Genomic DNA, 55,627 nt, shown 5'->3' on the forward strand with positions numbered 1-55,627 from the left:
ATACATTTCATTTCAAACTTCCATATGTCAGACACCTATCTGTTTCCTCTCATATTATTAATTCATTTACCCACAATCGCACATAACGTGATGTCCGTGCAGGGTTTTAGAGTAAAGATAACGAGAAGTCATAGACTATTGTTCATTTTCATGAAAGGCCATTTTGAATTCATAGTATCAAACGAATTCACTGTCGGTAATTGGAAGACCGCAACAATAATAACGAAAGATGAAATATTTCGTTGGTGTTATGGAACTACTATTTAATTATTCCCAAACCAGTTTTCGGCTTCCTGGATCATCATTAGGTGACAATTGAATGTCGCAACGACAGACAAAATGATGTGCAGCTGATACAGAGAGAGAATTCTTACAAAGGTAAGCACTACTTTTTTAAGAAAAGGTACAGACCAAATAATAACATTTAAAATTAATATTAAAGTTAATTAAACTACCAAAACATGGTTTTCTCACATAAACATAACTTCTTCTCACCCTCCTCCTCCTCCTCCTCCTCCTCCTCCGCCTTCGTCTTTTCCTTAATGTTTGTCCCATCTACTAAGGTGTCCACTTCAACCAGGATTTGGCAAGTTTTATTTAATATATTAGTTCGTGGCCGAATGCTGTGTATGATGCCACAGTCACCAAGGAACCTAAAACAGGGAAGTTGTTTGCACCGTCTGTCTGTAAGACGTATAAACAATGCTCTGCGTATTATCGTATTTTAACTGTTTGCGTATTGTGTACCGCGAAATGGGATCTGGGAAGCAACCCAGTGATTGTCTAAACGAGTGTTGGAAACCGCCTAAAAACTACACCCAGACGGCCGGTGTACCAGCACACGGTTGTAAATCCACCATGTCGATTTGGTGTCGCTCTCACTCACCTCCCTGACTCGCAAGCTAGCGGACTGCATGTTATGCTGTTCGATCAGGTCTCACTCATAAGTATAATTGAAATATAATTTGATGTACGTGAAAAAAGGAACATGTTTTCTTCACTTAAAACTAAGCTAGCAATCTACGTCGCAGGTTCGTAGATTTCCGATATTTATAGTTGTATCATCCACCTGCTTTCCTTCATATTATATTAAACATTACAATGAATATGTGTGCTGTTTCAGCATGCATCATTCCATCATCCATGGATGTTAGCCAAGCAAGCTGAAGTGACTTGGGCTCTTTCACGTCCAGTAATATTGTCAAACAATGTATTGACCTACTGAAGGCACGTTACGTATTGTCAACAGTAGAGATACTGACGAATGATATTGATGGTTCCAAAAACATTCTCAGTATTGTAAGTTCGTACTGAGCGTGTTAGTTCAAGAATACCGCTTTAGGATCGCCACTGGAGGATTCTTTGTGACATTGCTTACTTTATTACTTAGGAAAATATGGTATAGCATGGTGAATAAAACAGCAGTTTGGAAACACGCATCTACTTTGAAAAATGTGTCATGTATCTGCAATGACTAGTAAAGAGACCTGATGAATGCGTCTCACCACATTATCGCAAATCGAAAAAAAGAAAGTTTATGTTAGTTACCTGAAAATATCGTTGCAGGGCAGATACAATTGCTTTACTAGTTGTGTTTGCTGATGTTACAGAACTAACTTCGAGAATTCGAATGACCTTCCTGTCGCCAGAAAATAATGAAGTTACTCCTAATTTCTCTACAACAGTGATTGTTCCCTTATTGTATTATGCTGTATCAACACTAATAATGTCTCGTTCAGTGCAAGACTGATCTAAAAATTATTTATTAATCCTTTTAGGGACATTCTAATTTCAGTCAGCAAATTAACATGCGACAAGTAGCTCTACTTTCTCAGCCATTCTCTGACCCATTTCCTGTTTTTCATTGTTTCCTGTTGTTACAGCCGATATGACTGCGGCACACGCTTTCTTTAGGGTGTGTGACATGACAACCTTGTAAAATCGATTGCCAAATGACAATACTGACAATAATACTGCTGATGTGAGGGTCGCAAGAATATATCAAATGTTTGAGAAACTAGTATTATCAATAAATATTGAATATGTGCAACTACCTTTTGTGCTACCAAGGAGGTGGTTGATAGTTGATCTTTGTAGGATAGTAGTATCTTTGTGGACCTCGCAGTCATATGTTTGATGTTGACTAAACGATGTGGTGTGGCGGTAAGGATACTCATTAGGAAGATTCCGGCAAATCAAGTCGCAGAGTTTGGTGAGATTCCTCCACAGCTTTGTGTTTAGGATAGCAGTACAATGTTGGAGTTTTTATTTGTTCTCATTGGAAAGGAGGGTCAATGGTTTTCATGTATGCAGTAATACAGAGCTATGTTTTATATTTATTGAGACTTTGGTTGTGATTCTGGTACTTTAATTTCATTGTTTGACGTGATTAGGTCGTGCACATGGGCGATGCGTAGAATCAATCCATTCGGGGTTGTGATGGTAGCTAATGGAACTCCTTTTCAAATAACAGGTAATCAGAATCTTTAAAAGCCACATTTTTCAGGAAGAAATCTAATTCCTCGCGTGGTAAGATACTCCAATTTTACGATGTTTTGCCTAAGCTTCGGCCACATATATTGTATTCAGAAACCCAACTGAATGATTTCTTGATTTAAGCCATTATCTTTTACTTATGTTAATTTGGTTCCTGAAGATTAAGAGCTGGTTTTGTATAACACTTCCAAATATCAAACTTTATTGTAATCTTCATTGAAAGTGCCCATAACGTTGGGGTGTTGTGGTAACTCAGTCCATAGCCGTGTGCACCACTAGTGCTACCTTTGTAATGAGATGCAGAGAATAAACGTGTTAAAAGCTACAATTGCGTTATGTGCAACCATATAAGAACGAACTTTCTGTTTCCTCTATATTCTGTTGACGATGACGGAGTAGAGGTCAAACTAGTTGTTGATTGAGCTATCCACATGCTTTGATTACTTCTGTCCCTCTCCTAAATGACAGGATGCAAAACGATATTTAACATATACATGTGTAAGCTTTCAACTACAGAATGTGAACGGTGCAGTGTTACCAATCCTCAATCACAAGAAGCTTCCTCAAACCACACTCAGTTGCTATAATCTTAATGTGTTTAGGGGGTGTTAAGCACCGTAAACAGCATCAATATGGATATTGTCTTATGGGATTGTAGTCAGATTGTATAGCCAACTGAGGTCGACACTGGTGTGAATACAGTCGAATTTCAGTTAGCAGTTCATCTGTGTTCTATAATATAGAAAATGTGGACTGAACTATAACCTGTGCAGTCAAATAACAAGGCACAAATGTGCATTGTATAAATGTTACTATAAGTAACAACTTTATTGCACTAAAGGTTTTGTATATCATTCACTCACTCACTTTAGTGCACTAAATTTGTGTCTCACAGAATCAAAATGCTTGTACATACCAGAAGGGCACAGTGAATGGAATCCTGGCGTGGATCAAACTCAAACCAAGTTAGTCAGTGAGGGTTTACCTCTGATTGCAAAATATATAGTTACATGAATGGAAGAAGGTTCCTTTGGTGCGTACAAAAGTGAAAATATTGAGGTTCATTTGGTAACTGCAAAATGGTTTGTCGGTAGAAGGGTTTGTTTGGATTTGACCTGGGATCGAAACTCCGTACTAGCATTCAGATTTATGTTTTTCTTGGTTACCCTATATGGCTTAAGGAGAATTCCAGGATGGCTCCTTTGAGAAAGATAATCCAGTTTCAATACTCATTCTCACTGAATTCGAACTTGTGCTCTATCTTTAACGATGTTGTAAATGGATACAAGACACTATGGTTGGATGAGATTTTCACTCTACAGCGGAGTGTGCGCTGATATGAAACTTCCTGGAAGGTTAAAACTGTGTGCCGGACCGAGACTCGAACTCGGAACCTTTGCCTTTCGCGGGCAAGTGCTCTACCATCTGAGCTACCCAAGCACGACTGACGCCCCGTCCTCACAGCTTCACTTGCCCGCGAAGGGCAAAGGTCCCGAGTTCGAGTCTCGGTCCGGCACACAGTTTTAATCTGCCAGGAAGTTTTACTGTGGTTGGATGTTGTACACGTATAAATTGTGTAGTTAAAGACAAGGATTGTGGTGGAAATCCTCCTCGAAGAAGTGTGGTTCAGTCATCCACCAGAATACAAAGCACACGGTGAAGATTTCTTTTTGATGAAATTTAAGATTCTCCCTAAATTTTTAAATGCAGCTGAGCGACAGAGCAACTTGTACATGGCATCTTAAAATGGGAAAATCTGCACACATATTTCACTGTTTTCCAGGCAGTTAAAGACAGATGAAGGGAGATCACAGCACTTAAGTCACATACCAAAGACTCACTTCAGGTATGTCTGGAATGGAATAGGGATGCAATGGAGATCACGAAACAAACATTAAGTGCTTTATTTATGCAAATTTTTATTGTTTCGACTGTCCAATACTTCTTGTAAATTAGTTTAGGTACTCAGCAGGAAGGGTTTTCGTTTTGAAGATTTGTCCAAGAAATTTGCTGGACGCCTTGGGTGTCCTTGTGCGATCTGGATCGTTGAAATCCACATGGTGAAGTCCAAATCTGGTCCTGAAACAACCGAGAAGTACAATATCTGAACGATCTGTATATGAAGTGGAGGCATTTTTATGGATCTAACTACAGTGTGTTTGTAATTATCGAGTTAAGTGCCCCACAAAAATACACATGATCTATTAATTTATGATGATGGGTGGCAATAGATTACACGTAAGTGCTGAAGCCGGGAGAAATGTTTTGGTATAATAACAGAAATGCATGTAACACGTTCGTACACATAATGGACATTTGCATATACCAAATGTTACTGAGCCATCTGATTGTGATACTGAGAGGTCAGGTGGTCTGAAGAACTGTCCATAATGTTTGATGACAATAGAATGCAATCATCTGGCTTTACTTACGTGAATCCTGTGCCCCACTCGAAGTTATCCAGGAGGCTCCAAGCTGTGTAGCCGATTACGTCAACACCATCTTCATTAATAGCCTTGAGCATAGCAGACAAGTAGGACTGTGAACAGAAAAAAACTTTATTTTCAGAAAGAGACCCTATGACATTACCTTAATCATAAGGATGACGAAACCACTGACAGAATAATGTAATGCTGTGTAACAGTTTCGTAAACAGTCAGACTGGTATCCCACTGCTGTTCAGGGCGCCTCCAGAAGCTTATTCACTGGTCATCAGGGCTCAGTTTGAAGCAAGAGTCATCACTGAAGACAATTCTACTGCATTCCGTGAGATTCCAGGCCAAAGACTCCCCGGAAATTGATGGAATACTAACCTGACTCTCCCCCACCGTACAGGCCGATAACCAGGAGTGGTGGTCTGGTGCTCCATTTCTTTTCATAGGAGGAACCCTTTGGTTGTCATCCGCTGCACCTTACAGCACAACAGTATTCTGACAACATCCTGTGCCCCATTTTGATGCCTATCGTTGGAAAGCCATCCTGACCTGACGTTTCAGCAAGATTATGCCAGCCGTCACATGGCAAGAGTTTATGTTGCTTGTCTTCATTCTTGATAAAAAGATAATTGGGATATTGTTGTAATATTTTTGAGTTTTACAACACACGAAATGTAGAACTTGTCAATCTTAGAACTACTAAGGACGTAACGTAAATTTATTATCGTTTATTGCATATTTTTTCAAAACATGGCCAGCAAAGTCGCCGGATCTCTACCCAGTTGAGAAATTTTGGAGCATTATGGGTGCGGTCCTCATACCAGAGCGTAATATTGAGGATCTAACATGGCACTTTGCCAGAATTGGCACAATATCTGTCGAGAGAACATCCTACAACTCTGTCAGTCAATGCCAAACCGAAAAACTGCTAAGAAAAGAACCAGAGGTGGACCATTTCGTTATTCTCTTGCTCAATTTGTGAAGATTGTTCTCATGAACAAATATTCTAATTTTCTTGAAATTGTAATCGTTTGTCTGTAGGTGTGAGTCCCATCTATCAGTTTCTGTCCCATTCTGGAAATTCTTTCGTGTTGCATCTTTTCTTTGTCTTAGAAGATGTACCAGAGAAGTTTATGATAATGTTGATCGAATCGAAAGAATTGGACAGAACACTCACAGCGTAGTAGTCTATTCGGCCCTGGTCCTCGAGCTCTCCAGTGTCCGACCAGCCGTTCTCCATGACGAAGATTGGGTAGCCAGGGTAGTGCTGCGCGAGCCAGTTGAACAGCTTGCGGAAGGCCCAAGGAGTGCTCTGCAAGGATAACGTGGCAATTAGATTGGTTACCAAATTCATTGATATTAAGGGCAACGACGCAAAAATACATGTACAGATGTTTCAGTTCGGATTGTCTTTGAAGATGTAAAAACTGAAGCTCTCGGAGAATCATCACGGATTTGTGTTATGAGACTGGAATTTTCAGCAGAAAAATGTCTCTCCCCCAGAACATTGTGTAGTACAAACGCGAATGTTTATCAGCAGGCGTTAAAAGATCAAGGAATTGTGGAATTCACCTAACATTTAACCTCGTGGAACAAAGTGTGTAATAGCGACTCGTGGAGCCACAAACTGTTGCTCAAGTGTTTGAAACAACTCTGCAGAAGTATTAACCCTCGCAATATTAAGGGGGGGGGGGGGCGGGGTTGCTTTATGCTCACCCTTTGCAAATATTGTAATCTAGTCACCTACTTAATATACAGAAAAATATTTTTGTTTTTAATGAATTCTCCTACCAGATTCGCCAAATGTTTTAATTTTTAGGTAAACTTATCCCAGGAATTTAAGTCTTAAGTAGCAGTCATTTTCCACATTGAACGTCATTTCAGTATCTGCAGGTTCAGGACTTTACGCACACATCAGTATCTCTTTAAAAGTATGTTGTTAATCTAATCCATCAACATTTTATGAATTTTGTTCTTTTAAACTTGTTTTGGGCGTGGGCATAAATATCGCCTCTCTCTGTTGAAACGCACCTTATGGAAAATTATTTGGTATTGCTAGGGTTCACTCCATAGTTATTACAGTTTGAAATGATCACGCTATTATTTGCCGTACAAGTCGATCACCTATTAATGGCGGGACTGTAGCACAGGAACCAAAATGTTTAGTGAACATTGTAGAGAATTAGCACTCATTTATAACAAACGATAAAGGTATTATCGGACAGACTGTGAACAGTACAACGTAAGTGTGAAAAACTGGTGAAGAATTTACGCGTTTTTCAGCACAATTTAGGAACTGTGTCATTTCGAGTATCACCGAGGATTGCAAAAAGCAAGAAAAAATACATCTTATAGCATAAATACAGGTGACAGAAACGAAACTTGAATTAAACTTAACGTCAAATCTTTTGTGATACGTAGTAGACGAATCGAAGGAATTTTGCTACCTTGTAAGACGAATACCGCATGATGAACGAAGCAAGTGGGATATAGTAAGCAGACGAGCAAATGTAAAGAGTGAGTTTCTTCGTAAGAGAAGTCCCGCTATCAAACATGGCCTCAGTTGAGGAATAAATTTGTGGGAATTGTGTTATCCGACGACAGCACTTCGCTGTTCTAAGCCGACTCTCTTCCAGCGCTCTGATTCACTTTCACCAAATGTCTCATAGAACACATACGCAGTACAGAAGACGGACAAGTATGAGTGATTCAGTGAACATAGAGACTACGAACCCTGAGCCAGGTGGATGCTGCCTGCGGTGCGTCCGTGTATTCCCCGATAACGACGCCCGCGTCAAATTCCATGGAGGGGTCGTAGCCGCTGGAGCCGTCTGAGACTGGGTAGGCCGTGTAGTGGTTCAGTCCGTAGAAGTCAGACGTGCCTGAAATAAGACAGTCCACTGTCAAGTTGACAGAGCCTTTTTACAAATGTGTAACCTTGTTTCTTTAACAATATAACACACAGGCCACAGTAAATAGTACGTAAGTCGCAAAAGCAACAGATTTTTCTCATATCGATGGAAAAGCGTAATACTGAGTATCGCCTGCGTCAATTGCCACCATAAAATGTCTGAGAGAAAACCGTGTACCCCTCTGGTTGATATTAAGTTGGCTGAAAAAGCCCATTATTATTATTATTATTTTAATTACTGTGCTGTTTTCACTGTGAAACCATTTTCAAATGTATAATAGCTACCACAAAACAATCTGTGGGAAAGTACAAAGAATAGTGGCTTGTCAGCTGTTTACATCAGAGCAGTTAAACAGTTATATATGAATGATGTTAGTGCCGTTCAAAGCAGGACATTCAGTGTAACCAGAGTTTTAGTTGCAAAAGGTCTACGCCAATGGTGTACTACAGCATGACGCTATTTTATGCCCATGTAGAAAAAGCACTTCTAGCCTGGAGGAACGTATGTGAGGACATGGGAGTCCGTGTAAGGGATGAAATCTTATATACACTTCTCTTTGCCGATGACGAGTCATTGTAGTAGGTGACCAGGATGATGCTAAGTACATACTTCGGGAGTTAAAAGAGGAGTATGAAAGATGGGGCCTGACAGTAAGCACGATAAAAATTGAGCATCTGGAAGTTGGCATCAGTGCCATAGAGGATATGGAGGCTAGAGACAGCAAGATCAGAGGATGTAAGTGTGGTGTCACTGCCAGACACCACACTTGCTAGGTGGTAGCCTTTAAATCGGCCGCGGTCCATTAGTATACGTCGGACCCGCGTGTCGCCACTGTCAGTGATTGCAGACCGAGCGCCACCACACGGCAGGTCTAGAGAGACGTCCTGGCACACGCCCCAGTTGTACAGCCGATTTTGCTAGGAAAGGTTTACTGACAAATTACGCTCTCATTTGCCGAGACGATAGTTAGCATAGCCTTCAGCTACGTCATTTGCTACGACCTAGCAAGGTGCCATAGCATTTGATATTTAACTTGCGATGCCTGTACCGTCAGACCGATGTACACCAATTGTGGATTAAAGTTAAGTATTCTACCAGTTACCTCCTGTTTTGCTAGTCTTATTTCTCTGACCTTGTTCCAGACCTCACGCCAATCTACGTGAGCTTAAAAGCGTGCATTTCGGCTTCCTCCAAACCCCGAGAATTGGCTCCTGCCAATTCACAACAGTAAGAGTCTGGGGATTATGATATCATCAGACGGAAGAAGTGACGAGTACATATATGATAAATAGGGGCAGAGCAGGAAGACCAGATGACAACTGAAGTCAGTCTTTTGGAATAACGAAAAGGGTCACACTGGTGACATAATATTCCGTTGTGATAAACATCGCTGCGTAAGGAGGAGAAACGTGGTTAATATAATATAAGCGTCAGAGAAACAAGTTGCTTGCAATGGAGATGGACTTTTGGAGACGAAGTTGTGGCATCTTCAAGCTGGGCCTATATTAAATACCAACAAAGAGAGGCTATGGGATCCATAAATCCGTAATAGACACCTCAGCAATGACCCTAAACATACTGCAAATACACAGAAAAAAAATCCGCAACTGTATAACAACGCTATAGATGACAAATTGCTGGAAACAGTGTCGACAGTAAGGCCTGTTTCTCACTGGGACAGTGGTGATGGTCACCAGCGACGGTCACCGACAGAGATACATTCGTTTGAACTAGAACATTCACACCGGTACACTACACTGCCTCGCCGAGGTACTGTGACCCAGCAGTGACTCACCATCGCCACATGTGACGGACAAAGTCAGTGTTTACATCAGTGACCACCAGTCATGCATTAGTTTGAGTTGGAGTGTTCACACTGGAACACAGATCACAGAGAGAGAGAGCTGCAGATTTGCCAACCGATAGGCAGCCATTTCTGAGACAGTGACGCGAAACTTTCTTTGTACATTATACTGTACACATTGTAGCCACGAGTTTAGATTTGATTAACACGGAAGATTTTGTAAGTGAAGTAGAAAGTCGCCCTGCTATTTGGGATGTGAAAAGGATTACTATAGCAACAAAGTGATGAAAACGAATGCGTGGCAAGAAATTATAAAGAATTTTGTGCCTGATTTCAATGAGACAAGCTTGTATGACCATAAAAGGCTAGCGAAATTTAGTTGCTACCCCTACAAGTCCATTTTACTAACTAATCAGTTGGCAATACCTGTGGTGTCGGACACCAGCGATCCAGGAGTGTTCACCACAGTCACCGATGACCATCACTGGCGACCGTCACCAGTGTCCCAGTGTGAAACAGGCCTAAAATATTTTGGAGTAACTACCCAGAGCCATCTTAAGTGGAAAGGCCACATAAAACAATTAGAAGGAAAAGCAGATGCCAGACTGCGATTCATTGGAAGATTCTTGAGGAACTATAACTCACCAAGGAATGAGATGGCTTATAAGGAGCTTGATCGACCGATTCTCGAGTATTGTTCATCATAACGAGGCAGGACTGATAGAAGAGATGGAGACGATTCAACAAAGAGCGGCACGCATCGTCACGGACTCGTTTAGTCGGCTCGAGGACCTTACAGAGATACTCAACAAGTTCCAACGGCAGACGTTACAAGAGAGGCGTTGTGCGTCTCGGAGAGGTTTACTATTAAAATTTCTAGAGATCACTTTCTAGGAAGAGTCGGACAACATATTACTTCCCCCCACAAACATCTCACGAAATGACCACGACGAGAAAATTCGAGAAACTAGTGCTAACACAGAGGCTTACCGACAGTCATTCTTCCCACGCGCTATTCGCGAGTGGAACGTGGAAAGGAGGATCAGTTGGCGGCACCAGAAATACTCTCCGCCACACACCGGTACGTTGCATGCGGAGTAAGATGTAGATGTAGATGAGAAGGACGAGAGACTCGTTTCAAGCCTTCTGAATCAAAATCGCTACTTAACCGGACAGGAATTGTCGCAGGCAGTGAATGAGGGTCCATTCACAACTTTTAGCGAGGGAACATTGAGACAGGAATTGGATTCAGTGAACATTTCGAATCTGTCACCTCGCAAGGGACCTTTGCTCAGACAGGTACATAAAGACAACAGCAAAGTTCTCCGGGCTGGAAGAATATGTGACCGGATTTCTGGACACTCGCCTACCCTATTGCATCTCGATTGGCCTGAGAAATCAACCGACTTGAACTCCAGAGAAAATATGCGAGACATGTTGGAACAGCGGAAAAGACACTGGTATCAGCATCCTGCAATTTGGTGGAATTGCGTAGTCAGATCCTCAGCAAGGGCTTAACTTGGACGCGTTATATCTGCACAGACTTGTAAGCTCACTTCCTAACGAATTTCGGCAGTTATCAAGTCTCCAGCGGGACTTAAGCGCTATTAAATGATGCTAGTAATGATTTATGTGGGGCGAGTAATTTTTTGTCCACTGAGTATATTTTCCCATGTTGTCATTTTCTGGAATTTGTACGATAGTCTAGTCGTAACTCATTAACGGCGTAGTTAAACAATACTACTTTGTGTTGCTTCGTGTGATCCGAAACTATAAAATTCTCAGCATTTTAGCCTAGTTTCCAGTTTGATATTTTGCGAAGAATAGCATGACATTAGGCTAGTACGAGTTTCGTCAGATAGCAGTACCTCATTCAAAATCCTAAAATCTGAGGAGAGTCTGGCCCCAGAAAACAATTTAAATAGTGGAATGAACTAACTAAAATAAAGGAAAAAGGTACCATGTTTTCAAAGTACTGCTCCTTCCTGAATGACTTTTCTGTTTGAATCAAAAGGGCAAGGAATAAAGAGAATGAAGTATTCCTTGAGTGCAAGTATGATAGTCATCTATGACGCTACAGACACTTCAGCTCTTAGCTATGGGGATGTTATTTGTGCATGGCTTTCGTACAGGCTTATTTATAAGTACCTCTGAGGTTTCAGAAGACAGCTGCGAGAGAAACAGAAATAAATCAATATCAGTGGAGTTTTTAACTTACATGAAAAGTGCTAAAACTGGGTAACGTTTAAGATGTGCGTACGAATTAAAATACGCACACTCTTGCCACACACTTCCAAACACGTCACAGGTAGTGTAAGTATCTGCCATAATTAGCCCTCCTTGAAACTCTTCCAAACTTTGTCACTAAGTACCAACTTCAGTGAAAACCCATCTTTCTCCAGTAGCCACCGCAAGTCGATACAACATTCAGAACGAAGCTTATTTTCCGAAGTAGTCAATGCCTGTAACAACTGGAGCCAGTATTGGTTTTACATGCAGATGTTTGTGACCATTGAGACAGTTTACTTCCTCTCGCACTCCACTTTATCAGCCGACGATCCCTGTCAGCCTGTTTTCCTCGCACCATATGGACAGCTAGTCCTCGGAATGTGTAGTACCACCAATGGTTTCGTATGTCTGTTGGAGCCTTCTCCTGATATTTTGTTCGAAATTGTCGGTGAACCATCAATACTGACTCACATTCGGCGAATTCAGGAACGCCAAAAACGCTCACATCGCTCCATTATTCGCCATCTTCTGGCACGCTTTTTCCCCCTCCCCCAGTGATGCGCTGTGCAACTACGCCACGGCGTGTTAACGGATCGAAACTTGGAGAGATGCTCAGTCCTTTGATATATCTTGTAGTTTTCGCACAGCGTTCATGTGAAACCAAGACTTAATTAAAAAAACCTTTACAACGGATGGTATTCAAGCTGGAAAAGTCCATCAGGCCAGATGATGCTGTGGCTGGTGTTGTTTACTCACCCTTGATATACTCCACCTCCTCTGGCGTGAGCTCCACGAGTCGAGACCTGGGGTAGCCCGCAGCCTTACTGTTTGCCGCCACTCTCTGCTTCACCACCTCAGGCCAGTCTCCCTCGGCCGTGAAAATTGGGTGACTGTACAGGCCAGACTGGAAGTATATAGTTATGGTGACAGACTCACATGTAGCGGAGCTAGATACCTAAGTGAAGCTTCAAAGTGACAATTTAGTTATCAGTAGGCGAAGCCAACAAATGTCAGAACGAAATAAAGTTTGTGGTAACAGATTTATTTGTAGCATTGCCCGAGGTTTACTTTCATCATTGGCAACATTTGCGCCACATTTAATACACAACATTATGAGAACATGTGAATTATTGTTGGTTTAGGCACTTCTAAACCCCGATTTGATGCCACTGTATCAAACATTTTCTTCGTATATGAACAACTTGTCTCTATAAATTTCTAAAATTGTTAGATACATTCAGTCGTGGTGGTGTAGTGGTTAAGACACTACTCGAGTTCCACAGGACGATGGTTCAAAGTCCCGTCTAGCCATTTATCTTTATACACGCAAATTATATTTTCCATTCAGATATAGATTTTCCATGATTTACCTATGTTGACTAAGGAAAATGCTGGGCTGAATCAATTGAAAGCGACTCTTCCGATTTCTTATACTACGTGTCTCCTTTCCGAATCTCTACGTTGACTCTAATGGCTTCTTTGTTGATGAGGTGTTGAACCCGACTATTTTCATTCATTTGTTTCAATTTTCGGATCCTCCCAACAGCGATAAGTTATTTTACAAACTTGAAATCCTTAACGTTGCTGTCGTTTGAAATCGTGAGAACAGCAATGTCGATAAGTAACTGCATTCAGTTCGACGGATCCTATGTTTTGTGTCCAAGATAACGAATCAGGTTCAAAAACTGTAGATGTCATTTTTAAATGGAAACGAAAAATCGCAATATTTTAAGGATATGTAGAATCTAGCATTATTGTATGGGTACAAACGTTCACAAAACTCGTATTTAGGTTTATGATGGCTGTTAAGTTATGGGTATAAGTCCTGTAAACAATGTTGACAAAGTCATTCATTGGGTAGCAGTTCGTCTTTATTGTTCCTGATAACAATTTTTTTTTCTTATCCCTCAGAGCATTGTCCCATATTGAATGAAAGACAGGCTTAAGTAACAGTTATTCAGATTTAGCTACCAATTAACTTTGAGTGGCTCTATAGTTACGTGGTGTAATGGTGTATCGAGTTAACGAGAGCCTTCCATCTCCCTCTAAGTGAGCTAAACATTCTTCTTGTAATACCTTATAGTAATGCTGTTGTGAATAAAGGTTATAAGATCTCCTGGTACTTACGTAGAATTGCATCTTGCGTTCTGCTGCCTCTATGTCCGCTGCAGAGTCGGTGGCAGGATCGTACCACATATTGTTAATTGTGATGCCGACCTTCCCTGTAACAAGATATATGCATGTCAGTTACACACACTGTACGATAGCTGAGAGTAATGATACATGAGACACTAACAAGTGGACAACCATTTTAAGTAAACAGAAAGCATTGTTTCGATACCTTACAGTTTCGACGACTGGAAATTTGTGTGGCTCCGAAACCAGAAATAGGGTGGCAAAACTAACTGAAATAAATGAATATTCCCACGATTTATCCAGAGGAAGTCGAAGATGGTTTCAGAGTCATTCAGAAACTTCGGGGTAAATATTTTTGAATTCTGTCGCTGCATACAAAACAATACTTGTCACCATCTCTAACAGTAATTGTTACGTGAATTCTCTGCTCAGCTGCTTGTTTATCAGCAAAAATTGGCCTATCGTTACAGAGCATACATTATAAATGGTGGGCTATACTCAATATGTATCTTATGGAATTGAAGACGAATTGAACAGTGTGGCGTTTGGGAAAAGATTTTGTGAAATTTACGCGTGCTATATGTCAGATGAAAGTTAATTCGGTAAGTTTGTAAGAAAAATACATATAATTCTTGCGTATTTGGAAAATCAAACGGAAAAATGCCAGTGTGATAGTACTGGGACATTCTTAATTACCCTGGTAAACTTCATTGCTTTCTTTCTTTTTGCTATTGTGAGACTCTAGTTTATAGAAGAGCTCATGCTCAGGAAAAATAATTCTAATTGTGGACAAACCAATAATTACCAGCCCATTCCAAATACTTGTTTTCCATTCCCCATTTTAGTATTTACTATTTGCGAATTGCCACACATTGCAGATGTTATCCTTAATGCCTTTCGTCACAGGTTTTCGGTACGCTATACTTTGCTAACATCATAATGCATCTCTAAACAGAAGAAGTAACTCCCTGAAGACTGGCATAATCACTTGCAAAGGCATAATAAATTTGCACTGAAACAGTGATTAGTGGAAGAAGTAGCGCCATTATTATACAGATACTGAGTCCGGCACAGTATACAAAATTAGAACTAATGACGCAGATTTCCAAACGTGCAGTATTCTTTATGGATGGTGCAGTACATACGTTAAGTGCGTTTGCACCTATCTCCATCGGCTGATTCGTATAATGTCTGATTAAAAGTATCTGGTCATCCCCATGTAATGTGGAACTCACTGCTAGACGTCATGAGAGATGGATCCATCAGGATAAGAGGAGTCGAGGAGTACTGTGTTCAGAGCAGTAACAGCAGAATAGGTAGGACAGAAGAACTCAGTGATTTCAGACATTGGCTAGTCACTGGATGTCACATGAGCTACAGATCCGTCAGGGACAGTTCAACCTTTCTAAAGCTGCCCAAGTGGACTGTTAGGATTGTCATTGTGAAGTGGATTCGCGAAGGAACAAACTCACTGAAACCAAGACCAGGCAGACCTCTCGTACTGACGTAAAGGGACGCGGGCCATAGCAGAAGGTAACTAAAAAAATCGCATGAAATCAGCGGAAGGAGTCAGTCTTCTTCTTTCTTGGCTCTATAGCTCTTGATGAGCCTTGGCCTCTTCTACAATTTCCTTCCATTTCTCTGGGTCCTTTGCCAATGCTCCCCAGTAGTACAGTAGTCAAGTAACTCGTCACAAAGCACACATTTCGATAGTCAGTGGTAAGTGATGCATGAGGTAGCCTAAAGGGCAACGCCACTTCGCAGTAGATGACCGGAAGCGAGTGATATGGAGCTATGAATCACACTATACAATGTGGCAATCCGATGGAAGGGTTTGGGTTTAGGGACTGCCTGGAAAAGTTATCTGCCAGCAAGTGTAGTGCCAACAACGAAGAACAGAGGAGTGAGCGTTGTGGTATCAGATGTTTTTCGCGGGGAGACTGTGGTTCTCTTATTGCTCTTAAGAAACGCTAAACGCGGAAGGATATGAACATATTTTGGAGAATTGTGTATTACGTAAAGTAGAGGAACACTTCGGAGACTATGGCTGTCTGCATCAGCATGATAATGCGTCCTTTCATAAAACAGCATCTGTTAGACAATGGTTCGTGGACAGTAACATTTCTGGAGTGGCCTACTCAGAATCACGACTTAAATCCAACGGAATGAATCTGGGATGAGTTATCACGGTGACTATGCACCAGATCCCAGCGTGCAACATCCCTGCCGTATCTGGTTTCGGCTTTATCTTCAGAAATTCAACTACCTCATAGAAAATGTCACCAATAGAGTTCAAACCGTCATAATGGCGAAGTGGTGACACAGCTTATATCAATGCCCTCGAACAGGTGTCCAGATACTTTTGATCAGATAGTGTAGTTAGTGACGTAGCAGTCTAAATCAGCGGTTTCGGTTTATGTGTGCAGACTATCTAGTTCACGAAAGTGCTTTTGAGTTTCAATGTGAGATATGAGGGGATCCTAAAGAAATTAAAATGAAATTGTGTCTTAGAAAGAGCCCTATTTTTTACTAGGATATAAGTTTACTAATTCTCTGTAAGAGTATTACATTCAATAACATTTTATTATCGAGATAGAATGGGGAAACAATGCTGGAGTATCGTTTATAGCGATCGGGAGAGGAAGGTTGGGAAGCGTATGGGGGCATACAGACAGTGATTTTTCAATAGCTCCGCAGGCAAACAGAATAGAATAGGAATACGCTAATACTGAAGTGAGTACGCGCACCTATGCATTGTAAAATCACATGCATGCGTGTATATAGTTGTGGATGATGTGACTTACAAGCAACGTACTGCGGATGTGAAGTGAGTGTCAAAGGCAAATTATAGTCTTTGGGTCTTATTATGTAAATGGGACGAACTCTACCTGCCAAAACCAGTAGACATCACCTGTCGAGGTCCCACACTATATGTCTTGTGTTAAGTGAGACTTACGATTCCAACAAACACGCCTACTTATAATGATTTCAGGGCTTCATATATATATTCTCCAATGATCCTACATCAAATTTGGATACCCTGCCTCGCCAACCCTAGCACCAGCCATGGTGGTGGGTGGTGAGTGTTTACCTTTCTGGCTCTCTCGGTACTTCTCGTCGTATAGGTGGTAGGCGCCGGCGTGTGCCATGAGCAGGGTGTACGCCGCCATGTAGTCTCCCACACCTGACGAGTTGATGCCTGGGGCGATCATGTAGCCTCCAGAGTAGCCTGAGACGAAACTGGCCGGCTCGTTGAACGTCTGCCACCACTTCACCTGCTCACAAAACACGTCGTTGGTGTATCCTTCGTTTCAATAACTTACTTCATTACAGATCTAATCACTCGAGTTACATATTAGAGTGATAAATGTTTAATATTGTCAGAATAAATGGAGCTGAGAGACACCATAGCAAATATAATAATACGGGGAGACTCTGAGACATGGTCATATGTAGACCATAGTGAGGTCGTAATACAGCAGAGGAGGAGGCCATCTGTCAAGATAGGCTCCGTTGGGCTCAGCAATAAGCAGGATATACCCCATGCAGCAAAAAAAGCGCAGAGGATTAGGGATGAACATCCCGTCAATTCCAGGCCAAGCACAATCTCGAATCGGGGAAGGAAATCGACCATGTAATTTTAAAGCAACCATCTGTGCCGCTGCTTAATCAGTTTAGGGAAACAATGGACAACCTAAATTTGGAAGGCCTGACAGGATTTAAGCTAAAAGTAATAACATTTACTCGAGGATTTAGCACCAAAGTAGTCCTAAAGCGTTACTATCTCTAGCTGTGAGCTGTGCCATACTATCTAATCACTAAACCACTAAAATGCCTACGGTTGAGTTCGATGAAGAACTAAGAATCTCTATCGATAACGTATTCTGTGAACAAAGAGACTGCACTATAATCTTATGTAAAATTAAATATTTAAAAGTAGTTACCAAATTGGGTTAGATTAGGTAAAACTAAACCAATGTCAAGGTTTCGAGTCTCATAATAATCTGATAATTAGTTTCTTCAAATATCCCTGTCCTGTTCGACATTTTAAAAGCGTGTAGTATTAAACTTAGAAAGTTGTATTTTAAGAATTAGGTTCAATTGGTTATCAAAACGTTCTGTAGAGGTTCTCATTGAGCCACTTCTTTTACTTTTGAATTATACCACTTTTTTCGGAATCTTATTAATGCATTATACTTACGTTCTAGGTCCTGCTTTTGGATGTAGTTCCAGTTTATCATAAAATTATTAAGTAAAAACCAATTTCCGCGCCAAAAACTGTACAAACGAGTTAGATTGAGTTATCCTACTAAGTTCGATACAAAGTTAAAATGGCAGCACTATGTTTGAGGTAAGTGACCCGTGGTTTGGGGGTGCTGAATAGCTCTCGGCCCAGATGCGCCGCTGTCGACACCGTCATGCGTCGTTTCGTTTGTAACGGCCGCCGACTGTTTGCTCCTCCCATGTCGCATGCTGGCATTGTTGCTGCGACGGACACCTCAGTCCGTAGAGCCCACCGAACTGATCCATCCCGACGTTACTTACTACCCTGCTACTCGTCGTAACGCCACCGTGTGGGTCAAAGGTATGGCGGTGTCATACTTTTTTAGTGAGGGTATTGCAGAGTTGTTAGATTCTGGCACCATTTAACGAGCAGTTATACGGTTTTTGCGGCGCAAGGCGCCGTATTGTTCGCGCTTTGCGAATTACATGGGGTCGGTCTTTCCGCATCTGCCAGACCACTGGAGTGTACCGGTTGTGAGAAGAGATTGACGATATAGTACATGATGGACTGATGAGATACAGCAAAGGAAATTGTAGTGTGTCTAACCCTCTCTGAACGAGAAGACGACGTAGACATCCCAACGTATGGCTGCTGTGGACATCCGCGGAAGAAGATTAAACAAAAAAAGTTAAACAAATAAAAAAGATAAAAGTTAAATCAGTAAAATATCAAAGTATTCTACCCTTTCTTTTATTCTTTTTTCTTTTCTTTTTTTACCAAAACGATCACAGACGTATTTCGTTTTTGTTCGTGGTCGGTACCTGAAGTGGTGGTGAACTTCCGTCCTAGTTAGCTTTTAGGGTGAAGGTGGCGGTGGCTCTAGCTGTTGTTTTTGCTTGTAGGATGGATAGGTTTTTGGGGATAGTAGGTGTGCTAGGAGCCAACGCCTGAAGTGGAAGAGGCACAGGAAAAAAATAACATAAAAAATAAAAAAAGATTGCGCCAAAAAATTAAAAAAGGGGGTAGCGTCTTTGATTACTAATCAGAACGTTACGGTCCCGGGTTCGAACCTCACCACCCGTTAAATTTTGAATGAAAAATATCAGCAATGTCAGCCGAAGACTTAGGTGTAAGACGTTGTCCTAACTCTGTCAACGACCTTGTCAAAGAGTGAGGCGGAGCCTTTAGAGGTTCAGGACACATTTGCCCTTGAGATGGGAAACTGCCCCTAAAAGCAGAAGAGTCAGTAATGATCAATGGCATGAGGAAGCAGAAGGCAATGGAAACCACTGCATTAAAGACATATACTATGTGTCCAAAGGACATATGGTCTGTAACTGAAAGTGTCATGATGAGCTCTCCTTTGGTAAAACATTCCGGACTAGTCCACCATTCGGATCTATGGCAGAGGGCTGCCAAGGGGGAGCTGGTCATGTGAAAAAGATCGAATAACCAACGAAAAGAAAAGTTCTACGAACCGGGGCGTGGAATGTCAGAAGTTTAAATGTGGCAGCAAAATTAGAAAATCTGAAATGGGAAATTGTGACTCACTCTAGATATAGTCGGGGTCAGTGAAGTGAAATGGAAATAAGGCAAGGATATCTGGTCAAATGAGTATAGGGCAATATCAAGAGCAATAGAAATTGTCATAACGGAAGTAGGATTCGTAATGAATAGGATGGTAGGACAGAGAGTGAGTTACTGTGAACAGTTTAGTGATAGGGTTGCTCTCATCAGAATCGACAGAAAATCAACACCGACGAAGATGGTTCAAGTATACGTGCCTACGTCGCAAGCCGAAGATGAAGGGATAGAGAAAGTATATTAGGATATTCAACGGGTAATACAGCACGTAAAGGGTGATGAAACTCTAACAGTCGCGGCAGATTGCAATGCAGTTGTAGGGGAAATTGTAGGAGAATGTGGGCTTGGTACTAGGAATGAGTGTGGTAAAAGACTGAGTTCTGTAATAAATTGCAGCTAGTAATAGCGAATACTCTGCTCAAGAATCACAAGAGGAGGAGGTATACTTGAAAAAGGCCGGGAGATATGGGAAGATTTCAGTTAGATTACATTTTGGGCAGGCAGAGATTCGGAAATCAGATACTGGATTATAAGGCGTACCCACAAGCAGATACAGACTCAGCTCACAATGTAATAATGGTGTTGAATAGGTTTAAATTTAAGAGACTAGTCAGGAAGAATCAATGCGCAGAGAAGCGGGATACGTAAGTACTAAGGAATGAAGGGATACGCTTGTAGTTCTCTGAGGGTATACATACTGCGATAAAGGATATCTCAGCTGGAAAGAAAAACATGGGAACAAAGAAGGTAACAGCGAAGAAACGATGGGTAACAGAAGAAATACTTCAGCTGATGGATAAAAGAAGAATATACAAAAACGCTCAGTGAAATTCAGGAATACATAAATACAAGTTACTTAGGAATGAAATAAATAGGAAGTGCAGGGAAGCTAAGCGCTGTCGGGCTTGGATAGCACTTGGATGGGCCGCTGTAAGGGTCTGCCGAGTGCTGTTGGCGGGCGGGGTGCGTTCAGCTCTTGTGAGGCCAACTGAGAGCTACTTATGGTGGGAAAAGGAAACGACAACCGAGCCGATCAACGTCCTTTGTGGCATCAGTCTGAAATGATTTAGAGGAAGCAATGGAATCAGAGTGACGTTATGGGGACTGAAGTGCATTTCTTCCTCTTCCTCAAAACATTAAAGGCAACACGCATGACGTACGCAGAAATCTTTCCAGACAGAGGAGAGAGACTCAAAAATTCTCAGTTTTTTGAAAGAAAGTAAGCTGGTGAATTTCGAGACGTTTTACGGCACAAAAACTAAGTTTTATATATGATACAAAGAAATAACTTTCACAGTGAGTCAATGGTTTTCCACTCACTTCTACTAGTGTATAAAAATTCTGTTACGAACAAGATCTCTGTAGACCAGATTCGTGGTAGAAAGAGCGAGGGGGGTGGGGGGGGGGGAAGCATCTTCTTCCTCTTTGCCTTCCCCCTTGCGAATGACTATGATAACGCGTCACATCCCTCTTCAACTTCGTAGAGAGGAATTTATGAAGACAAGCAGCCGGCCCTTGTGGCCGTGCGGTTCTAGGCGCTTCAGTCTGGAACCGCGTGCCCGCTACGGTCGCAGGTTCGAATCCTGCCTCGGGTATGGATGTGTGTGATGTCCTTAGGTTAGTTAGGTTTAAGTAGTTCTAAGTTCTAGGGGACTGATGACCACAGATGTTAAGTCCCATAGTGCTCAGAGCCATTTATACCATTTGAAGACAAGTGAAGGAGTATTAGAGTCTGACCTACCGTCTACTGGGAAGTCATAATAGACAGGGCAAAAGGTCGGATTAGTACTAGGCGAGCAAATAAAGCAGCCTTGCCTGGAGACGGATAGTGAGGATAGTGACCTCGAGGAAAGAATAAGGCGAATAGGAACTCAACAGAAAAAGCTATACACATGGATCGTCTCTACATCTACCGTCAGAATAACTGCTGATTATGTGGACCAGTTATTTAAGATCTTATGTAATGTACTGGAAAATATTTTACTATATTCTCAGTCGAATGCTCGGAGCTTGCATTCTTCGTACTGTTCGTTTATTCTATGACAAGACAGTATCATTTCTATTAAACTATGAACTCCTAGCCTTGAACAAAAAATTGTTGATGCAAATGCCTTTCCCACTACATTTCAGTTATTAACTCCAGCGTAAGTTTGAATATGAGTATCAAAGCGTAGTATTAGTGTACCTCCAGAACACTCTTTTGTCGCTTACCCTGTCGCCATAGTTGTCGTAGAGCACTCTGGCGTACTCGACAAAGTAGTCCGCCAGCCTGGGGTTGGGCCACCCCCCGATGTCTTGCAATGTCTGCGGCAAGTCCCAGTGGAACATCGTCACCTGCAACAAACATATACAACACCGTGTGGCGTCACTTTTTATTAGTGCTCTAATGTCAAGGAACGGAAGCCGGATCACTGAGGTTGCTCTTACCACTGGAGTGATGCCGTTGGCAATGAGGCCGTCGATGACCTTGTTGTAGTAGTCGATTCCCTCCGGATTGATGTTGTTGACGTCTCCAGTGGGGAGAACCCTGGGCCACGATATGGAAAAGCGGTATGCGTCCACCTGGCACACAAAAATAATGCTCTCAGCATCGCTTAAAACGTCGACTCAAATCTGATTTTGTCCCTACAGATATTTCACGAACATCAACGATATGAATACATTAAAAAAATAAAATTTCTGCCTGTATCAAGTTATAGCGTCTAACTCATATACATTTCATTTCTAGAACAAGTCGATCAATAAGCTACATACAAGTCAAAACCACACTACAATGAAGGTAAGTTTTTAAGGTCGGAGGAAGGAAATGGAAAACCGCCTTCAATAGGACGATGCCTGGTATTGCACTGCGGAAAGCTGTTATCACCAACGAAGATTCTCTCTCCATGTACCCAAGCAGACATCTTGTACACCAATATAACATTATCTACCGTTCTGTGACCCACATTATTGATTCCAGCCCGTCCTTGCTTCTTTCTATAAACTCCTCATTATTTCTTGCTTTTATTTAGTCTCCATTCCTCTTTCTTCAGCTTCGCATTTCCTTTGACGCTATTGCTCTGTTTATCACATCAATTAAATGCCGTTGCGTATTGCTGCCATGGCTATTGCTTGTACCCAGTTGCCGTTGGCGGATATAATTGCTGCGTTATTATAATGTAGTTCTTGCTATTTTAATGTGACTTACAATTAGACATATTATGAAATCCATTATAATCACCGTTATCATCATTTTTATTTCCATTATTATTCGTGTTTTTGAAATGTATGGAGCACTATTTCAGATACTGTGTTCAGTGTTTATAAGGAGAACTTAAGAAGGGATGCCTGAATGACAGTAAGCGATGGCCTAAAAACTAGATACTTGGCAGCGAAAGTAAGTTCATAAATAAAATAAGCGCTCTCGAGACAAAATAGACAAAATTTTAAGAAAATTATGGCCCAGTCAGATTGTAGCATTCTGAAACGCACGAGTACTGCTTAACAGACTTAACTGAAGCTTCTCTTGCTCAGAGTGTGAAATAAGGATTAACCGTGAAATTATGTAAGTGTTTATCGTAGTATACAATAAATATGTTTAAATGCAATAGAAATATTTAAACGGTTACGTATAATCGATTTGATTTATAGTTTCAAGCATTTTATAAAAACACCTTCAAGCATTTTGAGCTTTTCCACTTCGTACAATAAGGTCTACGTCCAGTTCTAGCTATTGTACAACAAATTATTTTATAAATTATTCCCTTTAAGAAGAAGTTAATTAACTTAGCAGAGCATAATATAGTATCATAAAGTAACACTTTGCCCAAATTTTGCAACCATTATTCGTATTTACTTGTTCACTAAACAGCTTTTGACTCTCAGGCGACAGCTGTCACATCCCATTTTATTAATTGTTGTGATATTCAGTTGTCACCGGATGATATGTTCAAATGTGTGTGAAATATTATCGGAATTAAGTGCTAAGGTCATCAGTTCCTTAGCTTACACACTACTTAACCTAAATTATCCTAAGGACAAACACACACACCCATGCCCGAGGGAGGACTCGAACCTCCGCCGGGACCAGCCGCACAGTCCATGACTGCAGCGCCCCAGACCGCTCGGCTAATCCCGCGCGGCTCACCGGATGATAGGATAGGATGCAGAATAGGGATTAGCGATGAAGTAAAGTACAGTAAATCAGTAAAGATTCTCCTTCTCTATTAGTAAACACGACAAAAACCTCGATTCCTTAAAGAATCAGCTTCTACTAATACTACGACACCGTGCAATGGCAACAGTCAACCATGAGAGAACGTATCAGCTCTATTAGATACTAAAATTGAGTACTGCTCTTACAAAAACACACCGTCCAATAACTGCAGTAAAAGATCCAATACCTTACAACTTCACTGTATTCTTGGTGAGTATATTTCGATATTAAGCGTGTAAGCGAGAAAAAGTCTAGAAAAGGCGTGAAATTTTGTTTAAAGTTTGTTGGAAGTTGCAAAGTTCTCTCGTCATCAAACACTAGTTAAATATAGTAGGGGCAATTTGCACTCCGTTTTACGCAAAAGCAAGTTTTTCGCGTACGTCATTGTTTACAACGTCATATCTTCTGATATATGTGCCGTACAATTATATGATTTCCAGGTACATTCAGTGATATACTTTGATACTGTGTGCAAAATGTGTTGCGAACAGTGTTAGTAGTTAAATAATAACAAATTAAAGCGTCATGCTTGATGCCGGAAGTTTTAATGCATGAACAGCGAAAATGTAGTAAGCGAAAAACTTTTTTCGTTTCACATTTTGTGGAAGGGTGTCTGTGAAAAAATATTTCGTGAGAGTTTGAAGATCTACATCTACATGATTACTCTGCAATTCACATTTAAGTGCTTGGCAGAGGGTTCATCGAACCACAGTCATACTGTCTCCCTACCATTCCACTCCCGAACAGCGCGCGGGAAAACGAACACCTGAACCTTTCTGTTCGAGCTCTGATTTCTCTTATTTTATTTTGATGATCATTCCTACCTATGTAGTTTGGGCTCAACAAAATATTTTCGAATTCGGAAGAGAAAGTTGGTGACTGAAATTTCGTAAATAGATCTCGCCGCGACGAAAAACGTCTTTGCTTTAATGACTTCCATCCCAACTCGCGTGTCATATCTGCCACACTCTCTCGCCTATTACGTGATAATACAAAACGAGCTGCCTTTTTTGCACCCTTTCTATGTCCTTCGTCAATCCCACCTGGTAAGGATCCCACACCGCGCAGCAATATTCTAACAGAGGACGAACGAGTGTAGTGTAATCTGTCTCTTTAGTGGACTTGTTGGATCTTCTAAGTGTCCTGCCAATGAAACGCAACCTTTCGCTCGCTTTCCCCACAATATTATCTATGTGATCTTTCCAACTGAAGTTGTTCGTAATTTTTACACCCAGGAACTTAGTTGAATTGACAGCCTTGAGAATTGTACTATTTATCGAGTAATCGAATTCCAACGAATTTCTTTTGGAACTCATGTGGATCACCTCAAACTTTTCGTTATTTAGCGTCAACTGCCACCTGCCACACCATACAGCAATCTTTTCTAAATCGCTTTGCAACTGATACTGGTCTTCGGACGGCCTTGCTAGTTGGAAAATTACAGCATCATCTGCGAACAACCTAAGAGAACTGCTCAGATACGTTTTTGTAAATCACTAAGGGCTTTCATTCTCAAATACTAGATGAATAAAATCTGGTTATTTGCGCCCTGTGTGTTACGGTGTCTGCAAGTCACACCAAGTGCGTGCCAGAGGATTCATCGAATCACCTTCGCACTAATTTTCTGTTATTCCACTCTTGAACAGCGCGAGCAAAAAAGAACGTCTGTATCTTCCCGTGCGAGCTCTCACTTCTCTCATTTTATTATGATGATGATTTTTCGCTGTGTAGGTCACCGACAACAAAATATTTTCGCAGCCGGAGGAGAGAGTTCGTGACTAAAATTTCGTGAGAAGATCCCACCGCAACGAGAAAAGTCTTTGTTTTAATAATTTCCACCTCAAGTCCTGTATCACGTCCGTGACACTCTCTCCCCTATTTCTCGATGGTACAAAACGTGCTGCTCTTCACTGAACTCTGTCGATGTATCTCGTTAATCCCATCTGCTGAGATCCCATACGGCGTAGCAGTACTCCAAGAGGACGGACAAACGTAGTGTAGGTAGTCTCCTTAGTAGATATGTTCCATCTTCTAAGTCTTCTGCAAATAAATAGGAGTCTTTGGTTCGCTTTCCCCACAACACTTTCTATGCGTTCTTTCCAATTTCAATTATTCGTAATTACAATTCCCAGGTATTTAGTTGAATTCATGGCCTTTAGATTTGATTGATTTATCATGTAACCAAAGTTTAACGGATTCCGTATAGCACTCATGTGGATGACCTCACACTTTTCATTATTTCGGGCCACTTGCCAATTTTCACACTATGCAGATATCTTATCTAAACCTTTTTGTAATTAATTTTGATCTGATGACTTTACTAGACGATAAACGACACCATAATCTGTGAACAAGCTAGGACGGCTTCTCAGATTGTCTCCTAAATCGATTACTTAGATGAGGAACAGTAGAGGGTGTGACGTCTCTGGGCAAGACATTAAATACATGCAAGAAACATTTATCTTTGTTCTTATATTTCATTTCTGTAATAACATTTATCGATTATGTGGATTCTGTATAAAAGAAATAATAATTTTCCATTTTTATATTTGTATAATATTATGTATGTCAATTTTGCAAATAATGTATGTGGTCGGCGAGTGTGGAAACCGATACAGACAATGATAATTAAAAATATAACAAAGAAATATATAGCATATTAAATTGCTCATAAATAACGGTGGCTTAGACATTACTCTCGCCGTCTTCTCGTAGCCGTGAATGTTGTAAGAGCCTGTGATGCTCTCTCGAACGCTTGGTTCACTTTTGTTTTTTGGTCGAGAAAGACACCATTGGGCACTGATGTATAAAAAAAGTGTGTACTTTCAATTTTATGTTAATTCTGAATATAGAAATTGTTAAAAATACATGTAATAATTTGTAGCTCGCTTGCCCAGTATTTCATCCCACATTTTTAGCCCTTTTCAGCGAATTTAGCATTTTTTGTGACCCAGTGCTGCGTCACGATCGCGGGAGCCACTGCCGCGGCAAATTCAAACTATAATTGAATGAAAGCAGTTTTCCCGCAACCAATCGTGCAGGTAATTGTACATAAAATTATTTCTCTTCAGCTTCCCGGAGACCACAGAGGAGAATTGTGGCTTTTATTATGTCATTTTCAGAGAGAAGTTGCAGCATTAGAAAATTGCAGCGAAATGCAGGAAGATCTGCAGCGGAAAGGCACTTGGTGTAGGGCCGGGCGGGGTGGCCGAGCGGTTCTAGGCGCTACAGTCTGGTGCCGCGCGACCGCTACGGTCGCAGGATCGAATCCTGCCTCGGGCATGGATGTGTGTGATGTCCTTAGGTTAGTTAGGTTTAAGTAGTTCTAAGTTCTAGGTGACTGATGACCTCAGAAGTTAAGTCCCATAGTGCTCAGAGCAATTTGAACTTGGTGTAGGGAGTGGCAACTAACCCTTAACATAGAGAAATGTAATGTATTGTGAAAACATCGAAAGAAGGATCTTTTATTGCATGGTTATATGATAGCGGAACAAACACTGGTAGCAGTTACTTCTGTAAAATATCTGGGAGTATGCGTACGGAACGATTTGAAGTGGAATGATCATATAAAATTAATTGTTGGTAAGGCGGGTGCCAGATTGAGGTTCATTGGGAGAGTCCTCAGAAAATGTAGTCCATCAACAAAGGAGGTGGCTTACAAAACACTCGTTCGACCTATACTTAAGTATTGCTCATCAGTGTGGGATCGGTACGAGGTCGGGTTGACAGAGGAGATATAGAAGATCCAAAGAAGAGCGGCGCGTTTCGTCACAGGGTTATTTGGTAAGCGTGATAGCGTTACGGAGATGTTTAGCAAACTCAAGTGGCAGACTCTGCAAGAGAGGCGCTCTGCATCGCGGTGTAGCTTGCTGTCCAGGTTTCGAGAGGGTGCGTTTCTGGATGAGGTATCGAATATATTGCTTCCCCCTACTTATACCTCCCGAGGAGATCACGAATGTAAAATTAGAGAGATTCGAGCGCGCACGGAGGCTTTCCGGAGTCGTTCTTCCCGCGAACCGTACGCGACTGGAACAGGAAAGGGAGGTAATGACAGTGGCACGTAAAGTGCCCTCCGCCACACACCGTTGGGTGGCTTGCGGAGTATAAATGTAGATGTAGATGGACATGGACAACTGTTAGTACCATATTAGTGACGTAAATAATTTACGTTAATCAGAAAGTTAAAGCTTTACTTGTATGAGATCAAGGACTGCTGCCTTGAAATCTGGTCTGTCTGATAAAATTAAAATCATTTCCAATTTTAGTTTCATGCTCTCGTGTTAGCCGCGGCAATCAATAGGGTTTAAATATTAAAAAACCTACTGCAACTTTTATGGGTGACAAATAATGCATAATGTAACTTCTGTGCGTGTAATATGAGTAATTTTCAGTGCATTTCAGAGCTTAAAGTAGAGAAAGGCATGTTTAATTTCGTAATCAGTTACAGTAATGATACAGTGTTTCATTTGTAACAAGCCAGATCAGAGTTATGAGAATATAGTTTCGAAAATTAACTATCATACATTCACAGCAGGAAATCTGTTAGTGTTGTGCGTATCCCCGCATAATAGGTCAGAGTGCACAAAGTTAAACTTTTAACTACAGAAATCGGTAGTAAGAACTGCAGTTTATCTTTTGTGTTTGCAGCGATAATCAACATTTGGTTTACTTAAAGTGATATGCAATATAAACCGTATTATAGCCAAAGATAGAGTGCACAAAGTTAAACTTTTAACTACAGAAATCGGTAGTAAGAACTGCAGTTTATCTTTTGTGTTTGCAGCGATAATCAACATTTGGTTTACTTAAAGTGATATGCAATATAAACCGTATTATAGCCAAAGATCATAAAATTTCAATCCATGATTCTAGTACTACCAAACAAATGAATAGCATTCTTTTACATTCAACCAAACTGTATATAAAATCAAAGTGCACGGGGTTACGTAACAAGGGCCTATGACACTACCTTTGGGAACGCTAGAAATCGCTTCTGTTTTACTCGATGACTATCCGTCAGTTACTGCGAACTCTGACTTCTCTGACAGGGAATCACGAATCCAGTCTCATAACTGAGACGATATTCCGTAAGCACACAATTTGATTATAAGCCACTTGTGGAATATGGTGTCAAAAGCCTTCTGGAAATCTATAAATACGGAATCAATTTCAAATCCGTTGTCGATTCCACTCGACACTTTGTATGGTAAAGAGCTAGTTGTGTTTCACAAGAACGATGTTTTCTATATTCGTGTTGACTTGGTGTCAATCGACCGTTTTCTTCGAGGTAATTCATAATGTTCAAACACAATATATGTTCGAATCCTGCCTCGGCATGGATGTGCGTGATGTCCTTAGGTTAGTTAGGTTTAAGTAGTTCTAAGTTCTAGGGGACTGATGACCACAGATGTTAAGTCCCATAGTGCTCAGAGCCATTTGAACCATTTTGAACAATATATGTTCCAAAATCCTGCTGCATATCGACGTTAAACATACGGGCCTGTTATTTAGTAGATTATTCCTACTGCCTTTTTTGGATATTGATGCGATTTGCGCAACTTTCCATTCTTTACGGATGGATATTTCGTCGCGCGGGCGGTTGTATATGATTGTGAAGTATGGAGCTATCGCATCAGCACGCCCGTAATTACTTCGTGTTCGTTGTTGAATGGATTTCGAGAGGCTGTAATAGTTGTCTTACTGTATTAAACTTTCAATATGAGATTATACGTCAATTTTAAAATTCGGTCGATAGTTATATGAAGTACTGAAAGTCAAATTTTTGATGCCCTGGAAGCCGTTAGATAGGCAGCCTACAACTAGAATCGTGCCCTTGGTTAGTCTTTTAGTAATATACAGGGTGGTGAGAAACAGTATGGAAAGCTTGTAAGGGTGTTGCAGGGTAGGCTGTGCTCAGAATTACCGTAATTGTTAAGAAAAAAATTCGGTACGTTCCGCCGTTTGCGAGTTAACTAGCACTAAAATTAGCGTATCGGGCCGTTGTGTGCGTAAATTCAAGCGGACCGTCAGATACAGTTACTGTCAGTTATTCCCGTAGCATAGATGACAGCGCACGAGACTGTTCAGCCTTTGTCTCGGGTTCGATCCTGACCACCGTCCCATGTCCAGTTTTTGTATCGCTCTCGGTTTTAGGAAACCAAACGAAGAACACGTTTGACGACACCACCTCTGGTGGGCCGTTTGACTTTGCTTGCGCAACGTCCTAATTGGCTAACATCAGTGCTAATTAGTTCGGAGACGATGTAAGCGGTCAAATGTTCTTATAAACAATTATTTTTCAGCACAACCTACCCTGCAAAACCCTTGCAAGTTTTTCTGACTGTTTCTGACCTCCCTGTATAATATGGACACTAGTATAGCTTCACTATCAAAAGAATTTTCGTGAAGATTAATAACCGCTTTGGACTGAGGCGGAACCCGCCGCTTTAGCCCTGATGAGAACTCTGCTCCACCAGCTGAGCTATTCGATCGGGATTGCTGAATTGACGCAAAGCCTTGCTCTCTAATTACTCATCTCGTGCTTCTGCGACACATCTGCTAACCTTACTACATTTACCGGCCAGAAGTATGTGGCAGAGAATTGCAGATTTTCTGTTAAGGAATGGTGTTACGGTGCGAGTCGGCAACCATTATGTTCCGAGGAGCAAAATGTTACTTCCTCGCTGCTAATGATAAATGACTGGAAGGTGGCCAAAGGATCTGTCGCCTTAGGAATCTGGACATGCAAACAGCACATTATTTGACACAAGTGCGCTTTAGATAAATACAATGAAGAGCCAAGGAAACTGGTACACCTGCCTAATATCGTGTTGGGCCCCCGCGAGAAAGCAGGAGTGCCGCAACACGACGTGGGATGGACTCGACTAATGTGTGAAGTAGTGCTAGAGGGAATTGTCACCATGAATCCTGCAGGGCTGTCCATAAACCCGTAAGAGTTCGAGGGGGTGGAGATCTCTTCTGAACAGAACGTTGCAAGGCATCCCAGGTATGCTCAATAATTTCGTGCCTGGGGAATTTAGTGGCCAGCGGGAGTGTTTAAACTCAGAAGAGTGTTCCTGGAGCCACTCTCTAGCAATTCTGGACATGTGGGGTGTCGCATTGTCCTGCTGGAACTGCCCAAGTCCATCGGAATGCATCATGGACATGAATGGATGAAGGTGATTAGACAGGACGCTTACGTACGCGTCACGTGTCAAGAGTCGTATCTAGACTTATCAAGGGTCCCATATAACTCCAATTGCACAGCCCCACACAATTACAGAGCCTCCAACAGCTTGAACAGTCCCCAGCTGACATGCAGGGGTCCATGGATTCATGAGGTTGTCTTCACACCCGTACACGTCCATCCGTTCTATGCAATTTGAAACGAGACTCGTCCGACCAGGCAACATGTTTCCAGTTGACGGGCCCAGGAGAGGCGTAAAGCTTTGTGTCGTGCAGTTATCAAAAGTACACGAGTGGCCCTTCGGCTCCGAAGGCCCATATCAATGATTTTTCGTTGAATGGTTCGCACGCTGACACTTGTTGATGGCCCAGCATTAAAATCTGCAGCAATTGCAGGAGGGTTGCACTTCTGCCACGTGAAACGAGTCTCCTCAGTTGTCGTTGATCCCGTTCTTGCAGAATCTTTTTCCGGCCACAGTGATGTCGGAGATTTGATGTTTTACCGGATTCCTGATATTCACGGTACACTCGTGGAATGGTCGTACGGGAAAATCCCCACTTCATGGCTACCTCGGAGAAGCTGTGTTCCATCGCTCGTGTGCCGACTGTAACACCACGTTCAAAATCACTTAAAACTTGATTACCTACGATTGTAGCAGCCGTTACCGATCTAACAACTGGGCGAACCACTTATTGTCTTACACATGCGTTGCCGACTGCAGAGCCGTATTCTGCCTCTTTAAATATCTCCGTATTTGATTACGCATGCCTAGACAAGTTTCTTTGGCGCTTCAGTGTATACTTTACTGAACCAGTGCGAAACACTGCTACACTGTTGACAACTTGCGGCAGCCGTGGCTAGCTATTAAGCAGAGTCCCAGACATGGGTGTGCATCTATGTATACTGATAAGTTTGCAGGTAGAGCTAATTATCAACAAGACGGTGTAAGGTACAGCACCAAATAGCGACTAGAAGCAAACTCGACGAGAAGAAATCTTGTCTTAGAAGTCTGGTGCGTAAGTGCCCGCCGCTTATAAGACCGTTTTAGCGGTCTTCATTGGTCGGCGGGCTGAATGTTCTTCATTGGTGGAGATGTTCAAAGCATCGCTCTCGGCGCCGGCCGAGATCTTCGAGGCACCAGCTCCGGCAGTATCGATGAGCTACGATACTGCAGATAACATCAGAGCGCAATGATTCATTCATCAAATTATATTTGACCGATGAACTGACATCGTGGATAATGTCTCCAGAAAGTTTGTTCGTTTTCAGATGAGAGAGAAATTTCTCATATACAGTACGTAAACTGGCTTGATGCTCGACAGGGGCTTCCAGTCCTTTTCCTTTCCTTGATTAGTGCATACATAGATTGCCATCAATTACGACAAATAGTGATATCCATTGAATCGTTTAGTATTTTCACATTTAGTATGACAAATAACTAGTCCCTTCACTGCTATCAAAAGCTACAAGCTGAATAATTTTCCTAATTTTTAGTTTATCCACAAAATATAGATTAATGATTGAAATTTTTAAGAGTGTACTACAAGCATAGGTTTCTGATAGACTATTATTAACTTTGAAAATTTGACGCTTTTGTCTGGATATCAGTAAATAATGCATCAGAAATCAGATCACACTTAAAATATATTCAGGTTTTCTAATCACTACTTCTGTTATAAAGCGAATACTAGTGCAAACAGCACTCACATTCATATCCTTGGCGAGCTGTATGTCTATCTCGTACTTGTGGTAGGAGTCACACGCCACGTCGCCATTGCTGCCATCGGTGGTGATGTTGGGAATTGTGTGGAACATGCGGTCGAAAATGCCCTCACCCTTGCCTGCAACACAGATTGATGATTAAATGATGTAATGATGCACTTAAAAATTATTGCGTTAGCGAAAAATGGAAGCAGATAGGTCATATTACATAAATGGCATATCTAATGTTCTTGTAGAGTGTTCTAAAGATTTTGAAAGGGTTTAAAATCCGGGAACTAGGTGTGCCAGTCCTGTTGCGTGATTGTTCCCGAATGTTCCTCACGTCAAGTAACACGTGTCTCAGCCCAACAGAAGCGGCAATCGACATCTTGAGTGACAGATCGGCTGTTGTTAAAATCCTCCCTAAAATGGAAAAATGGCAGATCAGGGATACAGTTCCGCGTAACCGTTCTGCTTCTGGGAGTATGTCACCTGAGAAAGAGGACCCACGAAAATAGAACATTGCAGCGCCTCTTTAAGCTTGCAGCATTAGTGTGCAATCATCTCGGAGAGCTTTCTGGGGGTTTGCAGCAAACTCAACGCCGCGAGTCCTTCAGATGTAGAGAGAAGCGGTATACAATTTGTAAGAAAAGAAGTTTCTTGTCTTTCAAATGTCATCGTTAACGTTGCTCTTTTGGAACCAGACAGTTTTGTGGCGAAAAGAGGAAATGTCTTCAGTAGAACCCAAAATATCGGTGCGAAGAAATTTCGCCTGGAATGTTTCTTTCGTTTACTTTAAATGCGAACATTTTAGGTTAGGCTTTACCGTGACTGTTATTGACGTTAAATGAAACAACTCGTTTCCTGTTACCAGTCACTGCTTATTTATCTCCACGACGCGTTTGAAAGTTTTAAACCTTGATCATCAGGTGGATTTACATTTGTTAGTATGACATTTGTGTATGTGTCGTGTTACGATTTTTTGGAGGAACTTGTGGCCCTGTCTACAGTGAAACGACCCTGTGACCACTGTTGACATAGTCGCAAGTTCCTCCAAAAAATCGTAACACAACACACACACAAATGTCACACTAACAAATGTAAATCCAACTGATGATGGAGATTTAAACCTTTGAAACGCGTCATGGAGATAAATAAACAGTGACAGGTAACAGTAAACTTGTTTCATTTAATGTTTCTTTCGTAACACATCGAAAACGCCCTGTATCGGCTTTACGTAGCAATTTTTGCCACAGACCGAGAACGAGTTTCGTACCCAACCCGGAAAAAGTGCTAGATGTTCCTTTGCGTGGCGGTCTTCTTTCGGCTTTAATTCTTGATGCAAATTACTTCTGCATCGGCTCCTTTAACCACTGTCACTTATCCCATCAAACATCCAGACGATTGTCAGACTTGTTCCACACTTTAGCGAGTATGTTTAAGAGTTTCTGCATTCATCGCTGTTCCTGTGTGGTATCTTAGTTCATCTGTGCCTGTTGAAAGGGAAGCGCGTAAATGGTGCATTTTAAACCTCAGCAAAGAGGCAGTCACATATCTTGAGATCAGTCAAAGTAAACTTTTAGTTTCGTTGTGAAAGTTAAAATGCACCCGAAGTTTCTGTCTTCGTTGATATGGAAGATATAGTCACGTGAAAAAGGATGAATATTTTTGTAACACACTGTAGTGTATGATGATACGACAATTAAATTCACTACTTCCTCAAATTAAGGGAATTATTCCTTCTAACTTGTCCATTGAGTTGACCTTGCCCCAAGACTATACTCAGCTAACAAAGCACTCGCCAAAGGACAGGGCCAGCACCTGGTATCCCGTCCGTGGTTATTCCGCTCACTTGTCTGCATTTGCACACTTGTCAAACAGTTTCCCCTGCTACACCTCGTTCTATACCATAAGTTGGTACATTAGCTGCAACAAGGACCGCCGGCCGCGGTTATCTAGCGGTTCTGGCGCTGCAGTCCGGAACCGCCGGACTGCTACGGTCGCAGGTTCAAATCATGCCTCGGGCATGGGTGTGTGTGATGTCCTTAGGTTAGTTAGGTTTAAGTAGTTCTAAGTTCTAGGGGACTTATGACCTAAGATGTTGAGTCCCATAGTGCTCAGAGCCGTTTTTTTGCAACAAGGACCACAAACACAACAAAAACACCAACGATGAAATTCTGGGGCACGGGCTGTCATTGGTTGGATGAAAATATCGCTCTATATTGTATTGAGTACTGAGCAGTTTCGTCTGTGTGGACATTTGCAAATGATCGCACAGAATCATCTATCAAATGGAGATACTTATTTTACAGTCGTAGCATTTACCAAGCCACACATTACTAAAGAAGACATAAGGGTTTGACTGGACTTAACAGCTGAAGATGTGACCCTACAGTATCAGATCAAAAGTGTCGGGACGGTAACATGGAGTGTGTCCACCCATCCCTTTCCGACTGCCTGAACCACGGTGGGGACATTTTTTCGATGAGGCGTCTGAATGTTTTAGGATGAATGGCAGCCCATTCTTTCTTAAGAGCCAACATCAGGAAAGATAGTGATGTTGGAACGAAGTAGACGTCCTAATTAACCCCAAAGGTGTTCCATTGGGATTTGGTCGGGATTCTGGGCAGGCAAGTCCATTTCAGGACTGTTACTGTCCATAAACCATTCCCTTATGGGTGCTACTTTATGAGAGTGTGACATGAAGATCATCGTCTCCAAACAGTTCCTCTGCTGTACGCAGTACACAACGCTGTGAATTGTGTTTATGTGCTTCTGCACTTTGGGTTCACTTGATGGCAGGTAACGTTCCCTGGGATATTGCCAAACACAAACAGTTTCATTGGATCGCAGCAGGGTACAGCGTAGTTCATAACTACAAATCAGTCGTTTCCAGTAGTACACTGTCTAATGATGTTGCTCTTTGCACCACGCCAAGCGTCACTTCACAAACTTGAGAAATGTCCGGCTTACGAGCAGTTCTTGACCACTGTACCCCATTATTTTTTACTCCGTTCGCAGAGTCTTGTGCTAGCTGGACCGCTATTAGCACTTTGGACTCACGAGTGATTCCTTGCGCTGATTTAATGCGATTTCCTGCAGAGGCCCGTTGCAGTGCTCGACGGTTCGTATTCATCAGTGCATGAAGTCTGTCTGGTGCTGGTTTAGCTGTGGTTATTCCTTCACGTTTCCACTTCACAGTCACATCACGAACGGCCAACGTGGTAACCTTTAGAAAAGTCGAAACGTCGTTTATGTATTTGTCAGTCAAGTGACATCCAGTGGCTGGTCTGTGTTCGAAGTCATTGTCGTCCCCTGATAGACCCATTCTGCTGGTAATCCTGCTCTGCCGACAGCACAGTAGGTGCCGCCTCCTTGGATAATGGCAGGTCCTTTCTCGTTGTATTTAGTGGCCGGTTCCGCATTACGTAGATTTGTTCGCACAATTTTAATCAGATAGTGTCAGTGCCATTCAGAACATCGGCTGTAGTTTTCTCCTTCGCCTAAATTATAAATATACCGAGCGAGGTGGCCGAGTGGTTAGCATACTGCATTCGTATTGCAGTGGGCGACAGATTCAAATCCTGCCTCAGCCTCAGCCGACTGACTATATATCGCAGTCGAGTTCGAATGAAAAGCACGCACTGGAAACACTACAATGTCCGTCTAGTTATCAAAAACTTGTACCCAATAGATGTGGAAGACTTCGGCTTCTCCAAGTTACAGCCTCATAAACGTGTATTTTTAAATAAATATCTGGTGTATGTATCAACAGCAAATTACCTCAATTGTGTTGTTGTTGTTGTGGTCTTCAGTCCTGAGACTGGTTTGATGCAGCTCTCCACACTACTCTATCCTGTGCAAGCTTCTTCATCTCCCAGTACCTACTGCAGCCTACATCCTTCTGAATCTGCTTACTGTATTCATCTCGTGGTCTCCCTCTACGATTTTTACCCCCCACGCTGCCCTCCAGTACCAAATTGGTGATCCCTTGATGCCTCAGAACATGTCATACCAACAGATCCCTTCTTCTAGTCAATTTGTGCCACAAACTCCTCTTCTCCCCAATTCTATTCAATACCTCCTCATTAGTTATGTAATCTACCCATCTAATCTTCAGCATTCTTCTGTAGCACCACATTTCGAAAGCTTCTATTCTCTTCTTGTCTAAACTATTTATCGTCCATGTTTCACTTCCATACATGGCTACACTCCCTACAAATACTTTCAGAAACGACTTCCTGACACTTCGACCATCATCAGTTATTTTGCTCCCCAAATAGCAAAACTCCTCTACTACTTTAAGTGTCTCATTTACTAATCTAATTCCCTTAGCATCACCCGATTTAATTCGACTACATTCCATTATTCTCGTTTTGCTTTTGTTGATGTTCATCTTATACCCTCCTTTCAAGACACTGTCCATTCCGTTAAACTGCTCTTCCAAGTCCTTTGCTGTCTCTGACAGAATTACAATGTCATCGGCAGACCTCAAAATTTTTATTTCTTCTCCATGGATTTTAATACCTACTCCGAACTTTTCTTTTGTTTCCTTTACTGCTTGCTCAATATACAGATTGAATATCATTGGGGAGAGGCTACAACCCTGTCTCACTCCCTTCCCAACCACTGCTTCATTTTCATGCCTTTCGACTCTTATAACTGCCATCTGGTTTCTGTACAAATAGCCTTTCGCTCCCTGTATTTTACCCCTGCCACCTTCAGAATTTGAAAGAGAGTATTCCAGTCAACATTGTCAAAAGCTTTCTCTAAGTGTACAAATGCTAGAAACGTAGGTTTGCCTTTCCTTAATCTTTTTTCTAAGATACGTCGTAGCGTCAGTATTGCCTCACGTGTTCCAACATTTCTACGGAATCCAAACTGATCTTCCCTGAGGTCAGCTTCTACCAGTTTTTCCATTCGTCTGTAAAGAATTCGCGTTAGTACTTTACAGCTGTGACTTATTAAACTGATACTTCGGTAATTTTCACATCTGTCAACACCTGCTTTCTTTGGGATTGGAATTACTATATTCTTCTTGAAGTCTGAGGGGATTTCGCCTGTCTCATACATCTTGCTCACCAGATGGAACAGTTTCGTTAGGCCTGGCTCTCCCTAAGCTGTCAGTAGTTCTAATGGAATGTTGTCTACTCCCGGGGTCTTGTTTCGACTTAGCTCTTTCAATGCCGTGTCAAACTCTTCACACAGTATCATATCTCCCATTTCATCTTCATCTACCTTCTCTTCCATTTCCATAATATTGTCCTCAATAACATCGCCCCTGTGTAGACCCTCCATATACTTCTTCCACCTTTCTGCTTTCCCTTCTTTGCTTAGAACTGGGTTTCCATTGTACAAGCTCAAAAACAACAGTTTTGTATATGAAAAATATCATAGCTGGAGTTGTAGAAGTCACCGCTCTCCTCATGAAGAAATTAATCTAAACCGATATTTCCTATTTATGAATTTAGCATTACTTAGGCAATGAAAAGGTTCGACTAAGAATTGTTATTGCTGTCACGAATCTTAGAAGAGAATGATCTTCCAGTGCATTTCTATTCTTTAACATATAAAAGAAAGTTTAATATTAATCACAGGCGGTATTAGTGTTTCAGATTTCGGAGTAAAAGACTTCTTACCGCCTTCATTCCAGGCCCCTTCCACCTGGTAAGACGCGGTGGCAGCTGCGAAGATGAAGTCGTCAGGGAATTTGTTGGCAGGTTCTGCAGCTCCAGATATTCCCGGGCGACCCAGGACACTGGCTGCCAGAAGCAGGAGCAAGCACACAGATGACCACATGTTTAGCGTTCCCATCTGCTTGTACGTCTGCCTTTTTATACTCTGTACCTCTGGTTAATCTAGCTACAAGGTTTCCTTAGAGTGAGACTTTGGCACGCATTGCCAATTAAAGGCTCAAGGCAATTGTTCTGATGGGCGTGGGTGTCACCCGCGCATCGTCTTATTTTCTGTCCGTCATTGTGTCACGAGATGCATGTTTGATGAGCTCGAGATTTAATGCGAATGTAAGTAAAAGCTCTTTCTGTTGTTGCGACGAGAATTGCTTTGTTCGCTAAATCTAGTGTGTAATTTCCAAAGATGTGTCGGTGTTTACCTCTACCGCCAGTTTATATGAGGCGAAGCATTTTGCACAGTCACTGGACTTGCCTTACGGCCCCTTATCTCTTGCTAAAACGCAGTAATCTGTCAGAGCGAAGGTATCAGCTGAGATCATACGAGGCGATAAAAGACGTCGGAAGGCACGCCTCCTTTCCCTCAGCCACTCCTCCGTAGAAGCTGCGCCGTTCTGCTGCTGTCAGTTCGTCACTCGGTATCATCATTGTTAGCGTCTGTACGTCCTCTTCAGCTCCTCGATGGACAGATTTGCAGTTCAGAATGCTTTTACAAGAGGAGTGTAGTTGAATAAAACGACGGTGTAGCTAATTTTTCGTTTTGTGTAAAAGCTTTAAGTGCATTTCGCAGATCCGCAGATTTCGTAGATATCTATTATTTATACTATGCTCACAGCCGTACTGCATTGAAGAATCGTTAAATGATGTGAATCGTCCACAAGCAAACAGATTATTTTGGTTCCGGGATATCCGTTCCGTACAGGATGAAGAAAATAAATAAAAGTGTTTGTAAGTGTGATACGTATTAAGTTATCCTAGTTACTAAAAATCTGATTCGGAGAGTCAATGAGTAACTGCCAGACTAAAAATCAAAATGTAAAGTTTATTTTTGCCAATGCCCACAAATCGTTTAATGGGTGAAACGGTTTCAACGAACTTGTTGATTCCAATAGATCATAAACACTTCTTCCACAATGAGGCTACTACTAGGTGCCTCTAGCAGAGAATGTTGTTTCCTAGTACGCAGTGACACGGATATAGACTGAGAAGTGCTTATGGGCTATCATTAACGACTTGTCAGTTGAAATCGTTATAGCCATTAAACAATTTTTTTGAACAGTGACTCAAATAAACTTTATACGAGGGTTGTTTTTTAAGTAAGGGCCGTTCGAGCTTATAGTCCAGTAGTTCGCGCGGAAGCCGCAACAAGCCACCGCGCCACTTGCTGGCATCCTTCCCGTTCACACTGATGCAAGTTGCAGCTCTGTAGCTGACGTGTACGCATCGCTGTGCTACTTTATAATGTTTACGATTATTGAATCGCCCGCCGCGTGTGAGATATGGTCAGTGATACGTTTTTCGATCGCGAGAAGCCTATCAGCTGCAGAAATTCATCGTCAGTTAACAGAAGTTTATGGCTTGAATGCAATGAGTGAAGGTAATGTGCGTCAATGGGTTAGAGAGTTTAAAAATGGCTGTCAAAACGTCCATGACGAAGAACACTGAGGCCGGCTCTCTGTGATCACTGATGATTTGGTGGCTGCAGTCGAAACAAATATTCGTGAGGACAGAATATTCACAATTTCCACTCTTTCTTTGGAATTTCCACAAATTTCAAGATCGGTTTTGTACAAAAATTGTGTCTGAAAACCTAAACTTTAAGAAACTGTGTTCTCGGTGGGTACCCAGACTCCTCACAGAGGACCACAAAGGGAAGAGATTTGCCACTTCATTGGACTTTTTGATTCGTTACGAGGAAGAAGGGGATGACATGTTGAGTCAAATTGTCACTGGAGATGAAACGTGGGCATCCCATATCACTCCCGAAAGCAAGCGACAATCGATGGAATGGCGACACACAACCTCACCCGTCAAGGTCAAAGCCAAACAGACGCTGTCAAAGCGCAAGATTATGGCAACTGTGTTCTGGGACCGGCGCGGTGTTTTGCTAGTGGACTCTATGCCACGAGGAACGACAATCAACTCAGATGCCTACTGCGCAACTCTAAAGAAGCTCCGCAGAGCAATTCAAAACAAATGGCGCGGCATGCTGACTGAAGCAAGCGGGCGTGCAACACAGTTACTTCCAGTAGCAGCAGCTTGTACAGGAGGCCTTCGTGCCATACGCTGTCAAAGGTTTTTGAGACGGACGTCAAGGAGTACCGCCCCAAGGTACTAGCGACGTTCCAGAGACCCCATCGCCTAGTACACCAGTCGCAGAAGTTGGTGTTGGGTCGAGTGACAGCGTCGGAAGCCAAACTGTTTGTCAGAAAGCAGGCCCTCTTCACTGATACGACGCTGCAGCCTTTTGACGTATATACTCTTTAAGATTTTAGAGAGGCGAGACAGGATGCTTATCGAGCGATAGTTTTGAGCCAATCTGGGGTGTTTCCACACTTCGGAATGGCGACAACCTCGGCGTGTTTCTAGTCAGTGGGGTAGACGACAGTTTCCACGCAATCATGTCGAATATCGCAGTGACCATGTGCACTGCTTCCGGCGGCAGCTTCATCAGCAGTGCGTTTTCCATCTTGTCAACACCCTTCTGCTTTCCTGGGCTGCAGGAATGTGAGGTGGCTTTGGACTTCCTCCTTAGTGGTGGCGCTGATGATGTCGTCCTCGTCCTGGTGATTCATATGCATTGGGAGATGCTCAGCCGCCTCCTTAATCGTGTCTTCATCGGCAACGTCTCCCACCAGCGTGAAGTTTACTGCGAAGGTGTCCGCTAGCAAGTGGTCTTGTCGTCTTTTCTGCAGCGAGGTCACGACCAACTTGCAGCAGCGAGATGCGCTGGCCCCTCCTCAGGAAGTTCGTGGTCATCGCCCAGGAGCTGCCGTCATCGATCCTGAGCGTGGCTGTCTTGCTAGCTCAGCCTCGATTTCGGTGGTGACGTACGGCCGCCGATATCTCGTGGCGCCGTTGGTTGAGCAGCCTCTTGGTAGCGAGGTTTCGGGTAATCTGCCACTCGCGGAAAACCCTATTTCTCGCGCGGATGGCCTCCAGGAAGTCTGGGGGAAGGTATCTGGAGTTGTTCCTTGGCTTTCTCGGACACTTCGGCGCTGCTGAATCTGTCGCTGCAAATGTATAATGGGGTGAATGGGGCTAGCGTGGAATTCACCCCTCCCCCTCTGGCCGGGTGTGGCGGCGGCAGTCTGTGTCAGGTGCTACTGGAAGTGCTCCCAGTTTGTGTTATAACGATTATCAATGATGTTCCGGTGGCTCACCCCGTCAGTGTGACCGTCTGGCCACTGTACTTTGGGTAGTGCTTGGGATCAAAGTGACCCAGTACTATAGCGTCATAGTCGTTAACCACGTATAGCAGCCTTATCCCACTGTTGTTGGTGACTTGGCAGTTCCACTCTTGGTGTTTGGCGTTGAGATCTCCGCTGGCGAACAGATTTCCAGTCATCGAAAGCAGTGTCTCAAAGTTTCTGGGTTGCAAGTATCCTATCGGCTGTTGGTAGGCCACCACGAATGTCATTTTGCCAGCTGAGGTGCTGATCATGACGCCAGTGATTTCCAGTGTGGCCATCTCAGTAAGCTTCACCTGTGCTGGAGCAGTGACGTCTTCACATAAACTACCATTCCACCTCCGTGAGTCCCAGCGAACTGTAGGGCGGCAGTCTCGCATGGTGGGCGCTCCCTCCCGCATCCACGCAGGTGGACTGCGCTGGCTGGCGCAGGGCGTTCCATCGGCGAATGCATACTGTTGCTGGTGTATGTAGCGTCCTTCTGCCATGCCCCTCGACGTGTGTTCTGGCAGTAGGGTGCTGCTCAGCTGATTTGGTGGGTGCTGTATCAACAGCAGCAGAAGCGACGCTCCATCTGGGCAGTCCTGTTCTCTTGTGGAGTTTTTCCACAGCGACTCCGACGTCCGCCACGTGGGTGAGAAGGAAGATTTTGCTGTTCTCGAGAACAGTCATGAACAGTGGCATGTCTGAGTTGTTCCTGGGCGACTTCATACACTGTGTCATGTATTGAGAAGCCCATTTCCTCGAGCAGCTCCTGCCGGTACCCTGTGAAGTCCCTCCTTTTCTGCGAGATGACGCCACAGTAATCTTCTGTGGTCTTCGTGACAACATAATGCAAGTCGCGCCCTGCTACATGAATTGTAATGTTGCCCTTGACCAGAGCTTTAACGTTCCCTCTGAACTCCCTGAGGCCGCCTGTCCACTTGATGATTACAGGAGTGGATGGAGACGACCTTCCCTGATATTGGTTCTCCATGTCCTCACCTGTGTTGTTACTGAGATGAGAGAACAGTTGTCTGTAATGATATCCACTTGCTGTGCAAGTACCACAGCCCTGGGTGTGTGCTTGTGGTTTAGCTGCATGAAGTGCTAGTCATCGATAGTCGGTGGATGGATACTGGACGCCTTCCTCGACTCTTCGACTGTATGCATACCGTTGGTGCACTACTAGTCGAGCTAGCGGCCTACCTCTTGGAGTTGGTCGTTGAACTCGCGGCAGCTGGGTGCTTACGTGAGTGCTTCTCCATCTCCATCGTTTCAGCCGCCAGTTTTGCCCCTGGGATGAGGCCCACCAGGACGGCGACCTACTTTTCTGCTTCCGTAGTCTCTGCCACATCTGTTGCAGGTGGAGCACCCTGCGAAGAGATATCGTCTAATGCGACAGCCGGCGGTTCCGTTTCGGTTCGCGACTGTCGATCAGCCGATTCTGGTGGACGTGAAGCTGAAGCTAGGCTGCGCTACGCGTTTGGAGGCGCAGGAGGATGCCGGTGGGCCACCTACGTCGAGTCCACAGGCTACAGCGTTTATAGGCATGCCCCCATGCACTGAAAGTGCCCGCCTACTCTTCTGCGTAGCGCTCGTGTTCTTGGACTGGTCAGTCGTAGGTGGCTGGCAGGGTGAGGCCTCCTGCGAGTCAAGTCACACCAAACAGCTATCCTCCTCATCCAGGGCTGAGGTCGCATAACGACTCCGCTGGCCCATATCGCTATCCGTCTCGCTCTACTATTTCGTTATCGTTGTGTGACCAGTTGGAGCCACTGACAGAGCAACCTCTGCAGGACGGCGATCCGCCATCTCCTTCGCTTCTACACAGCGGTCCGCTCAGTACGGCATCTCAGGTCGGAGAGCAGCCTGAGCTCCTGAGGGCACGCGGCCGACTAATATCCCCTCCCCCGTGGGCCGCTTTTTCCGCAGTCCGCGCCTACGACCGCGCGTCGGCAGTCCGAAGACGTTACCGTCTGTGTCTGTGTAGTATCGGTGTAGGTGCTTTCTTCGTCCTGGTTGCCGAACCATTCTGTTTGCGGAGAGTCTTCTTGATTGAAGTCAGTGCTGGTTCCTTACAGCCGCGATCTCAGTTGATGAGAACGTTCATGGTGCAAATTCTCAAGATCTCTCTAACGACGCTGTCGCAATATCTGAAGGCTGTGCCACGGTCGTGGTATATTCGTACTCCATCGTGTGATTCTCGCGGGCAAACGGTGCTCTGCAACGGCTGAGTTGTTGGGATACATCAATCGATTGTGCCTCTGGTGTTGTGGGTAATAATCTTCGACGGTGCGCACTGTCTGTCCAATAATGTATTTCCACATTGACATGAAATCTGGTACACGCCGTCCTCCTGACGCTTCCCAATAATTGGCCAGGCAAGTTTTATTCATTGCTTTAACATGCGTCCGGTTTTCCCCGACAGTGTGCCAGTGTACGGAATAAAGGCAGTGGCTGCCTCTTCCTCTGCGACTTCTTTCGCCTCCAACGCTTGTATTGTTGTGGTGGGGCGGAGAGCGCGCCCCTAATCTGGCATTCTTGATACCCGTCTTTTCGGAATACAGTTCTGAGGTGTTCCAGCTCTTGCGGCAGACTCTCAGCATCTGAAATGGTGTGTACCCTGTGTACTATTATTTTTAGTACACCTCTGCGAAGCGATGGCAGCTCTCTGCATGCAAATATAGGTCAGTGTGCGTATTCTTCCGGTACACATCGTGGCCCAGGATGCCATAGCTCTTCTCTTGACCATGACGTCCAGGATGGATAGCCTTCCTTCTGCTTCGGTCTTCATAGTGCGTTGCATGTTGGGATATAAGGAGTTCAAATGTGTAAGGAAGTCAAGGAGTTAGTCCCTTCCACGGGGCCATATGACGAACGTGTCATTCACATAACGTATTAAAAAGCATGTGAGTTTCCATTTGGATGACGCCAGGGCTTCCCCCTTGAAGTAATCCATATATAAATTCACGACCACGAGCGGAAGGGGGCTGTCATTGCGTCTCCGCCCGTTGTTCGAAGTATTCTGCATTAAACAGAAAATACGTGGAGATCAGGACACGCCCGAATAGGTCGGTCGTCTCCTCTCACCTCTAGTGAAGAGGTACCCTGGTTAATAACGAAACGACGTCAAAACGCACCATGATATCTGAGCCTTTCACCTTGAAGTTGTCAAGGAGTTTTACAAAACCCACAGAATTGCACCTAAGATGAGTGGATTTACACACCTGGGGGCTTAGTAGTTCCGTCAAGTATTTTGCCAGGAAACACCTAGGTGCCCTAATGTCGACAATGGGGCGCAACGGCAACCCATCCTTGTGGACTACGGGGAGTCCATAAAGCCTTGGCGGTACAGATTCTTGAGGTAACAGTTTCTTGACGACCCCCCAGCCCTAGTCTTGCTCTCCACGTTCTTTGTGAGGTCAGCGTTGATCTTCCTGTAGGATTCGTCATCTAGTAGGCTCTTCATCTTCTCAATGTCGTCCTGGTGGGAAAGAACAGCAGTAGCGTTGCCACACTCAGCAGATACGACAACAGTTTCAGGGCATTCTCTCAGATCACGAATAGCTGCCGCCTCTCTGCTGGTAATGTTCGACTTCGCAGGGTTATTTGTAGTCAGACCACGGCAGGTGCCACGACGTACTTCTTCAGCTGCTTCAGGCGTACCCTCAGGAACTCAGTTCGTCAGCGGATCTGACGGTGGCGACATGTCTGATCGCTGAAATATTGTGGTCGTTGGACACTATAAATCGGCACTACACTCACGAACTCTTCGATCTCAAATACTCCAGGAGAAACAGAAAAATCACATCATGCACCTTTATGGGGAGGAGAGGTATCGTAGCATGAAGAAATTTGATAAGATGCGCCACCGAAGATGCCGTTTGCTGAGTGCTCTTGCATTTCGGAAGAGATGTCGCGCCCAGCCTGTTTTGCCGAACCTTGCTAAGGTTACGCATCACATCGTTTCTGAAGCAGCCAGGAGAATTAAAAAGCGGGCCAGCCTTGCCTTCGTACGAGAGATGGTTCACTTTACCCGTCAGACCGTTGAGTACAACTCCCAGAAACTATTTAGACTACATTTACAGCCGACATATCATTTTAATTCCGGACCTGGGACTGGATTGATGATGTTGTCTGGGTGGCAGCCGATTCCGCGCATAGGAAGGCCACATGAAGGCAAATATCGTAATTGTCACGTCCCTCTGACAAACCACCAATGGAGATTCCGTGCAAGACGGTCATCAATATGACTGACATGGAGCTGAGTGACGATGCGGTTTCAGTCTGTAGAAGGGACATAATTTTGCTCCCACCCCTGAGTTCAGTCTGGTCGTCGCGGGCATCGCCAGCGCAGTTGAACAGGTTGAGGTGCGACTACCGCTTCAAGCAGCTGAAGAGGTATGTCGTGGAACGTGCTGCGCTTTGACGAGAACTAAGCCTACGAAGTCGAACATTACTAGCAGAGAGAGGGCAGCTATTCTTGACCTGAGAGTGTGCTCTTAGAGTGTTACAATTTTTTCACATTGAACAAATTTCGAACTACTTACAGAACTTGCTATATTTTCCTTTTACATTTGCCACAACTTTTATCATATTCTACTGGCAACAGACAAATAATGATTAACCACTTGCCCACCCCTTTGACCAGTAAGCTTTCCAAAATTACTCATACCAACTCTGTGTGGCCATAATATCAATAATACACCGCAAGATACAAGTCAGTTCACTGTTCCTCAAAGTGACAGCAAACTGAAATACATCCAAATGAACACACTAGTTCCTGAAAACCGTTTTTGAATGAGTCTTCTGGTCAATGGCATTCACAATATCCCATCACACTTCTAATAGAAACACGTTCGCAACACAGTTATACCGTGCTATTAAATACTGTATGAGTGAGACCTGATCGAACAGCATAACATGCAGTCTGCTAGCTTGCGAGTGAGGGAGGTGAGTGAGAGCGACACCAAATCGACATGGTGGATTTACAACCGTGTGCTGGTACACCGGCCGTCTGGGTGTAGTTTTTAGGCGGTTTCCAACACTCGTTTAGACAATCACTGGGTTGCTTCCCAGATCCCATTTCGCGGTACACAATACGCAAACAGTTAAAATACGATAATACACAGAGCATTGTTTATACGTCTTACAGACAGACGGTGCAAACAACTTCCCTGTTTTAGGTTCCTTGGTGACTGTGGCATCATACACAGCATTCGGCCACGAACTAATACACTCCTGGAAATTGAAATAAGAACACCGTGAATTCATTGTCCCAGGAAGGGGAGACTTTATTGACACATTCCTGGGGTCAGATACATCACATGATCACACTGACAGAACCACAGGCACATAGACACAGGCAACAGAGCATGCACAATGTCGGCACTAGTACAGTGTATATCCACCTTTCGTAGCAATGCAGGCTGCTATTCTCCCATGGAGACGATCGTAGAGATGCTGGATGTAGTCCTGTGGAACGGCTTGCCATGCCATTTCCCCTGGCGCCTCAGTTGGACCAGCGTTCGTGCTGGACGTGCAGACCGCGTGAGACGACGCTTCATCCAGTCCCAAACATGCTCAATGGGGGACAGATCCGGAGATCTTGCTGGCCAGGGTAGTTGACTTACACCTTCTAGAGCACGTTGGGTGGCACGGGATACATGCGGACGTGCATTGTCCTGTTGGAACAGCAAGTTCCCTTGCCGGTCTAGGAATGGTAGAACGATGGGTTCGATGACGGTTTGGATGTACCGTGCACTATTCAGTGTCCCCTCGACGATCACCAGTGGTGTACGGCCAGTGTAGGAGATCGCTCCCCACACCATGATGCCGGGTGTTGGCCCTGTGTTCCTCGGTCGTATGCAGTCCTGATTGTGGCGCTCACCTGCACAGCGCCAAACACGCATACGACCATCATTGGCACCAAGGCAGAAGCGACTCTCATCGCTGAAGACGACACGTCTCCATTCGTCCCTCCATTTACGCCTGTCGCGACACCACTGGAGGCGGGCTGCACGATGTTGGGGCGTGAGCGGAAGACGGCCTAATGGTGTGCGGGACCGTAGCCCAGCTTCATGGAGACGGTAGCGAATGGTCCTCGCCGATACCCCATGAGCAACAGTGTCCCTAATTTGCTGGGAAGTGGCGGTGCGGTCCCCTACGGCACTGCGTAGGATCCTACGGTCTTGGCGTGCATCCGTGCGTCGCTGCGGTCCGGTCCCAGGTCGACGGGCACGTGCAGCTTCCGCCGACCACTGGCGACAACATCGATGTACTGTGGAGACCTCACGCCCCACGTGTTGAGCAATTCGGCGGTACGTCCACCCGGCCTCCCGCATGCCCACTATACGCCCTCGCTCAAAGTCCGTCAACTGCACATACGGTTCACGTCCACGCTGTCGCGGCATGCTACCAGTGTTAAAGACTGCGATGGAGCTCCGTATGCCACGGCAAACTGGCTGACACTGACGGCGGCGGTGCACAAATGCTGCGCAGCTAGCGCCATTCGACGGCCAACACCGCGGTTCCTGGTGTGTCCGCTGTGCCGTGCGTGTGATCATTGCTTGTACAGCCCTCTCGCAGTGTCCGGAGCAAGTATGGTGGGTCTGACACACCGGTGTCAATGTGTTCTTTTTTCCATTTCCAGGAGTGTATGATAACTTCCTTCGGTGGGACTGAAACGAGGATCCCTCTGTTTGAGTGGTAACAATGCCTCAAAACGTCGAAAGGTTGATATACTGTGTATCCGCCCAACATGGTCGACAACCACTTCCGATCTCCTTCATCCAAGATGGTGACCCTCAATCCATGCGCCTTCCTTGAATTGACCTGGATCCGCTGTTGGCACATGCACGTAGTACAAACACTGTCTCATCTCCTCTGACTCGTCTGCAGGCCCATTCCACATACCTCACTCGTTGTGCGTGATGAGAAACTCACCGTCGCTGAACACAGGATACTCTGCAAGCAATGATGACTGACCTGCGTCTCCGTTCAATGCCTCATCCAGCGATTAACTATCACATCTCTCACACACCACAGTGAATTTCTTTGGGAACACCATACAATCGCCTAACAGATGATAAAAAAATATCGATCATGTGAAACGGTTCAACTACGCTGAAGAGCCAAACAAACTGCCTAATATCGTATAGGGCCCCCGCGAGCTTGCAGAAGTGCCGCAACACGCCGTGGCACGGACTCGACTAATGTCTGAAGTAGTGCTGGACGGAATTGACACCATGAATCCTGCAGGACTGTTCATAAATCCGTAATAGTACGAGGGGGTGGAGATCTCTTCTGAACAGTACGTTGCAAGGCATCCCAGATATGCTCAATAATGTTCATGTCTCGGGCGTTTAGTGGCTAGCGGGAGTGTTGATACTCAGAAGAGTGTTCCTGGAGCCACTCTGTAGCAATTCTCGAGATGTGGGGTGTCGCTTTGTCCTGCTAGAACTGCCCAAGTCCATCGGAATGCACAATGGACATGAATCGTTGCAGGTGATCAGACAGGATGCCTAAGTACGCGCCACCTGTTAGAGTAGTATCTAGACGTATCAAGTGTCCCATATAACTCCAACTGCACACGCCCCACACCTTTACAAAGCCTCCACCAGCTTGAACAGTTTCCTGCTGACATGCAGGAGCCATGGGTTCGTGAGATAATCTCCATACCCTTACACTTCCATCAACTCGATACAATTTGAAACGAGACTCGTCCGACCAGGCAACACGTTTCCGGTCATCAACAGTCCAACGTCGGTGTTGACGAGCCCAAGTGAACCGTAAAGCTTTGTTTCGTGCAGTCATCAAGGGTACACGACTGCGCCTTCCGCTCCGAAAGCCCATATCGATGATGTTTCGTTGAATGGCTCGTACGCTGACAGTTGTTGATGGCCCTGCATTGAAATCTGCAGCAATGTGAAGAAGGGTTGCACTTCTGTCACGTTGAACGATTCTGTTCAGTAGTCTTTGGTTCCTTTCTTGCAGGATCATCTTCCGACCGCAGCGATGTCGGAGATTTGATATTTTCCTGCTTCCTGATATTCATGGTACACTCGTGAAATAGTTGTACGCGAAATCCCCACTTCATCACTACCTCGGATATGCCGACCGTAACACCACGTTCAAACTCACTTACCTGCCATTGAAGCAGCAGTAATCGATCTAACAACTGCGCAAGACACTTGTCGTTTTATATAGGCGTTGCCGACCGCAGCACCGTATTCTGCCTGTTTACATATTTCTGTATTTGAATACGCATGCACATATCAGTTTCTTTGGCGCCTCATTGTATATTAGGGAGCTTGACGAAATCCAAAAAGTAGCCTTTGACAGTGCCTACATAACGTCAAAGATAAACTGTGTTGCACAAATGCTACCAATGCCACAAGAGACGATGAAACGAATCGTGTCAGCCTTAGGCCATTTTGTTACTTGAGAATATATTTTTAAAGTTGAATTTGATATGCTGACACCTGCCCCAGGAGATGGATTAAATGCAGCTGATGTTCGAAACAAGTCACGGACATTTTATGTGTGTAACACATACAAACAGCGCAGGATGTCACCCAACATTTGAACAGCTCACGTGTTAAACAAAGAAGCACCGGAAAATCTGCAGCCTCCAATTAGTGCGCAACAGGTTCCTAATCAGCTGCTTCATCTGAAAACCTTTTGAATTGAGTTTTGTGAAATCCAGCCCAGAACCCCAGAAAAGTATTTCATGACAGCGATGACGACAAGTTGCAAGAAGCTGAGGGAAAACAGGAACATCAAAGAACAAAAATATCCTAGTCAGAGGTGGCCAGTAATTGGGAAGAATGTACACAGCCACGATTTGTCATTGGAGGTAAAGGGTGTGACAACATGTAATCAACCGGGAACTACACACCAACGATGAACTTCACGCCATACGTGTAAGGTAAGGCTTCCGCGGTCACTGTCATTGTCAATAAAATTCTTCAGTAAGTCTGATCGCATTGTCAGTGCGTGATATTACCCAACGTTTCAGTCACTGATGCAAGTGGCCAACCTCAGTGTTTTGTGCCAAACACTTGGTGGACTAAGACTTGGGAACAACGTGTAACTTAACAAGCAGTGAAGAGCATCAGTATGTGTGCGACAGTGTCAAAGATTGAAATTTATTCCTGAAATTGAAGTTAACTGTAATACGTATACACGTTTATACTATCTAAAGCGACGTATGAGCATTTGTGCCAGACCAGGACTCGAACCCGGATTTCTCGCCTATTACGAGTGGTTGCTTTAACATTTAGGCTACCCGGGCATGCTCCCCACACCAACACAATTCATGAAATACGGTACTGCAGTTCCTGTGTTCTGAAGAAGTTCGAAGCAATGTTTCCTCGGACATGCATGCATGTCTGACGGAAGAGGCACTATAGCGATTCCAGCTGCTATGAAAAACATGAAATGTATTCGCAGTTGCGAATATGAACCACCTCCAGGTGTATAGTTGAGTGCGACTATGAAAATGAAAGTGGATTTTCCGCTTAAGCATGTGGCCACCTTAACCACTTTGGCTCTCCGAACATGGCTCACGGCCAGACTCGAACTTCTGTGTGTCGACGTCCATGTGTCATATATGTTCTCGTACATCCCATTAATGTTATTTCCGTACAGAGGAGTCCCTGTCTGGCACAAATTTTCACAGTCGTCATACCATTATACAACAGGAGGTGGTACATATTCGCCACTGAGGATACATTTCATTTCAAACTTCCATATGTCAGACACCTATCTGTTTCCTCTCATATTATTAATTCATTTACCCACAATCGCACATAACGTGATGTCCGTGCAGGGTTTTAGAGTAAAGACAACGAGAAGTCATAGACTATTGTTCATTTTCATGAAAGGCCATTTTGAATTCATAGTATCAAACGAATTCACTGTCGGTAATTGGAAGACCGCAACAATAACAACGAAAGATGAAATATTTCGTTGGTGTTATGGAACTACTATTTAATTATTCCCAAACCAGTTTTCGGCTTCCTGGATCATCATTAGGTGACAATTGAATGTCGCAACGACAGACAAAATGATGTGCAGCTGATGCAGAGAGAGAATTCTTACAAAGGTAAGCACTACTTTTTTAAGAAAAGGTACAGACCAAATAATAACATTTAAAATTAATATTAAAGTTAATTAAACTACCAAAACATGGTTTTCTCACATAAACATAACTTCTTCTCACCCTCCTCCTTCTCCTCCTCCCCTCCGCCTTCGTCTTTTTCTTAATGTTTGTCCCATCTACTAAGGGGTCCACTTCAACCAGGATTTGGCAAGTTTTATTTAATATACACTCCTGGAAATTGAAATAAGAACACCGTGTATTCATTGTCCCAGGAAGGGGAAACTTTATTGACACATTCCTGGGGTCAGATACATCACATGATCACACTGACAGAACCACAGGCACATAGACACAGGCAACAGAGCATGCACAATGTCGGCACTAGTACAGTGTATATCCACCTTTCGCAGCAATGCAGGCTGCTATTCTCCCATGGAGACGATCGTAGAGATGCTGGATGTAGTCCTGTGGAACGGCTTGCCATGCCATTTCCACCTGGCGCCTCAGTTGACCCAGCGTTCGTGCTGGACGTGCAGACCGCGTGAGACGACGCTTCATCCAGTCCCAAACATGCTCAATGGGGGACAGATCCGGAGATCTTGCTGGCCAGGGTAGGAGATCGCTCCCCACACCATGATGCCGGGTGTTGGCCCTGTGTGCCTCGGTCGTATGCAGTCCTGATTGTGGCGCTCACCTGCACGGCACCAAACACGCATACGACCATCATTGGCACCAAGGCAGAAGCGACTCTCATTGCTGAAGACGACACGTCTCCATTCGTCCCTCCATTCACGCCTGTCGCGACACCACTGGAGGCGGGCTGCACGATGTTGGGGCGTGAGCGGAAGACGGCCTAACGGTGTGCGGGACCGTAGCCGAGCTTCATGGAGACGGTTGCGAATGGTCCTCGCCGATACCCCAGGAGCAACAGTGTCCCTAATTTGCTGGGAAGTGGCGGTGCGGTCCCCTACGGCACTGCGTAGGATCCTACGGTCTTGGCGTGCATCCGTGCGTCGCTGCGGTCCGGTCCCAGGTCGACGGGCACGTGCACCTTCCGCCGACCATTGGCGACAACATCGATGTACTGTGGAGACCTCACGCCCCACGTGTTGAGCAATTCGGCGGTACGTCCACCCGGCCTCCCGCATGCCCACTATACGCTCTCGCTCAAAGTCCGTCAACTACACATACGGTTCACGTCCACGCTGTCACGGCATGCTACCAGTGTTAAAGACTGCGATGGAGCTCCGTATGCCACGGTAAACTGGCTGACACTGACGGCGGCGGTGCACAAATGCTGCGCAGCTAGCGCCATTCGACGGCCAACACCGCGGTTCCTGGTGTGTCCGCTGTGCCGTGCGTGTGATCATTGCTTGTACAGCCCTCTCGCAGTGTCCGGAGCAAGTATGGTGGGTCTGACACACCGGTGTCAGTGTGTTCTTTCTTCCATTTCCAGGAGTGTAAGTATAATTGAAATATAATTTGATGTACGTGAAAAAAGGAACATGTTTTCTTCACTTAAAACTAAGCTAGCAATCTACGTCGCAGGTTCGTAGATTTCCGATATTTATAGTTGTATCATCCACCTGCTTTCCTTCATATTATATTAAACATTACAATGAATATGTGTGCTGTTTCAGCATGCATCATTCCATCATCCATGGATGTTAGCCAAGCAAGCTGGAGTGACTTGGGCTCTTTCACGTCCAGTAATATTGTCAAACAATGTATTGACCTACTGAAGGCACGTTACGTATTGTCAACAGTAGAGATACTGACGAATGATATTGATGGTTCCAAAAACATTCTCAGTATTGTAAGTTCGTACTGAGCGTGTTAGTTCAAGAATACCGCTTTAGGATCGCCACTGGAGGATTCTTTGTGACATTGCTTACTTTATTACTTAGGAAAATATGGTATAGCATGGTGAATAAAACAGCAGTTTGGAAACACGCAACTACTTTGAAAAATGTGTCATGTATCTGCAATGACGAGTAAAGAGACCTGATGAATGCCAGTCTCACCACATTATCACAAATCGAAAAAAAGAGAGTTTATGTTAGTTACCTGAAAATACCGTTGCAGGGCAGATATAATTGCTTTACTAGTTGTGTTTGCTGATGTTACAGAACTAACTTCGAGAATTCGAATGACCTTCCTGTCGCCAGAAAATAATGAAGTTACTCCTAATTTCTCTACAACAGTGATTGTTCCTTATTGATACATTTTCTTCCCTGTATTATGCTGTATCAACACTAATAATGTCTCGTTCAGTGCAAGACTGATCTAAAAATAATTTATGAATCCTTTTAGGGACATTCTGATTTCAGTCAGCAAATTAACATGCGACAAGTAGCTCTACTTTCTCAGCCATTCTCTGACCCATTTCCTCTTTTTCATTGTTTCCTGTTGTTACAGCCGATATGACTGCGGCACACGCTTTCTTTAGGGTGTGTGACATGACAACCTTGTAAAATCGATTGCCAAATGACAATACTGACAATAATACTGCTGATGTGAGGATCGCAAGAATATATCAAATGTTTGATAAACTAGTATTATCAATAAATATTAAATATGTGCAACTACCTTTTGTGCTACCAAGGAGGTGGTTGATAGTTGATCTTTGTAGGATAGTAGTATCTTTGCGGACCTCGCAGTCATATGTTTGATGTTGACTAAACGATGTGGTGTGGCGGTAAGGATACTCATTAGGAAGATTCCGGCAAATCAAGTCGCAGAGTTTGGTGAGATTCCTCCACAGCTTTGTGTTTAGGATAACAGTACAATGTTGGAGTTTTTATGTGTTCTCATTGGAAAGGAGGGTCAATGGTTTTCATGTATGCAGCAATACAGAGCTATGTTTTATATTTATTGAGACTTTGGTTGTGATTCTGGTACTTTAATTTCATTGTTTGACGTGATTAGATCGTGCACATGGGCGATGCGTAGAATCAATCCATTCGGGGTTGTGATGGTAGCTAATGGAACTCCTTTTCAAATAACAGGTAATCAGAATCTTTAAAAGCCACATTTTTCAGGAAGAAATCTAATTCCTCGCGTGGTAAGATACTCCAATTTTACGATGTTTTGCCTAATCTTCGGCCACATATATTGTATTCAGAAACCCAACTGAATGATTTCTTGATTTAAGCCATTATCTTTTACTTATGTTAATGTGGTTCCTGAACATTAAGAGCTGGTTTTGTATAACACTTCCAAATATCAAACTTTATTGTACTCTTCATTGAAAGTGCCCATAACGTTGGGGTGTTGTGGTAACTCAGTCCATAGCCGTGTGCACCACTAGTGCTACCTTTGTAATGAGATGCAGAGAATAAACGTGTTAAAAGCTACCTGTGCGTTATGAGCAACCATATAAGAACGAACTTTCTGTTTCCTCTATATTCTGTTGACGATGACGGAGTAGAGGTCAAACTAGTTGTTGATTGAGCTATCCACATGCTTTGATTACTTCTGTCCCTCTCCTAAATGACAGGATGCAAAACGATATTTAACATATACATGTGTAAGCTT

General features: G+C 43.6%; 1 protein-coding gene across 1 annotated transcript; it reads right to left on the bottom strand.

The window, feature by feature from the left end:
- Window positions 1-4,448: 4,448 nt before the first annotated feature.
- Window positions 4,449-42,491, bottom strand: LOC124622902 (myrosinase 1-like). The gene is made up of 11 exons (XM_047148691.1): window positions 42,335-42,491; window positions 38,543-38,665; window positions 32,910-33,043; window positions 22,249-22,383; window positions 22,033-22,155; window positions 17,104-17,287; window positions 14,021-14,098; window positions 12,633-12,679; window positions 6,109-6,243; window positions 4,929-5,035; window positions 4,449-4,575 (listed from the first exon to the last, which is right to left on the bottom strand). The coding sequence occupies exons 1-11, from the start codon at window positions 42,489-42,491 to the stop codon at window positions 4,449-4,451; spliced, it is 1,350 nt and encodes a 449-aa protein (XP_047004647.1).
- Window positions 42,492-55,627: the final 13,136 nt, after the last annotated feature.

The sequence above is a fragment of the Schistocerca americana genome, chromosome 7 (assembly GCF_021461395.2).
Source record: "Schistocerca americana isolate TAMUIC-IGC-003095 chromosome 7, iqSchAmer2.1, whole genome shotgun sequence".
Classification (NCBI taxonomy): Eukaryota; Metazoa; Arthropoda; class Insecta; order Orthoptera; family Acrididae; genus Schistocerca; species Schistocerca americana.

What these genes read in the sequence shown, in the direction of transcription:
- LOC124622902 (XM_047148691.1), bottom strand. Translation starts at nt 42,491, where the DNA reads ATGGCAGAAGGACGCTACATACACCAGCAACAGTATGCATTCGCCGAT. An exon ending in AGCTCGCCAAGGATATGAAT is followed by an intron (nt 22,384 to 32,909) that starts GTGAGTGCTGTT and finishes TTTGTGTGCCAG; the next exon opens with GTGGACGCATACCGCTTTTC. An exon ending in GCCGAATAGACTACTACGCT is followed by an intron (nt 5,036 to 6,108) that starts GTGAGTGTTCTG and finishes TTCTGTTCACAG; the next exon opens with TCCTACTTGTCTGCTATGCT.